The sequence below is a fragment of the Sapajus apella genome, unplaced genomic scaffold (assembly GCF_009761245.1).
Source record: "Sapajus apella isolate SASKATOON/1434 unplaced genomic scaffold, GSC_monkey_1.0 scaffold2, whole genome shotgun sequence".
Classification (NCBI taxonomy): Eukaryota; Metazoa; Chordata; class Mammalia; order Primates; family Cebidae; genus Sapajus; species Sapajus apella.
Window position 1 is genome coordinate 46,078,991 of NW_022436942.1, and position 72,089 is coordinate 46,151,079.

At 34.5% G+C, this 72,089-nt stretch overlaps 1 long non-coding RNA gene across 1 annotated transcript; it reads right to left on the reverse strand.

Annotated features, from left to right (window-relative positions):
* Positions 1–16,194: 16,194 nt before the first annotated feature.
* On the reverse strand, positions 16,195–29,726 carry LOC116557048. The gene is made up of 2 exons (XR_004271331.1): positions 29,689–29,726; positions 16,195–16,268 (listed from the first exon to the last, which is right to left on the reverse strand). It is a non-coding gene; the product is annotated as an uncharacterized LOC116557048 (long non-coding RNA).
* Between the last annotated feature and the right edge of the window lie 42,363 nt (positions 29,727–72,089).

Sequence of the window (72,089 nt, forward strand, 5' to 3'; positions counted from 1 at the left end):
AATTGCCATGTAGATGATGTCTGTGTGTATGTGTATTTCTGTTTGAAACACTTTTATTTATCCAAGTATACAAACAATCCATTTATGTTTACTTTCAATATTTATGGCTTTATGATTTTTTGGGGCATTTGAGTAATTAATCCACTTAAAATTTACACTAGTATATGATGTGTATTATGGGCCAATTTTATCATTTCCAGATGAACCCCCAGTTTGAACATCACTAATTTAAGTAAAGCTCTATGAAAACAAGGAATACACTGCTGGTGAGAGTACAAAATGATACAGCTCCTAAAGAGGAGTAATTTGGTAATGTTTATCAAAAATTACAAAGACATTTTTGCTTTCACCCAGCAATGTTATTTCTGAAATTTATGGTGAAGTTATTCATGCATAGGTGCAGAGTGACATGTATACAATAAATCTTTGCATTATTATAGTAGCAAGAGATTGGAAACCAGTAATTTATTCAATGAAAAAGACTTTTGTAACTGAAACTACAGTATGTTAATGATACCATGCAGATAAAAAAAGATGAAGTTCTCTATAGACATGAAATAAATGATTTAATATGTAAAAAGTTAGACTATAAGGAGAATTGTGAAATAGAATATTACCTGTTGTTTAAGAAACTGGTAAAATAAGAATTTACTCACATTTGTTTATATCTAGATAAAGAAAACTGAAAGGTTAAATAAGAAACTGAAAATATGGTTAACATTAGAGAGCAGTGAATGGAAGGGAAAGGAACAGAGGTGGGTGGAGAGGTGACTTTATAATTGCGGTAATATTTGAATAGTTTATTACCTATTCCAGAGGTTACAATGCTTTTTTTTTTTTTTTTAATATATATAGTCTTGCTGTACTGCCCAGGCTGGAGTGCAGTAGTGTGATCATGGGTCACTGTAGCTTTGACCTCCCAAAGTCAGGTAATCTTCCCACCTAAGTCTCCCAAATAGCTGGGACTACACACATAGGCCACCATGTCTGGCTAATTTTTGTAGAGACAGGGTTTTGCTATGTTGCCCAGGCTGGTCTTGAATTCCAGAGCTGAAGCAATTCACCGGCCTTGGCCTCCCAAAGTGCTCCGATTTCAGGCATGAGCCACTGCTCCTAGACTCTATAATGCATTTTTAAAGGAAAAACTACCTTTTAACTCCCTATGGAAAGATTAAACAGGAATGATATAAGACATTTTCACATGTAATGGTTATAAAAGAGTATGTCAAAGAGGGAAGTTACAATATTCTTTATTGACTTACATGTTTGTTTTGGAAAACATTAGTACTATGCTGAACAATGCAGCCATATAAAACTAGATTGTCCAGACCTAAATTATCTAGCTGAGATTGTTGTCCAGATTAATGATCTGTTCGTCATTAAGCTACCTTGTTAGCTGACACTTTTCTGGGGGTATCCAAAATTCCTGCATACCTTGAAAGCAGCAACACTGACAGTCCTCTGTTCTAGATTAATTTTTTGAAGATGTTTGTATAACAAACAGACTTAGAAGACAGAAATAACACCTCACTCTGGAGCAAAGAGCAGGTTTGCTTACTCTCCAATAGTGTCTCCTTCCAAGGCAACAGAGAGGTTTGCTTGCAGACCATGAAAAGGGATGGGAGAGTTCTGAGTTTGTGGTTCCTTCGCTGTTATGCAACCTGCTGCAGGTGCAGGCATCACCTTGCCTTTGTTTCATCATCCTGTGGGAATTTGGGCTATGGGACCATCACAGGAAAATGATCATACATCAGGTACTACTATTGCAGTGAGTAATAAACTATTCTTTGTCGCTGCATCTGGAGTCTCATGTTTGCAGCAAAACTCCAGAAAACTTCATCTGACTTTGTTTTTTGGCTTGCAAAAAGGATAAAGTGTCAGACTCATCATGGTTTCTGACAACATTTAGACTTATATATCCAAATTTGTGATAGATTCCTTAAGGTCATGTAAAGTAAGTTTCTTTGCATTCAGAATCATTTAGAATTATTAATTTATCAATATATCAATAGATATATTTATATACATATGTTCATGTGAGTGTTTCATTGAAAACAATGTAGAAAACCTGAGAATGGACTAGCCAAAATATTTTTTATCACTTAGAAAATGTACTTATGAAGGATACTGGATTCTAGACTACACTTGAAGTATTTTAGAGAGGCTTTTTTTAGATGCCTTTCTTGTGAATAGAAAATGATTCTTATGAAAATTAAAACAGAAAGACTAAATTAAAAAACAGAATTAACCTAACTTGGGTATCACATGGCTAATTATACTTAAATCCGTTGTAAGAAGCATCAATTAGCCTTTTGACCAAACTTGGTATTAAATGATGGTATTTAACCAATCAATTATTTTCAAAATAACAGAATAAAGATATTACATAAAATGGTAAACTGAATAGTTTCATTGACATATGAGTATATGCATAAACCTGGAAGAATAAAATTTTAATAATGTCCTCTGCCTGTTAATATATTATGTAATCTCAATTTGCTTCCTTATGACTTTTTAAATTTTCTGATTTTTTAAAAGAGGTCATTTTATTTTAAAAGATTTTAAAGTATTAAAAAAGTAACTTGTTTATTTAATTCAAATATTTTTCTTTCTAAATTGATTTGTGAATATATGCAAAATGCTTATAAAGCAATAATGTCTTATGTCTACATTGTTTTATAATGGATTCTCTATAAATGTAAACTAAAATATAGCACAAAAGTAATTTGTATTCTCTCTGTAACTTCCATAGCTGAAATATCAAAAATACAATTCATAAGCATTTTGATAAAAATAAGCTACTATAATGACCTAATGATTAAGGCATGCCTCCCTTCTTAAAACACATGTTCTGACAATTATTTTGTATTTGCTTCAAATGAACTCCATTTATTAATTTAAGATAGAGCATGCAATTTCTAAACGTTATGATATTCAACACTTTTTAGTAATTTCTTTTTTAGGTATAGTTGAGTTTGCCTAAGTAGACTATCTTTTCTCTTTCTTTTTAACGCTGATCTTTCAGAATTATATAGCTGTTTTTGTAATTAATAATAATGTTAACTTTTTGAAAAGGAAGATGGCTTAATATATTTTTTTTCTGACATAGAAGGTCAAGGAGCCAATACATGTTTTTTAAGCTTGTTGAAGATACACTTGTGAGATTCTTAATGAAGAATCAGTCTGGATTAGGAGAATTTAACAGAGGGATTCTTTCATTCTATATTAAAATTGATCCACTAACCTACAGTCCTAATGATCATCATCACCATTCACATAGATTTATTTTATTGAAGTGTATAAGTAAGTAGTCAGTTCTTTCACAGTTCTTTTCAAAGAGAAAAGAGAAATCATGGAACCAAGAACTCTTCATTTCTAAAAAAAAATATGAAGTGAGGTTTCTCAGCCTTGGCACTATCAGCAATTTGGTCCACACAATTTTTTCTGTTGGAACGGAGGGAGAGGGGCTCTAGCACATTACAGGATGTCTAGCAGCATTCCTGGCCTCTATACACAAGACACCAATAGCTCTCCTTATTGTAACAACCAAAAATATTTCCAGACATCCCAAATATTCCCCAGAAAGCAATGTCATCCCCTTTTGAATACCATCAATTTAAAGAAATATAACCACAATGTGTCTGATATAGTAGCTATGCAAATTGGCAGAACTAGGAATAGGGTGTAGTAGTTAACCAAGTAATATGTTTTATTGAAGGATTCTCCTTGCCAACGCTGCTTTATATTGATAATTTCATCTTAGTAACATTCGTTCCTCAGTTGCTTTTATTCTTGTAAGGAAATTGAAACTTTTGGTAGATGTGTGAGATGAGATTGTTATTCAATAAAAGTGTGCTGAAATGATATTTCGCCAATAAATACATGTTCACATTCACAGAGATAAGAAGTTGTCAGTTATCTCGTTTCTGAAAACTGCCTTAAAAAGACTTCTCAACAAGCCAATCCTGGACATTCCAAAAAATAAAGTAACCAAATGTCTCACTTTGCATTTGATAGTGGCTTATTTATATCTATTACTCCTGTGTAAGTATTAATAGCAATTCTTTTTACTCTCAAAAGGATCTGAGTTTGGATATCGTCACTAAAAAAAAAACAGTCCTTCATCAGTCTTTAGTCTACGACTTCTGACCTATCAATAGGTCCTGGCCTTCCATTTCTAGTTATCCCAGAGGGACATCCTGAAACACCATTGCGAAATTGGGAAAGCAATTTCGCCTAGTATTTAAAAACATGGATTCTGAGGTCAGAAAACATAAGTTCAAATTATAATTCCATAAATTATTAGCTATGATATTTTGGGTCACAGTTTTCCCATCTTTAAAATGGTATTTTCAATAGAAATTGCTTACGCATAAGATAGCAAACATAAAATACTTATAATGTTCCTTGGTACAATATTAATACTATTTCATTTCTGGTTCATTATCTTGGTCTTTCTCTTTCCATATTTTGCATATTGAAAAGGGTAAGGGAAACTATACAGGTTTTCCTTTATAATCTGAAGTTATGGTACCAACGTATGTATTACACAGTTCTAATGTTTTCTATCTACTATTTCTATAAAATCTGAATCATATTGTATGTGGTGACTCATAAACTGTTTTTATGCATTTTGTTTATTCATGTTTATATACCTTCAATACTACATTTTGATGATAACTGTGATAATTATATGTATTTTTTCTGGGTAATTATGTTTGACATTTACATAGTCAGTACATGGGAAACTGAGTGCAGATAGATGTCTAAGATAGCCCCAATGATCCCACCTTCTAATAGCCATGTCTAGTTGTAATCCTTTCCTTCCCCTTGAATATGGGAAGTAACTTGCTTCTAATATGGCAAAGGTGATGGACTATTACTTCTGTCATTAGGTTACTAAAAATTGTGACCTTCATGTTGTTAATAGACTCTGTGCATTGCTTTTTTCAGGTTACACACTTTGATGGAGCTAACTGCATGTCAGAGAGAATTGTGTTGTGAAGAACTGAAGGCATCAGTCCAAAAGCCCAAAGAACTAAATACGGCCGACAACCACATGAACTTGAAAGTGGGTCCTGTCCCAGTGAGCTCTGGAGATGACAAAAGACAGAGCATACCTTTACTGTAGTCTGTGAGAAAACCTGAGGCAGAGGACCCAGCTAACTTGTGCTTAGATTCCTGACCGATACAAATTGTGAGATAAATGTGTAATTTTTTAAGCCAAGTTTTTTGATAATGTAATATGAAGCAATAGATAACGAATACAAAATAGAGAACTGAATACATATGTTCATGAGCTATTCTGGCATAAAAGCACATTCATTAAAAAACTTGTTGCCTCTCTATTTCCTTCATCTCATTGACATCATCCTATCCTTCATCTTTCATTTAAATACCTGTGTAAAACTTGTCAACAAATGTTGGTGTGAAAAGGAAGAGAAAGCAAGGTAGTAGAAATCAGAGAGGACTTTTTTTAGGTTTTTGCTTTGTTTTTGAAATAGAAGATTGCTATGGTCTGAATATTTGTGTTCATCCAAAATTTATATGTAGAAATCCTAATCCTTAAGGTGATGGCATTAAGAAGAGGGGATTTGTGGAAGTGACTAGTTAATAAGGGTAGGATATTAATGGGATTAGTGCAGTTATGAAAGATACCCTAGAGAGATGCCATGTCCCTTCCACCATGCGAAGATGAAGCAATAAGCTACTGTCTATGAGCCAGAAAGCAGGCCCTCACCAGACTGAGTCTGCCTAGATCTTGAACTTCTCATCCTCCAGAACTGTAAAAAATAATTATTTGTAAGCTACATACATTTTGCTATTTTGTTGAGCAGCCCAAATGGACTAAGACAGAGTTTCTATAAAACAGTATTAAGCTTAAGTGAAAATTCCAGGGAGAGGAAGAGATAGATAACAATAAAGGTGGAAGGGATTACATGCAGAGAAGTTCTTGAGAAAGTCAGCTGGGGTGGCATCCAAAGGATCTCAGAGAAGGGGTTCATCTTTGTCAGGAAAAGGATTTTATATTCCGCCCTTCTCAGAAGGCAGGAAACGGGGTGGGGGTAATTCAAGTATGCTAATAGAATTGCTGGGGAATCAGAAAAGTGAATTCATGCATCAGAGTAGGTTATCTCTGTGTTAGCAATATGAAATGATTTAAGTGTTATAAAATGTAACTGACGAGCTGTATAGAACATAATTATACCCATTTCTAAGGAAATAGGAAATAGTCTCACTTCCTTTGTTTGCTTTGAGAGAACCCAAATATACTACTCATGAGTGCTATCTTCCATGCTCCACTTTGTAAACGTCTTAACATTTAAGGCAATATGAGAAAATTTTGCTTTTATCTGCTATCAGAAATAATTAAGTACTGAAACTGATTCAATGCTGAATCTGCAGGCAAAGAAAAAGATAAAATTGAATGTGTACCTTTGAAGAAATACTCATGTCTTAAGATAGCCTCAAACATAGCTATTTATTCATGCTACTATAAATTTGTGTCACCCAGTTATAAAGAATCAGCTTTAACCTCGCCTTTGATCCCTGAGGGCACTGAAAAATACCTTCTTGCATATGAACTCAAGAGGATTCTATCCTAGTCTAATTTTCTAACACTGCTGGCTTCCTGCCCAGATACCCTGAAATGCCGGTCATCTGGGGAAATGATCATGCTCTCATCTCCACAAGGGGCAAATGATGCCCTTTTGCAATGTATAGACTCCCAGGGCACATTAAAATCTGTTCTAGGTATAAGAAGACAAATGGAAACAGAAAGGCTCACGGCAAAAGTGCATAATATATGTACAGAGAAGCTTCCCCAATGCCAGTGTATTTGCCATTGACAACTATGAAGGCATGATTATCAGGGAGCAGTGAAATAAAATGAGAACGGTATACTGATTAGTTCATATTTTTGTCAATCTAGATAATTGTCTTTCATTGTAATTTCTATTTTTGTCCTAAGATGTATTTTATTGTACACAGTTCGGGTAATAGCAACTTTGTTCATGTCATTTTTGACAAAATTAGAGTTGTCTACCCTATCATTAAATCCAAATATCTAGGTAATACTAAACATGGCTAAACTGGATGGTCTCAGTTCTTATTTTATAACAGAGTTGTTAAAGTATGCTCTGAAATTAGATTTTTGGATTGATATTTTAGCCCTATGAATGGCTTTGTGATCTTGGGTAAGTCACTACACTAGTCTATTCCTTTATTTCTTCAACTGTAGATAAATTAAATAAATTTCTTATGGGTGTTCAATTACCCCATTCATACATGCATAGTACCTGGCAAACAGTAATCAGGCTCAGTTAGGAGTTGTTTGTAATCATCTACAAGAATTGAAAAATTCCTAGTATAATGGAATGTTTAATTATAATATTCAATATTTAATATTTATATACTAACAGTAATGAAGATCTGAAAAATCTAATTGTTTATTAAACCAATATTTACTGTGCAACTATTATATTCAGATACTATGCTACAATTTTGAAGTACAAAAGTAAACAAGATCATTAAAGAGTTGTCAAACTGAGATTATTTTAAATTTTCATCAAAGAGGTTCACTTCCGTTTAAGCAGGCATCATGTTAAACTGTAACTTGTGTTTGGAAGTAAGTAATGCTGTAAGATAGAAATTGAAGAAAGTGAAAAGACACCTAGAGGATTGGTAATGACAAAGGGGACTGGAAAGAATTAATCACAGCAAAGCAGAAACAGAGACATAATTTAAAAGTAACTGATAAATGAAGAGTTTAATAAGTTCCCTGTTTGCAACTCATTCTCATGGAAGTGTATTACAGAAAAAAGCAGTCTTTCTGCAATTGTTCTTCTAACAGAGTAAATGGTGTCATTTTCCATAGTATTCACATGATGCCTTGACTTAAAAAAAATGGACAACTGGTAGGGTTCGTACATACTTTGGTTAAGACTTGGTGCAAATCTGACCATGCGTTATGAACTTGATCTGCATAGCAGCAATCACCAAAAATGTTAGCCAGTTAGTGCAAGTATTTTCTATTTATGAAAAGTGAAGTAAGTACTATAGCACGGTTCAATCATTACCTGAGATGTCTCCATCATCCACTGCTCCACCCCAAATGATCCATCTTCAGTCTCATTTCATACTAAAGTTGCTATACAAAGGCACCCATCCACTTTACAAAGTACATAGCTCTTTCTATTGTGTCCAGTCATTTTCTTGGGCTCAATTTGGTAAATTGGCACACTGATAAATTTAAAATAAATATAATACAATTCTAAAAATTCAGGAAAAATGGAAGATTTCCTGTTTCTCTTGTTACAATTCCTATAAAAACCACAGTGCTTAGTTCCCTCAGTATGCATGAAATAATTCTGGAAGTACAAATAAACCATGCTTTCTATGGCAAGGAAATTGCCTGTGTCTACTTGTGCTAAAGATGGAGGACCTTATGACGCTTTTGCCCTACCGTGAACATCTTGACACTAAATGAGAGCTGATCATATTCAATTGATACTGCACTTATTGATTTATGAGTAAGTTTGATCACATAATTGAAGGATGAATTTAGTTAATGCCTAATGAATGAAGGTAGAGCCTAAGACCTAATTAACCATTTAAAGATATATCTGCAAAATCACATTAGGTAGACAAATAGGTACACATCTTAGGGACTCATGAGCATGCTGAGAGAGGAATGGAATTAGTTGTAAAAAGTCAAACCTGAAGTTTAGATTGGATTTTCAACAGTAAAAATGAAAACAAATGTCTCAAACTAATTTACTAGAATATGCTATTCCTGCAATGTGGGACGAAGACACAATTGAGGTTGGCACTATGCCAAAAGTCTTTATCAGGGAAGGATCTAATAAGAAAACAAAAGAAAGGACACACTCCCAAAAAGTCCTAGTCTATGATTGAAGTGATGCAGTTATTGAAACCTGCTTAAATATGTTTTTTTCATATTAGTTATTTGTTTGCATGTAATTGTTGCTAGGGTTTGCTTTAACTCCATTATAATGTTAAGCAAAATGTAAGCTCGGGGGATTTGCTTTTCTGCTTTGTGTTATGCAGTATCTATCTAAAATCATACAATTTAAAAACAAATTAGTTTGTCCAGGGTGTTAAAAGTCGGCAGACAATGAGGAAAACTCTAAACAATGACCATTCTGAAGTAACCCCACCCATTCTGAAAGAGGATTAAAGCAAATTGGTCATCAATCTGTTTTTACATTCAATAAGAATGGGTGTCAATAAATACAACTTCAAATTCTTTAACCTTGGGATCAATTTATGCAAAAAGGATAAAAAGTTTTCAGAGACACAGTGGGATACTCCAGCCTGTAAGAAAGTATTACCTTTGGATACAAACCAATTATTCATCAGCAGAAAACAGAATGCAATCCCAAAGCTAGAATATTATTTCAGATCCAATTTCTAGTTATCTGCTGAATATCTTTGCTGTCACTGAAAAATATGTTGGCAAATTCACAACATTGATCCAATGTTTGAAAACATTTTTCAGAATCTCTCTTAAGAAAAAAGAATATAAAAAACTCGATGAAATGGCATAATACTATTCCCCACCTGATACAGTTTTAGATGTTTGTAAACATTATTGCTCACAGGCAGGTTTCAATGTGATTCAATGCTACAATGCACAACTGCTTCTTTTTTATAAAAATATCTTTGAACTTTTCATACCAATATAAAATCTATCTTTTAAAACGATTATGGTCAGAAAAAAAATGTTCTTAAATCCAATCTCTTCTCCTCTAAACTCCTATTTAGTCTCTCTGCCACCCATTTCTCACCATCACCCTACAAATTCACGCTCTATTACAACCAAAGAGCTATTTTGTTTGGAAATGGAGCAGTTTTTCATACATCACACAGGATGTGTTCAATCATCAAAGATATTTATTGAATGCCATCTATATACCATGTACTGTGTAGGCCTGGGGACACTGGGGATAGATAAATATCAGTAAGGTTTAAAAGCCTAAGTAGGCTTGACAGTTTTCTACTGACTACTCACTTTTTAGTTTGAAACACGTGAATCCAATTTCTAACCCAAGATTTCTCTCTTGATTCTACTTCATGCATTAAATCCTCCTTTTACGCTCAACTTTTACCATTCACTTGAATATTCCAAGCCCTTTTATTCCTCTGGGCTTTTGTCCATGATATATCCTTCTCCCCCAAAATAAACTACTTCCTTAACCTGTCAGATACTCAAGTACTGCAAGATCAAGTCAAAGTTATATCCTAGTCAATAAAATATCCTATATCTCCTAGTAAGAGCCATTCACTTCCTTCTCTGAACTCTTTAAGTGCTTCATTCTTTTCTCATTCAGATTATTATTAAAATTATACTGCAGAGTTATATATTTACAGAAAATTAGGAATGCAAATTTAAAATAATATTTAAAATCTTTTCTTTTTTAAATTGTACTTTAGGTTCTGGGGTACATGTGCAGATCATACAGGATTGTTGCATAGGTACACACATGGCAATGTGGTTTGCTGCCTCTAAAAATCTACTGCTGTTCATTCAACAAATATGTTAATAGAAAGAAATGTGCTTGTTTTGTCTTTTCACGACAAAGTAGACTAGTGGGGTAGGGAAAAAAGAATGGTTTACCTTGTGATAATACTGAAAACTCATGCACCAAATGTAAAAGTGAGAAATAAAATTGCCTTGTACATTCAAAGTATATAAATATGCATTCTTTCAAACAGTTATTTTTATAGAACATTGAAATTCCTGATACTCAGAGAAGCTAATATTAGCATATCAAAGAGGTAAAGACTTGTTTTTTCAAATTATACTAGAGCATTCAGAAAATGCTGTCACTGTTGTGGGCAAAAGTACTGGGGGAAAAAGTCCATTAAAATAAGTAAAGAGAAAGTCTAAAAGCAGGTATTTTTAAGTATATACATGTTAAAATAAATATATAGAAAGAATTAATGCCAATGGACCACTAATGTATTTGATTATATTAAAATCTCTGCCTGATGTGAGCAAAGAAAAATTAAAACTGAATAAAATTAAATAATCCACATGTTGCAGCATGTTGCAGAGTGTGATGTTTAATGTATCAACTTGGCTATGCTGTGGCCCCAGTTATTCAATCAAATACTAGTCTAGGTGTTAGTGTGAAGACATTTTGTATATGAGATTCAAGGCTACAAACAATTGACCTTCAGTGGATTATTTTAGTTAATCTGTGTGGACCTTATTCAATCAGTTAAAAGACCTTAAGAACAAAGCTGAGGCTTTCCTGAGGAGGAAGAAACTGCCTGCGAATCGCAGCTTCTGCTCATGCCCCAGCATTCCAATCTGCCCTTCCTAAAAGCCAGCCTCAGAGATTTTAAACTTTCATTGTTACTTCCCAAAATCATGTTAGTCAATTCCTTACTGTATGTATCTCCTGCTGGTTCTGTTTCTCTGGCTGATCCCTGACTGATATATAGAGCATAACATCTAGATATGTCATATTTATAATCTCTTTCAGTCAGTACACAGTTATCAAGCAATTATTTCAGTATTATGGGCAAGTAATTGAATTCAGCTAATCTCTTGTCAGTATTTAAGAAATCAGTCTGTTCAATCAAAATAAAGTACTCCTGGATGAGTACTTTACCAAAACCAGATTTCAACTCTCCATCTGGCCTCCTAAAACTTCCTCTTCTAGTATTTCTACTTGGAGCTGGCACACCTAGGTTCATCCCAGAGCCTGTGATCTCCAGTATATCCCTCCTTCTCATCTTCCATGTTAAATCCATCACTGCTTATCAGTTCCAGAAGACTATTTACCAAGGACTTAAGACGCCCATGTGCAAAGGACTTAGAGAAGATTGTGGGCATAATTGTTGGGAGGTGAGAAACTTGGTAGATAGCATGTAACATAGAAGTGAGAAAATACCAGTGATTTAATTCCAAATGCAGCGCACTAGTTCACTTTTTCCTCTTTGCACTGCCATTTCCTTAGTCTGTGGGCTCACGATTTACGTGGTGTCTTTGGTCTTACTTCCTCAGAGGAATCTTCAGGCTCCCCAAGCCTCAGATTCATTATAGTGTCTTTCTAATTCATTACAGTGGCTGGCTTAACTTTCTTTGAAGGACCTGCAATTATCCTTTAACCTGCTTGGCAAAACTTCTACTAGCACAGTTATGCTTGTGATTACTGCTTAATATCTCTCCTGTTAGTCAACCTTGATGAGTTCCGTGTCAGAACTGTTTGATTTTTCTTTTCTTTCTTTTATATTTAAACTTTTAAAAATTGAAGGATAATGTTCAGAAATAAAAGTAAATATACTATAAATGCAGGCATGATGCATTCATTTATATAGAACAGCTGTGTAAACATCACCAATATTTTTTATTTTAGTTTATTACTAGCACTCTGCCTTTATGCTCCATTCCTGTTTTTTTCTCCTCTTCCAAGGTCTAACTACCATTCTGAATTTAACTGCATAGATTACTTTTGCCTCTTTTTGTGCTTTATATAAAGGAAATTCTCTGTATTAATTAATTCATTTTCATGCTGCTGATAAAGACCTACCAAGACTGGGTAATTTATGAAGAAAAAGAGGTTTAATGAACTCCCAGTTCCAGATGGCTGGGAAGGCCTCATGATCATGATGGAAGCCAAAAGGCATATCTTACATGGCGGCAGGCAAGACAGAATGAGAACCCAGAAAAATGGGAAACCTCTTATGAAAACATCAGATCTCGTGAGATTGATTCACTAACACTAGAACAATGTGTGGGAAACCAGCCCCATGATTCAGTTATCTCCCACCAGCACCCTCCCACAATACGTGGGAATCATAGTAGCTACAATTCAAGATGAGATTTGGGTGGGGCTACAGCCAAACCACCTCATGCTCTAAAGCTGTTCACTTTTCAACATGTATTTATAAGATTTCACCCACACTACTGAATCAATTGTTAACTTGTTTGTTTTCAGTACAGAATAATATCCAACTGTATAAATATAACATAATTTATGCATCCATTATACCAATGATAGATCTTTAGGTTATTTGCAGGGATGGTTGTTATCAATAATATTTCTATAAACTCTCTTACATGTCAAATCATGGGCATATGTCTGGATTTATTTTGGGAAATGCACCTAGGATGGGAAATGCTAGTCCACAAAGTACATATATTCGGTCATAGTCAATACTGTCCCAAACAAGTTTTAAAAGTGGTTATACGAATCTGAACTCTCATTAAGAGTTTTAGTTTCTCCAACTGAGGTTTCTTTACAAACACTTGAGATTTTCAGTCTTTTCACTGTGCTCATTCTGATGGATATGTAGTCGAATCTGATTATTGCTTTAATTTGAATTTGCTAATGATTAACATAGTTAAACACCTTTTCATATGTTTATAGACATTTATATATTCTTTTTACCAAATATTTATTCACATTTTGCCAGTTTTCAATTGACTTGTATGTCCTTTTAAGTGATTGTATAAGATTTTTTAAAATATATATATTGAAATATGTATTGACTATTTTTGAAAGCTGTAGAATCTCCTTACACTCTACGAATTGTGTTTTTGATGACCAGAAAATTTCTCTTAGTATAGTTAAATACACTAATTTCTTCTTATATAGCTAGTATTTTTGTGACCCCTTTAAGAAATCTTTGCCTACTCCAAAATTACAAGATTATTCTATATTTACTTCAAAAAGATTTTTCTATTTGGTTTTACAATTAAGACTTGAAATTAATCTGTAATATATTTTGCTTATTTGAGATAGACACTGTCTTTTCAAACACAGATATATTCAAAGCACTCAGCAATAGATATTGAATTAATAACTGAATAAACGGATAAATGAAAACATAAGTTTGAGTTAGTTCTGAGAAAAAAATATGTAGGATAATGTGTATATAGTATACATTATAGATGGAATGTTCAAAATTCTCTTTCCAATCACATTATCCCTTCTTTAATATAAATATTAAATGTTTATATCCTAGCTTCCATTGCATACAGAGACAGATGTGAAACTTTTTAATCCAGTGAAATATAAGAAGTCCACTTCCACAGTCCTGTAGCAGGCATATGGATATAATGCCTGAGGATATAGCAGCCATATTATTACCATAAGGTTACAAGAATTAGGACAAAAAGCATAAGAACAATATCTAAGAAAAAAATCTAAGCAAAAATATAACAAGAATCCTGGTCTCAATGATAACTGAACATCTATGCTAATCACATCCCTAAACTTTTCTTATATATTAAAAATAAATCCCATTTGTGTCATTTGGTGATGTATGTGTAGGATTAATTTTCTCATTTGCTACCAAAGGCATATCTAAATGGAGCAGTCTGAGGAACTCATAAATATTTCTGATTTGACAATGCCATCATGTCTTAAAGGTTCATTTCCTCATCCACCACAAATGAAGGATAGCAGAAGAAATGTCCTTTCTTTCAGCTTATGTTGTGCTCCTGTGAGTCAGAAAGCCCTGGTCTGAACTGTGAATCCTGGCTCTGCAGTATACAAGCTGCTTCTCTTTTGAGAAATTTACTTAACATCCACTGGTTATTAATTTGCTTTCTGTCAAAGAATAAAATGATATAGGAAAAAAATATCTTCTTTGAGAATTCTTTTAGAAAAAGGCTTATGATAATTTATGAAAGATACCTGATATAAGGTAAGTATTTAATATGTATTAGGTATATCCCTTCATTTTTAATTATAAGTACATTTACAGTATATGCTTGAGAAAAGCATCAAGTAAACAACAGACAAAAACCAGGATGATTTTTTTTGTCTTAGATAAGTTGTCATATCAATAAAGATATGCACTAGTGAAACACACTTTATCTTGTAGAAAAAATGGGCAGGAATGTTTTCCGTTGTTTATGATGTTAAATGTTGTTCCTGGTAGCCAGAAACTTGAGTTATTATTTCGTGGCAATAATTTTATACATTATCATGGCCTAAGAAAGTTTATGATGCTTTCGAATATTACAAGTGATTTTCAGACAGTTGCATGTTTGATATTACCAAGAAATGTTTTCCCTATTAACAGGAAAGCAATTCTAATTGTTTGATAGGAAGATGAATTATTTGCCCAAATATGTATAATCTTATGGGAAATGATTTTTTAAGCATGCTTTAATATTGTTTCTGAAGAAGGTAACAAGCATAACTTTGAGATTTATAATCTCATATCTGTAATTTGTGTATGTGCCAATGCATTAATAAAAGAAAATTTATCTTTTTCAGGAAAAAAATTGAGTCATAACTTAAATAGGTTTCTACTAATAGGATACTCTATTGATTCAAATATTTGATTTGTTTTTCAGGCAAGACAGACAAGTTAAGCAACAAAGAAAAATAGGGGTGATTTTCTAAAAAGACAAAAATGCACTTGAAATTGATAAAGCACCAATTTTAGATGGCATACAAAGCATTAAGAAGATTAAGGGAAAAGAGCAAAGAAATCAGTAAACCTTTACTCGACCTTTTAAAAATTTCATTAGGCTTAGAAATGTTCCCAAGAAAAATAACAAATCTGTCTGCCTTTTGTTGTGGTTGTTGTTGTTTGAGAATAAATCAAGAAATTATTTATAATCAGTTGAAGGTGTGCATTTCAGAAAATCAGTGGGCTGTACAAGAGAAAATCCTGGCAAAGCTTATTACTACACAGTCCAGTTATTTCAATATTGAAACAAGAAAGTCATACCAAACTTTAGTAGTTTTTAGAGAACATTACAGCAATCACACACAAAGGACTTTAGAAGTTGTTTAAAAGTATTATTAGTTTCCTACAGAAGATTCTGTCAGAAACTTTGAAAACTGAAAATAAAGCCAAAACTTCATACCAGCCTATCAAGTAATACAATAGCTATACATAATTCCTTAAAGCAAGCTGAAGTACATGTAGAAATAATAGGGAATAAAAATAATACCTCATATTTGTACTTGCTCCTGTTAAGGCACAGCTCGGTAATTACCTGGGTAAAACATGGACTAAAAGGCGATTTTTTTTTTTTTTTTTGAGACAGAGTCTCGCTCTGCCACCCATGCTGGAGCGCAATAGCGCAATCTCAGCTCACTGCAACCTCCACTTCCCAGGTTCAAGCGATTCTCCTGCCTCAGCCTCCTGAGTAACTGGGACTACCGGCGTGCGCCACCACCTCCATCTAATTTTTTGTATTTTTACTAGAGACAGGGTTTCACCATATTGGCCAGGATGGTCTCAATCTCTTGATTTCATGATCCGCCCAGCTCAGTAAAACGCAATTTCTATAAAAATCCTAACATGAGGTCAGCATATAGACACACAGACACACATCACACAAATTAGCTGTATAATGTCTTGGGACATGTAAAAACTTCCTGAAAATGTAAAAAAATGAGATCAAGCAATAAGTAGTTATCTTCAAGGAGCATCACAAATACTAGGAGATGCTCATGTAAAATCAATTGCAGGTATGAATAAGAAGTACAAATAAGGTATGTAAAAAATAAGTATACTTTATTTGGTTATATAAATAATTTAAAATCCAAATTCTTCTATGTTTTCCATTATCCCAGTGCTCTTTCCCAGCCTCTGTGGCTGATAATAAAAGAACATCAGTTACTATAAGGCTTCTCTTTTCCTAGCATTTCATGAATACCAATCCAAGGGGCATCTGTGTGCCACTGCATCACATTTCTATATCAACATGCTCAGCCAGTATATAAACCTTATTACTTAGGAACCAGGACCATTAGTTTTACCCTTAGACTTCATGAGATGCTACCAGGGGTAGAAGCAAAATCTCTATGGTAAGCTGACTGCATTCATTCTGGGTTCAGCCTGAGCACACACAACTCCAGCTGCCTGCAGGAGCACTGGCTCCTTTACCTTTTCCTTCAAAAACAGTGAGCGTTTAGATTGACTTGGATGATGAAATAACCTGGGCTACAAACCCCCATGAGACAAGTTTACTTACATAACAAATCCTGCACTTGTACCCCTGAACTTAAAATACCATAATAATAATAATAATAATAGTAATATTTTTTAAATTCAGAAAAACCCACAACAACAGTAGCAGAGCTTCTAGGATGGTATACCTTTTAAAAAACTTCAGAGGAGGAAAAAGGGCTGCTTTCATTCTCTTTCTGATTTTGACTGAAAACTCTTTGAGACATAAAAACACAAACTCCCCATTTTTACCTTTGGATTGGCAGAGGAAAAAGAAAGAGAAAAATAAAAGTCCAAGATTTAAGCTTCTAGTGTTTCCCTGGTAGCTTCTGACTAGTCCAGCTGACCTAAAGTTTATAGGTTAATTGGTTGTATGCAAGATATAAAAGACACCATCAAATAATAAATTAACTGAAAGAACATTGGAGACCTCCGTATAAATCAGGAGATCTGGAAGCAATTCTCATCAGTGGGTAAATTAGAAAAATATAACCTCACCCATAGAGGGAGATGTTGGCGATGTCTTAGCTATTTCATTTTAGCTATGCATTGAAAGAAAAGAAATAAATAAAGAAAGAGAGATTAAAAAACTAGGAAACAAGGAAGGAAGAAAGTCTCTTCTAAGAATACCTAACCACAAGCTATAGCTGCAGCATGTGACCATAATTACACCAATCCAAGCGTGTAATTTACTTTTAAAAAGCTCCAGTGAGGTAGTGCATCATGGAGATTTAACAGAAACAGAAATATTTTCTTTGAAAAAAGCATGTTAAACCCACCATTCAAATTATTCTTACATATAAAGTTCCAAGAAATACTAGCTTGTGATGACAAATTTTCAAAAATAAATTAAGATGACTAATGATCCAGAATGACATAAATTAGAAAACAGGTATGGAATCAAACCCAAGGACACTAGAGATAGCAAAGCTATCAAATAAATAATGTATAGGTAAGTATGCTAAAAATGTTTAAATTATAAAAAGAGAATCGAATATATGATTAATATATTACAGATATTGTAATTATTGCAACATAATTGTCATAGTTGACAAGAAAGACAAAAAAATAACAATTCTCATATCATTAAAAAAATGCATAGTAATTTTAATTAGAAACTCAATAGATGACTTAAATAGACAGAGATGAAGAAAGAACATTAGAAAATGGACATAGATCTGTCTGAAGAAATTACCCATAATAAAATACAGATAAAGATATGGAAAAGTAAGAAAATTAAGACACATCAAGTTTAATATGAGATAATAGGAGAATCTGGGGGGAAGGATTATAAAGAAGATAATGTTTGAGTGAGTATGCTCCAAAATTCTTGAAAAATAGCAATATTTAAATAGAGAAGCTCAGGAGTTCTCAAGAAGGATAAGTTAAAAGAAGCTGAGATAAATGAATTGTAATGAATATACCTCATTCTAAAACCAAGAGAAGATGGTTAAAGTAGTTAGAAATAAATGACAGCTTTTTCTAAAGGAAAAACTATAAAACTGTGACTTCCCAATAGAACAACAGAAGCTGGAAGAAAATAGAATTCTTTGTTTTCAAGGTGCCAGGAGGAAAATAATGTCATATTTGTATATACTCAATGTAAGTATCTCAAGAATGAAGACACAATAAAGCTATTAACTGACTTGCATTAGAGAAATTTCTTAAGAACATAATTCAGGAGAAAAAAATATGCCAGATAATTGCCTAAAAGGTAAGAAAAATGTTAAGAAAATATTTAGGCAAATTACAGCAAACGCTAAGTTAATAAAACATAAACAATATTATGAGGCTAAAGAAAAATAACAAATAAGAATACTATATAACAATTAAGCCACTGAAATTAAAAGCTTCTAAGGTTCTTGCATTTTTCATGAGGTAGATAAGGATATATGATTAACTTTAGTCTTTTGAAAGTTAGATAAGCATATAACCACAAAATGAATATAAACAGTTCCTATAACTTTCAGTCTGCTTGGAGACAAAATAGAATGAGGTAATAAAACAAACACGACAAAACTCTATCAATCCAAATAAAGCCAGAAAATAAGAAAACGAAAGCATGGAAAAAGCTTAATAAGTGGAGTCATTGAAAAAAAGGTGGCAGAAATAAAACCAAATATACCAACATAACTATATCAATACATTTATATACAATAAATATAAAAACATTATTTAGTTAAAAAACCAAAATAATCCGGACTTGTTTAAACAAGACACATATAAAGTATAAGATAAAATGGTTGTAAGCAGAAGGATTGAAAAGATGTAGCAGGAAAATACTAACCCAAAAATTCATGTAACTATGCTATAAGACAGAATATAAATTAAGATAAAAATCATTACCAGACACAAACATACAACCATATACACACTGTTTCTATATGATGTCTAGAAGCTAAATTCAACTGGATAATATAATAATTCTAAACATTTTTATCTAGCTTAAAGCTATGCAAAGCAAAATGTATGAGAAGACTCAAATAGACACATCTACTATCCTAGTAGGTAATTTGAACACACTTTTTAAATTAATAAATGAATTAAACAGAAACATCAGGAACTGTAATGAAGATCTGAATAAAATAATTACATCCAATAAGATAACAGGCCTCAAAATCTCATTGATTTCTACTTTTCTCCAAGCAGTGATTCATGGATACAGCTCTCCTTCTTGTGGCTTCACCACTCTGTTGGTCAGTGCTGCTCATCTGGGGGCAATTTTGACCCCAATGGGAAATTTGACATTATCTGGAGAAAGTTCAGGTTGTCACAGCTGGTCGCTATTGACATCTAATATATTGAGAACAGAAATCCTACAAAACCTCCACAGAACACTGTTTCCTGTTGAGGTATAGGGCAGCTCCCACAAAAAGAATGAACAGGCATCAAATGTCAGTGCTGAGGTTGAGAAATCCTGGTCTATAACCTTGAAGTCCTCTATGGGATTTTCTGCATCTGGCCAGCAAATGGGGAAGACTAAGCCACTTTCACTGGGGAAGTTTTTGTGAATCATATCTAATGTCCAGAATTCCTTACAATAAATAAAAAAGGACACACGAAAAATCAAAAGAGAAAAAGGCATAAGGAATTAAAGTGTATCACTAAAAGTAAAAAATAAATAGGCGACCTCCACTGGGGCAGGTTTTTGTGAATCAGATCTAATGTCCAGAATTCCTTACAATAAATAAAAAAGGACACAAAATTTTTTAAAAAAGCCATAAGTAATTAAAGTGTATCACTAAAAGTGGCCAATATATATGAGTATGTACCCAAACTCATCAGTAAACAGGAAACTGAAAATTAAAACTACAGTGGGTTTCCACTTGACATCCACCAGGCTGATACTGATGACTAAGTACAGTATGCCATTTACGGCATGGAGAAACAGGAATTTTATATATTTTAGTCCAATTGTAAATGTCTGCATCTGACATAGATATCAATTTAATATGAGATAATAGGAGAATCTGGGGGAAAGATTATAAGGAAGATAATGTTTGAATAAGCATGCTCCAAAATTCATGAAAGATAGCAATATTTAAACAGAAGCTAAAGAGTTCTCAAGAAGGATAAAAGAAGCTGAGATAAATGTATTGTAATGAATATACCTCATTCTAAAACCCAGAGAAGATGGTTAAAATAGTTAGAAATAAATGACAGCTTTTTCTAAAGGAAAAACTATAAAACTGTGACCTATTCATGTAAAAATACACATAATTATTACCAAGATTCTCTATTCCTAGATATTGATTGGTTTGGGTAGTGCTTTTCAACATTGCTTGCAGATTAAAATTGTCTAAGGAATGTTTACATGTCAGTGCCTGAGTCCCACTACCAAAGTTGCTAATTCAACTGAGCCCAGAACAGGTCCTGAAGCAACAGATATTTGAGTGTGCAGTCGAAGTTAAAATATGCTGCCTCCTCTCCATGTACACAACAGCATCAGCATCATTTATAATAGGAAATAAACAAACAAAAACTTATATATACATAAACTAGTAAACTAGTAACTGCTGTCATTATAGACTGAAACAGGCAAATCTTGTGGTTTAATAATATAATAAAATGTTATACGACAACAAAAATGAATCTACAGTTAAATCTGTCTTGAACTGAATTTTAAACCATTATTAAATTTTAAGACACAAATGTCAACCAAAAATTTTAAAACACACTGTAAATTCATACCATATAATTCTCTTTTCTCTATATATAAATGTGTGTGTTTGTTTACATATATATCATTACACACACACACATACAAACACATACACATAACATAACCTGTAGTAAAAATTGTAATAGAAAGTAAAGAAATAACATCAAAATTCAGGATATGGGGATCTTTGGAGGTAAAGAGTTTACGGATAGACACACTGGGAGCTACAATAGTTCATTTTATGTATTTTATGTTCTCTTTTTAAGCTGTACTTTGGGCATACAGTGTGCTTTTTAGTATGGTCCTTTAAATCAAACATGTAATTTATATAAACCCTTATTTTTTATATATGTTGAAATAATTTTAAATAACAAAAAACAAACATAATACCTCAAGAGTGCATTCCACCACATCATTTTTCAAGTGCATTTTTTGAGTCAATCCTTTCAAAGTTTTCAATCCTTTATTGCACTTACCTCTGCCAAGAAGTGGAAAGCAGATTAACTTTTTGTTCAGTGGTGAGTTTCTCCAACATAAATTATTTCTCCCCTCAACATGCAAAGGAGAATCTTTCTGGCTGTGAGGATTGTATTTACTTCTAATCTTGAAGAGCTGAGTATTTCACTCTGATTTAAGGCAGCTTTCACCATTTAAAATAGCACCATCCAATCTAGAAGTCAGAATGGGAGGTTAACAATTAGCTATATTTGCAAGGAGGTACCTACATGATGATTGCATTTTAACAGGAAGTGAGCGCTGATTGTCAACCTCAATCTTTCTCATTCACAAAATCACTAAGGTCTTCCAAATTTCTAGTCTGTGTAAATGGAACTGTAGCCCCTCTACTCAGCACTCACCAGTTGACAGGGAAATATTGTACTATAAGCCACCCTCCTCACTGAGGCCTGGGATGTATCATGGTTTTCAAGTTGCTTCATTTGTCCCTTTCTGACCCTGGCTGCCTGAGTAGAGAAAGCGTTGGCTACAGACTCATGGAGGACAAGGGAAGCTTGTCTTTCTGATCTCTTTTTGTCTTCCTGAGTGCAAGCAGGTACACTTCACATTGCTAATTTTATGTTCTCCTCATGAGTACAATATACAGTGATAGGTCCATCTTTCCCAAGAGAACAAATAAAAAACAAGGGCTTAAGGGCTGCCTTAAAGTATTTGCAGCTATTTTGGGTATGTTCCTTCTCTGAGGCTGAGAAGAGTTCTTTTCAACCTTCAGTATGATGCTTAGATTCTGCATCAAGTCAGCAGTCCGTTACAAGTTTAGTGGGTGTGTGCACTTGGCAGTATATCTGCATCCCCGCACCTTTTTAGCCCACTCTCAGGAAAGGCTGCTCAAACCTGACTTCCAAAAAGCCTCCAAAGTGGCAATTGCTATAAAAAGTTTCAAAATCCCCAAATTGGCAGGGTCTAGTCTGGTGACACAGAAATCACCATCTGTGCCTGGCTGTCCTCCTGCATGGAGAAAGGAATATTCTTTCTCCTCCTCCTTTTCCTTTACCCCATCTTCTGAGGGATGTTAAGGTCTGTCAGGGTGGGTTTGGTGACTAGCATGCTACTCACTTTTGTTCCTGCTCTCACATGTAGAAAATGAACCTGAACCAGGCCTCCTGAATCTAAAACCCCTGAGATGACGGTTCTCTGGGCTTTGGGATCTAATTTAATTTTAAATTAAGACCTTTTCCACCAGCCTTCTGGCAGTGTTCTCTGGTTTTTATTACCCCTCAAACCATAGACTCAGATAGCCCACCACAATTCCTGAAGTTGTTTGCTTAATAAACAATGTATCAGTCTGTTCCAGCTGGTATAACAAACTACCATAAACTAAGTGGCTATAAACAAGGATATTTATTTCTCATAGTTCTGGAGGCTGGGAAGTCCAAGATCAAGGTTCTAAGAGGTTCAGTGTATGGATAAAGGCAAGTCCTAGATGGACTGGTTCCTAGATGGCATCTTCTCATTACATTCTCACATGGTAAAAATACAAAGGAGCTTTCTGGGCATCTTTTATTAGGGCACTAACCCCGTTCATAAGGGCTTTTCCTCATACCTCCTAATATCATCGTATTGAGGGTCAGGATGTCAACATAAGAATTTGGCAAGAAAAAAAAAACATTCAGTCCATTGCACAAAGATTATCTTTTGTATTTTTGTTTGTTTTGTTTTTTGAGATGGAGTCTCACTCTGTCACCCACGCTGGAGTGCAGTGGTGCAATCACAGTTCATACAACCTCTGTCTCCCAGATTCAAGGGATTCCCCAGCCTCAGCCTCCAGGGTAGCTGGGATGACAGGCATGTGCCAACACACCTGGCTAATTTTTGTATTTTTAGTAAAGATGCGTTTCGCCATATTAGCCACACTGATCTCAAACTCCTGACCTCAATTGACCTTCCAGTCTGGGCCTACCAAAGTGCTGGGATTACAAGCGTGAGCCACCATGCCTGGACAAGAGTATATTAAAGACTGCCTCTTTAGCACTCATTTCCTAAGTGTTTGTCAAGTTTTGGCTTTGAGTGTATGTTATTGCTGTACCATATTAGTAGTGAATCCTAGCTAAGACTCCAATGCTTTTCTCCTGCTGTGGCATTTTCTTCTGACTTGAAACCATTCATTTCTAGTGGGACATGGCTTATGCAGAGGTGAAACAGCCTGTAGAACTGCTTGACAGTACATCCAGGCTTGGGGCATGAGCATGATTATACGCCCAGAATTCCGGCAATATTGTTCATTACATGTTTGTTCCTCTCCAGGGGCAGAGATTATTTTTTGAACATTTGAGGTGTCTGTCTTCTTCTTTGGTTTTCCTCTCTGTTATGTTTGAGTCTCACAGAGAAATTAATCTTACCAGAAGCCTTTCTAAGTCTATATTATTTAGTTGTTTAATTTCCCTGAATCTTCTGTTGCCTATGCTTTACCTGCTCAGGTTTTTTTTTAACTATCTAAAATATACCTTCAAAGTTATTCTCATCATAGTTCATTTTTATTCGCCAAATCAGTAGTAACTTTGGAAATTTCACATATAACCTGCATACTAATTTTCCAAAAGGTTCACAGATGGCCTAAAACTGAGGTTAGCTTCAAATTCAAGGATTGCATTCAGCACATAGTGCATGTATGTATGCTACACAAGCGTTCTTAGCAATTCTAGAAATGATACCACATTTAGCAAGTCTAAATCTTACCTCTTAGAAATCTCATATAAAATAAATGTCATGTTTATTTTACACAGAACACAAAATTACCAGCATGTTCTGATCATTAGTCTATAGGTAAAATCTTTACTCCTGTAATATTGTAGAAAACTGTTAACTATATTAAGCGTGAAATCTGTCTCTGACTTTAGTAAATTTAAGACACAGTTATACTTAAAAACAAATAATTTCAAATTTCAAACTATTACCTATTACATGAATTTGTGGAAGACTATAGACATTCTGCAACATAAACTGTTTTCTCTGGCTATATAAAGAAAACTTGTATGACCTTATATACTTGCTTGACTTTTTTGTGTTCAGTTACATATCTTTATCAATCCATTTATTTATACATTTGAAGGCTGTGTATGTGCATATGTGTGTGTATTCCAGAGAGAAATATACAGAGATAAACTGTCTGAATGTGTATAGTTGCTTTATAGCAATAGCAGAGGCATATAATACTTAAACGTTTGCAAAACTAATGACCACTAGCTAAAATCACATTTCAAAATATATTTAAGTTAACACACTTAAATTGGTTTCCATGAAACTTTATCCACAGGGTTGGTAAAAATTTAATTTCAAATAATAGGGAGGTCCCCTCTTTTTCTTTGGGTAAGCCAGTTGGAGCAGTTTACGTGAAGCTCAGAGAAAAGGTGGAAGGGCTTTTTATCTTTAACCCATCATGGTTGCATGTTGTCCACATATTAAAACCCATATCCATCTTTCAGTAGTCAGTGGCCTTGTCTCTTCTGTGTAAGCCTGGTGCAGAAGAATCTTTTCAAAGCCTAAAACTTCATTTTCTCATGTGCATTCTCATTCGACAAACTGTGTCATGGAGCCCTTGACTGCTCCTCCAAGTGCTGTGGGGGATAAGGGTGGTAGGTGTTGCCACAGCTTCCCAATATCCAAGGTAACTTACAACTTCCATCCCTTTCTATTATAAGGCAATTTCTCTTCATTGCCCCAAAACAAAAACAAAAACAAAACAAAACTCTTACACTTTCTCTCCTTTGTAGACACTGAATAATAACAGAGTTGTCTCCTTTCATGAGGTTAGTCTTTTTAAGAAACCACTTTTTAAAAATCTAGCACTTTCTTTTGTGTCTCCATAAATGCATTAATTTATTCAAAAAGTACTTATTCCACAATAGTAATCAGATACTGTTCTAGGAACTAAAAATACCATAGTAATCAAAACAAAGTCTCTCATGGAATGCACATTTTATCAGAAAGAACTTAGGCATTAAGTAAATGAATATATAAACACATAGTATGTCAGGTAAGATACGTGCTATGAAAATGAGTAAAGTGAGTTAGGGTGTTGTGTTGTTTGAGTGAGTAGTGGAAGCTGTTTCTTTTATGTCAAGAGACTAGGGAAACTGCTTGTTATAAGGTATTAACATTTGGGCAGAGATCTGATGATGGGAAGAGTCAAGCCATGTGACTATTTCTGGAAGGTTATTTCTAGCAAAGAGAAGAATATTTGTAAAGACCCTGAAATAAGTGTGTGACTTGATTCAAGAAAGAACCAGGGCCAATTTGGCTGGGATTTAGTTGTAAATGCAGGGTGGGAAAAGCACAAAAGCAGGACAGAGTGATAAACGTGTGTATGCATTGGATTCCTTCCATAAAAGTGAGATTTAAGCTGGCTATAGGTGCTCATTGTCAGGTCTTGCTTCCAGAGTTAGCTGGCCATCTCTTCAAGGGAAAGAAGAAGTGTAGTTGACAGTCTTCTCTCCACATCTTATAAGTCAATTGCCAATGATTATGGGTTGTTAATATGAATTTTTTTATATGAACAGTACAATGAAACACAAGATCTTCCATTTAATCAAATTCCTTTTGTAATGCAACTTACTTTCTAGTTCTTGTTCAACTGTTCATTAGAATTTAATATAACTTTCACCTAATATTATACAATATTTATTTTTTTCTTTCTCTTATTTCTCCATATGTTTCTCAGCTCCTCTCCAATCTGAATCCCAACCTCAGGTAACCTATAGCTTAGTCTAAATCTTTATACATGTTTCTCCATGATACACAAATACACACATACATATAAAAATGTATTTATTTTCTGTTTATGTCATATATTTCTAGAAACATAGCATTAGAGACCACCTAATTTTTGGGTAATAACTTTTCTTTATTGCCATTGCACCATGGAAATCCATCCAGGTCTTTATAATAGCTTCATTATAGTTATGTCAGTTTCCATATTTGCGGTACTTTGAATGAAGAAAAAAATAAGACACATATTCTTTTGTATTAGCACCTTTCTTTCTTTCATATATATATTGCAATAATATAAAGGATATGTTTATTTTTTGTCTTGGAAGATATTGTCAGGTTATCTTTCAAGTGGACCATAGCAATTGATGTCCTTGCCAGCACTGGATTTTAACATGTGCTTGTTTTTTTGTGCCAAAAGACGGGTACAAATTGATATGTCATTGTTGCATTATATTTATGTTTCTGTATTATTATTTGAATTTTTCTCCTTTATATATTTCCTCTTTATCTCTTTTGAGCGTTTTTGTGTTTGGGGTGTTATTCTTTCTTATCAATTTGAGATAGCTTTTTGTAATTTTGGCCAATTAATTCTTAGATGATGACATTATATTGCAAACATTTCTCCATTTACCACTTGCTAACGGTATCTTTTGCTATGAAAATATGCATATTTTTATTCAATTTTATTTATATCTTTTGTTTTATAGATTCTGATTTAAATTTTTTTCAATGTTATTGTGTTTGTTGTTACAAGAATAAGTATCATTGCAAAATACATGAAAGTACAGAAAACTATTATGAAGGAAATAATAATTACAAATATTACCAGTCCCCTAGAAAGTCAACAGATTAATGCATAATGTCCCATATAAATATGTAAAGATAAATGTATGCATATAAGTATAAGCATTTTACATGTATATCTGTTTTTGAACAAAAATAAAATTAGCATGCTTTGTAAGTGTGTGTTTTATTCTTTTAATGTATTATAACCACAATTCCTTATCCATGCCATTACATATTTATCAATGCAATAAGTCAGCATGTTATTTAACCTTAGGAATAGTACATCATCCATTAAAAAAAATTCATGTGCATGAAGAAGGCTTCTAATATTGTGGTAATTTTAAGAAGTGCAACTACTATTTCTTTAGCAAAAAATGTTGCACTTATTCATATTTACCTTCTTAGGATGACACCCTAAAAGGATAATGATTATATTAAAAGTCAAGAGCAGTTTTAATGATTTTGAAATATTTCACTACCTAATGAAAAACTGACCTTCAGAAAAGCTTTAGTGGTATATACCAAAGTAGCAATAAATGACATACCCTTAGATCCACACACTCATTAATACTGACCTAAAACGGTGTTATTCTATTAATCTAGTGTGAACAAAAAGGTGAAACTTGCAGTTAAGCATATAGAATTGTTCTTACTTTATTAAAAAGATTAAGCTAACAAAAAAAGAGCACAAATAATATGCGAATGATGTCATTGCTGCTGCTGTGGTTGATGTTGTTGATATGGAGGCTGAGAAAGGCCCAAGAAAAACATGAAACCTGTTAAGTATCTCATTATGATACATTTTACTGTTGTTTCCCTTATCTGAATGATGAAAGAGAATTCAAATACATTTCAATTATTTAAAGAAAAATACATGGAGATTTAAAAAATACACAAATTCCAAGTCACTTGGGTAGAATATAATTTTTTTTATGATAGTAACTCCAGCAAAAGTAATAAGAAAATAAAACAGGATTATGACTAGAAAGCAAATACAAAATGTAAATAAGAAAATAAGGGCAAACTGACTTCAATAAATATCAACGTGAAGATGTCTTCCTTTAAAAAATTCTCATTATGTGTAAAAAGTATCCAGCTATATTTCTTTTTCCTGTTGCCTCCTTCTCAATTTTCACAAGAAATGTTTTTGAAAAGATACATTTTTAAATTGATTCAATTGTTGTTAATTGATAAAGATGAAGGAAATAGAAAAGGGAGGAAAAGCAAAGCTGGAAAGGTAAGAACATTCTATCTATGAGAGAAAAAAAAAAGGAAAGGAATCGGGCAGTAGATTTCTAGCTGCACATAAAGTGGAGAGGGGGTGAAGCAAAAACGCTCTTTAATTTATTTTATGATCTAAGTAAGGATTGCTCCATTTTCTTTCTGAAAAGTGTTCTGAGGCAATGTATTTCTTAGAGTCTCTTGCTCTTCCTCTCTTTGATTAGTAGAACTTCCCTCAATGCCTGCATTTCAACAGACCTTGGTAAATTATGTTCCATAGACCTGTAACTCTTTAACACTCACTCTCATTTGTTTATCTTTCCGAGGTGGGAAATTATGAATACAACAAAGTGTAACTGTTAGCTATGTTTCCCAAGAAAGCTTTGCCAAAATATGTATATACTTTTCTCAGAAAAATAAATTTTATATAATTACAGTAAATGGGGCATGCAGTGCTTACAAAGTTCCAGTGAGAAACCTTGGTTCGAAAATTCAATCGGCTTGCTGTTACTGCTCTCACTGAAGGACATAGAAATACCTACTATAAAACCTGTTATAATTAGGTAATAGAATTATAGTGAAAAGCTTTTCAGGGCAGGTTTTAAAATATTTTGAACATTACTTCTCTTTGAGGAGGTAGTAATTCATTTGGCAGTAAAACCCTCTCTCTACTGCTCCATAAAATGTGGAGGAACCAACTAGCAAAGTTTTGGAAGAGTCCCTTTCATAAGAAGATAGCAGAAACCCAAATGATAATATATGAAAATTATGAAATAGTGTTTTAAGAAGAAAATAGTAAGAGAAAAATATTTTATCTCTTGGTATATTTTATCCTTAAATTTCTGCCGCGGAAATTAGGCCTAACCTAAAGAAGAAATCTACTATTGACTTTGGCATACACCTAAACTACTTGCTGAAAAGGATATGGCAAAAGAAATTCACACATTCAGGACCTCATCAGATTTTATGAAACTGAGTTGCTCAGCCCATATTCCTAAGATTTGTTGGATATATAGAGAAGTCCAAAGTAAAGAGAGAAAAAAAATTTGGAGTGAACAAAATCTAAGAATTTATCATTTCTTTTCTTTTCTTTTCTTTTTTTTTTTTTTTGAGATATGAATCTCCGTCTGTCACACAGGCTGGAGTGCAATGGCGTGATCTCAGCTCACTGCAACCTCTGCCTCCTGGGTTCAAGCAATTCTCCTGTCTCAGCCTCCTGAGTAGCTGGTATTCCAGGTCTACTAGGCCACCATGCCTAGCTAATTTTTGTATTTTTATTAGAGACGGGATTTCACCTTCTTGGCCAGGCTGGTCTTGAACTCCTGACCTCATGATCCACCCACCTCAGCCTCCCAAAGTGCTGGGATTACTGGTGTGAGCCACTGTGCCCAGTTAATTTATCATTTCTTTTACCTGTCCATTCTCTGCTTGTGCTAGAAAACAAAGGGGTTGTCCCTCCTGAGGGACAGTGGGAGATATAGAGAGGTTGTCATGAATGTCTAAGCAATAAAAGATCCTTGGCATTGTCTAAGCAATAAAAGATCCTTGGCATTTTGGCATTCCCAATTCTTTTGGTCTCACATTTTGTGGGATGCGAGAGATACTGCAGGTGGGTTAGGGGTACAGATAACAGCTTGAAATTTGTTCCTTTTACCCCTGGTTCTTTCATAGAAAATTCTTGAAGTTATTCAGCATTCAGGGATCTAGGCAGCATACAGAAGCAAATCAAATAGACTGAGAGTAAGAGACAAAAGTTTCCTCATTTGTGATAGAAAACAAAACATGGCATGGAGAAGGTTATGGGCCATCTACAATGGAAGATTCTCAGTTGACTTGGTCATCAAAGAGGTAACTACTTAAAGCATCGGTTAATAGAGAAACTCCTCTACATTTCAAATTGGAAATGATAAAGAATTCTAATCCAGAAAGAGGATAACATTCAATATTTTAGATATGGGTTAGATATGTGGGAGAGTGAGAGAATAGAACTAAGACAAACAAACAAAAAAATGCCCCAATTCCCCAAAATCTTCCTCTCTCTGTAGGAATAGCTAATAAAAAGAAACCTAAAGACAATAAAATTTAAAATTCTATGCTTACACACATCTTATGTTATCGCTTTCAACCTTGAGTAACTGTTTAATATGTGTGACTTAATCTTTCTGTTTTTACAGATAAGGATGTGTAATTTCTGAAATAGGGCAGGGACCTTGAAACTGTGAGTTGAACAATGTATAACCTAATTAAGCTAAAATTAGTGCTGTGGGGCTCAGTCTAAAAAATTATTGTCTATGTGCTAAAGTCACCTTCTAAACATACAATTAAAAATAATTAATTCCAACATGAAACTCTCATTGATAAAAGAGTAGGAAAGCTCTTTGTGAAACTTTCCTTTGAAGGCTGAATATATGATTTTCTAGGAATAGTTATGTGTCTGTATAAAAGTGTTTTAATATTTGTTTATTCCAAGATGAATTCCAACCTAACAAAACTAAAATACAGTTAAACATTCAACTGGATATTAAAGCATGATTTGTTTTTCAAAAGAAACATGTATATTTTGAGTTCCTAACTGGAAACTGGTAGCATGCCAACAAATAGAAAAACTGTATTTTTTTTTCTTTATTTCTCCTAAAAAAAACCCCAAAAAACAAAAATAAGGATACATGTGCAAAATGTGCAGGTTTGTTACATCGGTGTATGTGTGCCATGGTGGTTTGCTGCACATATTGACACATCCTCTAAATTCCCTCCCCTCACCCCCCATGCCCCAACAAGCCCTGGTGTGTGTTGTTCTCCACTGTATGTTCATGTGTTCTCAATGTTCAACAACCACTCATGAGTGAGAACATGTGGTGTTTAGTTTTCTGTGCCTGTGTTAAGTTTGCTGAGGATGATGGCTTCAAGCTTCATCCATGTCCCTGCAAAGGACATGATCTCATTTTTTATGGCTGTATAAAAAATGGTGTATATGGACAACATTTATTTTTATTTTTATTTTTATTTAAGTTCTGGGGTACATGTGCAGATCTCGCAGGATTGTTACATAGGTATACACATGCCATGGTGGTTTGCTGCCTCCATCTCCCCATCACCTACATTAGGTATTTCTCCTAATGTTATCCCTCCCCAATGTCCCCAACCCCTACTATCCCTCGCCTACCCCCCCACCCTGCAACAGATCCCAGTGTGTGATGTTCCCCTCCCTGGACAATATTTTTTTTATCCAGTCTATCATCGATGGGCATTTGGGTTGGATCCATGTCTTTGCTATTGTACATCATGCTGCAATAAACATACATGTGCATGTGTCTTTATAGTAGAATGATTTATACTCCTTTGGGGATATACCCAATAATGGGATTGCCGGGTCAAATGGTATTGTTGTTTCTAGATCCTTGAGGAATCACCATACTGTCTTTGACGATGGTTGAATTAATTTACATTTCCACCAACAGTTTAAAAGCATTTATATTTCTCCACAGCCTCATCAATATCTCTTGTTTCCTGACCTTTTAAATTATACTTTAAATTCTGGGGTGCATGTGCAGAAAGTGCAAGTTTGTTACATAGTTATACACATGCCATGGTGGTTTTCTGCATCCATCACCCCAACATCTATGTATGATCGCCATTCTGAATGGCATGAGGTGGTATCTCATTACAGTTTTGAATTGCAGTTCACTGATGATCAGTGATGTTGAGCTTTTTTACATGTTTGTTGGTCACATAAATGTCTTCTTTTGAGAAGTGTCTGTTCATATACTTTGCCCACTTTTTGATGGGGTTGTCTTTTTTTTAATAAATATATTTAAGTTCCTTTCAAATTCTGGATATTAGACCTTTGTCAGATGGGTAGATTGCAAAATTTTTTCGCAATCTGTAGGTTGTCTGTTTACTCTGACAATAGTTTCTTTTGCTATGCAGAAGCTCTATAGTTTAAATAGATCCCATTTGTAATGGGATGTTTTTGTCTATGCCTACGTCCTGAATGGTATTGCCTAGGTTTTCTTCTAGGGTTTTTATGGTTTGGGGTTTTACATTTAAATCTTTAATCTATCTTGAGTTTATTTTTGTATAAGATGTAAAGAAGGGGTCCAGTTTCAGGTTTCTCCATATGGTTAGCCAGTTTTCCAAGCACCACTTACTGAATAGGAGATCTTTTCCCAATTGCCTTTTTTTGGTCAGGTTTTTCAAAGATCAGATGGTTGTAGACGCGTTGTGTTATTTCTGAGGTCTCTGTTCTCCATTGGTCTATATGTCTATTTTTCATACCAGTCCATGCTGTTTTGGTTACTGTAGCCTTGTAGTATACTTTGAAGTCAGGTAGCATGATGCCTCCAGCATCATTGTTCTTTTGCTTAGGATTATCTTGCCTATACAGGGTCTTCTTTGATTCCATATGAAATTTAAAATAGCTTTTTATAATTCTGTGAAGAATTTCAATGATATTTTGATGGGAATAGCATTGAATCTATAAATTACTTTGGGTACTATGGCCATTTTCATGATATTGATTCTTTCTATCCATGAACATGTAATATTTTTCCATTTGTTTGTGTCATCATTTATTTCTTTGAGCCATGGTTTTCAGTTCTCCAAAGAGATCCTACACATCCCTTGTTAGATGTATTCCTATGTATTTTATTCTGTTTGTAGCAATTGTGATTGGGAGTTCATTTATAATTTGGCTATCTACTTGCCTATTGCTGGTGTAAAGGAATACTTGTGATTTTTGCACATTGATTTTATATCTTGAAACTTAGCTAAAGTTGCTTATCAGTTCAAGTAATTTTTGGACTGAGATGATAGGATTTTCTAAATATAAAATTATGTCATCTGCGCACAGAGACAATTTGACTTCCTCTCTTCCTATTCAAATACACTTTATTACCTTCTCTTGCCTGATTGTCCTGGCCAGAATTTCAATACTATGTTGAATAGGAGTGGTGATAGAGAGTATCCTTGTCTTATATAAGTTTTCAAAGGGAAAGCTTCCAGCTTTTGTCCATTCAATATAATATTGACTGTGGGTTTGTCATAAATAGCTCTTATTCTTTTGAGATATTTTCCATCAATACTTAGTTTATTTAGAGTTTTTAACATGAAGGGATGTTAAATTGTATCAAAGGCTTTTCTGAATCTATTGAGATAATCACATGGTTTTTGTCTTTGGTTATGTTTATGTGATTGATTACAATTATTGATTTGTGTATGTTGAACCAGCCTTGCATCCCAGGGATGAAGCTTGATGGTAGTGGATAAGCTTTTTGATGTGCTGCTGGATTCAGTTTGCCAGTATTTTATTGAGGATTTTCACATTGATGTTCATTCATGGATATTGGTCTGCAGTTTTCTTTTTATGTTTCATCTCTTCCTGCTTTTGGTATCAGGATGATGCCAGCGTCATAAAATGAGTCAGGGAGGACTCCCTTCATTTCAATTGTTTGGAATAGATTCAAAAGGAATGGTTCCAGCTCGTCTTTGTATTTCAGTAAAATTCAACTGTGAATCTGTCTGGTCCTGGGCTCTTTTTGGTTGGTAGGCTATTAATTACTGTCTCAATTTCAGAGCTTGTTATTGGTCTACCAGGGTTTCAAACTATTCCTGGTTTAGTCTTGGTAGAGTGTATGTATCCAGAAATGTATTCATTTTTTCTAGGTTTTCTAGTTTATTTGCATAGAGGTATTTATAGCTTCCTCTGATAGTAGTTTGTATTCCTGTAGGGGCACTGGTGATATCCCCTTAATCATTTTTTATTGCATCTATATTCATTTTTCTCTTTCTTCTTATTAGTCTAGTTAACAATCTATCTATTTTGTTAATCTTTTCAACCCAGCTCCTGGATTCATTGATTTTTAGAAAGGTTTTTCATGTCTATCTCTCCTTCAGTTCTTCTCTGATTTTAGCTATTTCTGGTTTTCTGCTAGCTTTTGGATTAGTTTGCTCTTGCCTCTCTAGCTCTTTTACTTGTTATGTTGTTAGTGTGTTGATTTTGATCTTTCCAGCTTTCTGATGTGAGCATTTAGTGCTACAAATTTCCCTCTTAACACTGCTTTAGCACTGGCCACGGACTGCCACAGCTGATGTGTTGAGCTCTGGGGACAAGTCTCGCGACCAAGCTGTGCAGTTTTCCTGGCTCCAGCAGAGGAAAAGCACAGCCTGGAGCTATAGAAATGGGTGCAGCCCTTCTGTGCCAGAAGCTTAGCATGTGAGGCAGTTGACAGTCCCAGTGCCGGATGCTGCCCATCACCCAAGAAGTTCAAATGGCTTAGACAGCAGGCAGTGGTAGTTGGTGCTAGTTGCCCTTCCCCACAGGAGTTTGGTAGGCTTAAGCAGATTCCAGCTGAGAGCATATAAGAATCTGCATGTTCCAGTTTGGGATGCTAGGCCCGGGTGGCATGGGTTCATGAGTGGGATCTTCTGATCTGTGGGTTGCACAGTTCCATGGAAAAAGCACAGTTTCCCTGGCTACATAGTCGCTCACTCAACACCTCTCTTAGATGGGGGAAGGGAATCCTCCTTCCCCATTTGGTTCTCAGGTGAGCTGCGTACCACACTGCTCTTCATTCTCTCCGTGGATCACACCAACCCTCTAGTCAATTTCAATAACAGAACCTGGTTCCCTTGATTGCTGGTAAAGGATTCATATGCTTAATTTGTTTTTATTTGATAGGAGCCTCCGAAAGGCTTCTAGTCAGCCATCTTGTGTCCCACCTCCCAAAAATTTGTAATTTTTATCCCAAGCCTTCATTCAACAAATTGAAACAATATAACATTACCAATTAAGAATAAACTTAGTAAATTCAATTTTTTTCCTCAGGCTTTCCTTTCATTCACCAATTCCCAGATCCCAATTTTTAGAAGTCTTAAAGTAAAATGAGGGTGGGAAACAAGATAAGATTGATCTGGTCCTCTGTCTACACTAGTTATTTTCTCATCCTGCCATATGCTATGGAACTCTCTGTATCCCTCCTCTCTAGTCTTAGGTCCAAGACTCCTCATCTTATCAGCTCAGCCTCTTCAATCCCATTAGGCCCAAGCACTGTATCTGTAGCACCTCAGATTCTAACAATCCTTATATCTTCATTTACACACAAAAGATGTGCTAGCAGATTGAATTTGCAGAAATTCAAAGGTTATGTATTTGAACCAAGGAAAGACTAAGATAAAATAACTTGTAAATAATAACTTGTAAATTCTCAGTAAAATAATTTCTCAACTTAAATTAATTGCAACAGTTTCTCCAGATAATTGTTCAGAATTTGTAAAAATTATTCTGAAATGTATTCGGATAACTAACAGGCTGCAACAAATATATGAATTGTAAATTTGGAGCTGTGAGGGGCTTAATGAATCCTTCAGATAATAATATTAATGAATTAGCCATGGCATAATCACCGAAGTTATTGATGAAAAAAACTGAGGTCAATGAGGAAATTGGCAATCAAGAATAAAAACATGGGTATATTTAATAATCTAAGCTGTGATAAAGTATCAAAGTTAGTGAGGAAAGATGAAATGGTTTAATAATATGTGAGGATAGTTGATTGATTATATGGAAAAAAAATCTTAAACCACATATCAGGCATCAGATGAATTAATTATTCAAACATAAAATGTCAAATAAAATATGAATTTAGTATTAAATGAGGATATTCCAATCCGAAAATACAACAAAATTTCCCAAAAAAAACTAATGGACTTAATACATACGAGGTTAAGGAGATTACTGAATATCTTGGGGAGAGCTGAATGTGAGTATGAGGCTGCTGATGTGGGAGTGCAATGCCTTCCAAGTTAGTGGCAGATATTAATGCAAGATATGCACCAATTTGGCTCAAAAAGACAAAGATTACAAAAGAGTGATAATTTAGTGAGCTAACTTGTATCCCTAATGAGCTTCCAAAAAGTTCTGTTAGTTGGTAATTAATAAGGCCTAAGTCATATTAGTCAGAGATCTATAGGCTTAACATGTATACAATTGCATGCCTCTTTCAAGGATAGACAGGTGAAGGGTTAGATAGCTTAAACCACTACCTCTTCATATAACTAGTCAAGAAGAACCATTACAGTTTTGAAATTAGGTGGCTTTTAACTGACAGCATATATTTTTATTCTATGAGATGTCAAAAATTGTAAAACAATGATGAAGACATTTTAGTACACCTAAAGATCTGGGAATAAATTAAAATATTTTTCTCTAAGCGACTTCATACAACATTTATGTATTACCACTTTTTTTTCGCTTTTGTTTTTTAAACAACATTGCTTTTAATTTTTTCTTGTGTGAGCTATCTCTCTGAATTTGGAGAGAACCTTATGAAAAGTTTGATCTGCTAAATACCACCATAGTTTCATAAATAAATACAAATAAAATATTTTGTCACATTTAGCCAGTGTTCTTGATGTTATGCTAACATCTTCAATGCTTTAAAGAGTGTGTTTGGTAAATATGTTCCAACAAGACTTCAGATATAGATTTTTAGGTCTATTGCATATTTAAGCTAGAGAAGATAACATCACTAAAGTAAAGGGCAAGAGATGAGCCTTAAAGAAAAAGATTTACCAACTGTTTATCAAAATCTCGCCCATGAATCATCTATCCACATGAAAATCACCTTCGTGCTTAGAAAAATGCTACACCTAAAGTGGGAGGCAAACCTACTAAATCAGAATTTGTTAGTCAAGTCCAGGAGACTACATTTATAAAAAACACTCTCTTATTATTTTATATATTGAAATGTAGGAAACATTCAGTTATAGAATTGCTACAGGAAGAGGAGCCTATGATGAGGGACTTAAGAAAAGTGGTCAGAGGAGTGGAAGAAGTAATTCAGAAGATAATTTATTTCATTTGTTGAATCAAGAAATGTATGTTTATTTCAGCACTGTTCACAATAGCAAAGACTTGGAACCAACCCAAATGCACATCAGTGACAGACTGGATAATGAAAATGTGGCACATATACGCCATGGAATACTATGCAGCCATAAAAAGGATGAGTTCATGTCCTTTGCAGGGACATGGATGAAGCTGGAAACCATCATTCTCAGCAAACTAACACAAGAACAGAAAACCAAACACCACATGTTCTCACTCATAAGTGGGGGTTGAACAATGAGAACACATGGACACAGGGAGAGGAACATCACTCACAGGGGCCTATTGGGGGGTAGGGAGCCAGAGGAAGGATAGCATTAGGAGAAATATATAATGTAGATGACGGGCTGATGGGTACAGCAAACCACAATGGCATGTGTATACCTATGTAACTAACCTGCACATTCTGCACATGTACCCCGGAACTTAAGTATAATGAAAAAAAAAAAAAAAGAAGAAGTGAAAGAGGAAATGGAATAACGAAATCATGCTGACATACAAACACTTATAAAAAAGTAAAGGACTGTTGGAATAAGAAATTGTGTTGAGAAAGTCAATATCAATTCAAAGATAGAACAGTTGCTAACTTTCACTGAAATCATGTTCTAATGTAGAAAATCATGCATACATATAGTGATAATGAAAGGAAATAACCATTAAGAGCAATTCAGGGGTTACTTAATAACATGGCAATAATTTCTTTAATCATAGCATAATCTAATAGGTTACAAAGCAATTGATCAGAAACAAAAGGAATAAATAGATTCGATGATAAACTGAATCCTTCTATAAGCTCTCAAAAGCCAAATGTGTATCTCTTAGAATGAAATAATGCTGGGAAATATATATACACCACAGAATCAGAAAATGCTATAAATCAAGCTCTAACACCACTATCCCTGAAATGGCAAAAATCTCTCACAAAAGATGAACTCTTAAGATGTCTGGACAACCCAGAGTTATTCCTAGGAAAGAAAATAAAGTTTAAGGGATTGAGTATGTAAAGTTTAGCCAAGAAAAATTTAAGGGGGAAAGTAATAATTATCTGGAATATAATAATTATGCAGATAGGTTAAACATCATTGAGAGAATTATAGCATACTTTCATGAATACAACAATGACCAAAGTAATTAGTTGTATTATAATTCAGCAAAATGTACTATGAAATATTTTTAAATGTAAATATATTATTAAAAGCTTATTGTAATAATATCTGAAAGTTATTAAAATACTTTTTCTACACCACAGAAATTAGAAGAACTAACAAAATGCATAGAAAAACTTTATTCTATTAGTATTCTGATTATCATTATTGTTACTAATTGACAACTAGGTATTTTTCTATAAGGAGAAAGATTTTGTTATTAGTACACATTTGATATGATAATAAATACGAACCTGAAGGATATAGACATTCCGTATTCTGCTTAAGTGAAATTTTCAATTATTTCTAATTTACAAGGCTTTTCTTTTGAATAGTAAAATATTCAGAAATCACCAAGAAAAAAAAGAAAGCACATATCCACAACTATAATTAGGAAAGAAAAACTAATTACTGAATGCCTTCACCCTTAACGTTCATGTTTCTAGTAAGCTTAAATTGAATTATCTCCAAATCTTCTCACTTCTGAAAGGGACACACGATTTTAAAATACAGGAAAATCCTATTTCAGGTTTCATAAGGCCTATTTTGTATTCATTCTCATGCTTGAATTGCTATGACTATGTCAAAGGAATAGATATATTTAGGCCTGAATGAAATTTCTTTATAATGTTTTCCATGGACTGAGCTATTTTCAGAACAATTGGGAACCATTATGCAGCTATATACAGAGGTTTTATAGGCCTTTTGTTGGAACTTTAAAAATGTAATGTTACATAGGGGGGTATAATATGCCATTTTTTGATATAAATTCTTTGCATTTTAATGTTGAGTAAGTATGATGCATAACTTGGCTACTTCATGCTCAAGGCCATCACGTCTAAACAAAACTCAGATTTAAAAAAAAAAAAAACATAGTACCATCTATTTAGGAAATTATAATTGGTTCAGTCTGAGGAGTACATCTATTGTAGCACAAGTTCTAGTGTTATTACATTTCATAAGATAGCCTTTATTTAAGAATTTGTTGTTCCTCCATTCTTTTCTGTAATAACTGGTTTCAACGAAGAGCGTATTATAGTATATTATTAACCCATTTACTCTTGGACTTTCCTCCCACCTATCTTTCTTTCTGCCTCTTTAAGCTGTCAGTCCATTGTATTCAATGGAGCATCAGAAAATACCAGGTTCTTTCAGCAGCACAGCAGGTGCATATTTATGAAGCATATCTGATATTCAGCAACAGTCAACAGATTAATGTCACTGCTCACAATCCTTGTTAAGAGAAAAAGAGGAAACAGTGATATAAAAATAAAAGTGCTATTTTTTTATACATTTAAAGACAATTTTAGAAAATGTGGTGAAATAGTCTCTCCAGATTCCTGAATGACTGCAGGTATCACTTTTTTCCAACCTAGTTCCTAAACCCATTTTGACTTTAAATATATTAATCACTTGTTTATTTTTTTTAAAGTAACCTGGACTATATATAAGGCTAATGATAAAGAGCTATAAAATATGAAGTTAAAAGATAACAATCATTGTCTCAGTCTATCTAAATGGGATTCTATAATCCCCAAATTAATTATAAAATTGAATACTTCTTTCCTTATTTCATTTATTAAAATAATAATATATAATATTTAGAATATGTACAGGAAATGTATACAAGATACTCTTAGTTATATGCTAATTTCTCTTCCTTTTTATTTCCTAAAATAATAATGTGTGTGTATGTGGAGGGCAGGGGGTGTTAAGCTTGCCATTTGGCTTCCCAAGGCAGCTTATATTGCCCAAATTTTCTTTCAGCTTGATGTCACCTTGTGACTAATTTTTGACTTCTGAGGCAGCTTCTGGACTTTTCTTAAAGAAAATTTCATGTGTTCTTTGACTATAATTCTCCATTCCTCTAAGGTTGTTAACTTATATCATGAAGTCAAGAAGGCATGATATGTACACTAAGATAAAACAAGTAAATGGATACATGATGCTGACAGCCATTTATTTTTTACTGTCAGAGAGTTAAATTACACATAAGCAAGAATGGAATGTTATACAAAATCATGTGGTACTCAATTAATGGCAGTGACAAGAATGAATTTAATTTTAGTTTATGAATGTGTGTGTTTATATATACGCACATATATGTATGCATATATGTGTGTTAGGTCAACACACAGAAGATAAAGAAATAATTATAAATATTTGTTGTTAATATATTACTTAGTTCTACTTGCTAAAATAGTCTAGCATCAGTGACACCCCACAAGCAACAAGCACACTTAATGTGCGAATCTTGGTTTCTAAGTATCATGTTCATAAAAGAAAGTAAAGGTTATTGGAGAAATGATTCATTCTAATTGGGACAGGAACAATGTAATGTAATTCTGGAGCATCTTTCAGTAACAGAATATTAGGGCTTTCTAAAAAATACAAAAGGATGGTAACATGTTAAGAGAAATTGAAGGCAATCTGAAATAGCACAATTCTCGAAACTGGAAACTTTGAGCAACAAAATGACTAATGTGATAATGAATTATAACTAAAAGTGTAAAATAAATACTAAAGAGCCATAATAATAAAATTAAGTAATTAAATGACTAATAAAATGAGATAGAAGAGATAAATATCCCTTACTTCCTTATAGGCTTCCTCTTAACATGTAATGTCTCCCCACTCCAAAATGTGGAGCTTAATCTCTTCCCCCTTAAGGATATGCTAAACCTAGTGAGATGCTTCCAAAAAATAGAATACAATATACAAAAAAGAAACAAAGTAGCCTGTAGGAAGATGAAAGAATATATGGAGGATAGCTAAATATCAAGCATTCAAACCGCAGTCAAGATTAGCAGAGCCTGTCTACATTTTTTAAAACTGCCTAGTCAACCAACAGGCTGGTGAGAAACAATAAATTGTTTTATTTCTAGACTGGTTTGTTAATCAATGACAACTTAAAGTTTTATTCTCATACATTGACTGCACATAAATCTCTCATTCAAATGGTCCACTCTCAGAGCAGTGTATAGGTCAAAAGATCATACATAAAAATAAAAATGCCAAAATAGCTATACTATGTGAATGTATCTATAAAGCAGTATGTTTTTAATCTACATTTTTCACCTAGTCATCAAACTTAAATACCATGAGGCACTACTCACTCCAAGCTCCAATCCAATGCCAATCTACATATTTTCCTCAACTTTTACTCCTATCAATTCGGCATTATACATTCTAAAACAAGTCTACAAAAAATACAAAAATTAACAGGGTATGGTGACACATGCCTGTAGTCCCTGCTACTGGGGAGAGTAAGGTTGAAGATTCACTTGAGGGTGAGGTTGTGGTGAGCTGAGATCACACCACTGCACTCCTACCTTGCACTCTAGCCTGGGTGACAGGGAAAGACCCTGTCTCAAAAAATAAATAGCATAAAGTAAACTTATGATAACTAATAAGTTCAGCAGGGTTGACAGATACAAAATCAATATACAAATACCAATTTTATTACTATACACACACTGAACAATGTGAAAATGAAATTTAAAAAGTAATTCAATTTACAATAGTATCAAAAAATAAAATAGGAATAAATATGAAAAGGAAGTGCAAAACTTATACTCCAAAATCCACAAAACATTTTTAAAATAAACTTCTAAATAATTGAAGAAACATTCTGTATTTATGCAATCAGAACACTTAACATTGTTAAGATAGCAACACTGGCAAACTGTTTACATCTCTACAGATTCAATGCAATCCCTATCAGTACCCCATAAAACTTCTTTGTAGAAATGGACATGCTGCTTTCAAAATTCTTATAAAATTGCAAGGTACTCAAAATAATTTTGAAAATAAAAAACACAGTAGTAAGCCTCACACTTTCTGATTTCAAAATCTAAGACAAAGCAACAATAATCACCACAGTGTGGAACTGGCAGAAGGATGTAAGTCAATGGAATACAATTGTGAGTCCATAAGTAAAGCCACACATCTATGGTCAACTGATTTTTAACAAGGGTGTCAAGATCATGCAATGAGAAAAAGAATTGTATTTTCAACAAATGATACTGTATCAACTGTGAAGCTACCTGCAAAGGAATGAAGTCAGACCCTTAACTCAAACACACACAAAAATTTTCTTAAAATAGTCAAAGACCAAAATATAACAGCTAAAGCTATAAAATTACAAGAAGTCATAGGGGTAAACCTATATGATGTTGGGTTCAGCAATGGATTATTAGATATGACACCAAAGGTAGAATAAAAGAGATAAATTAGACTTAAAGTGAAAAAAAACTTTTTTGCTTCACAGGACACCATTAAGACAGTAAAAAATACAACCCATAGACTAGGAGAAATATTGTAATTCATATAAATGATAAGGGATTTGTATCCAGAATATATAAAGAACTCTGATAACTCAATAACAAAAAGAAAATCCAAATAAGAATGGGAAAAATATTCAGACATTTTTCTAAGTAAGATATACAAATAACCAGCAAGCATGTGAAAAAAAATGTTCAACATAACTAGGCATCAGGGAAATGCAAATCAAAACCACAATGGCATACCACTTCCAATCAACTAGAATGGCTAGTATAAAAAAGCCATACAATAACAAGCATCAGTAGTGGGAATGTAAAAAATGTTGCAGTCACCTTGGAAAACAGCCGGTACTTACTCAAATTATTAAACAGAGAATTACTATATGATCTATCTATTCTAAGTTATATGATACTTAAAAATCATACAACTAGTTATATACCTATAACTAAGAGTTATATAGCTCTATAACTCTTATGGAACTAAGAGTTATATACCTAAAAGTAATGAAAACATATATCCACATACAAATATGAACACAAATGTATACAGCAGTATTATTTATAATAGCCAAATTGTGGAAACAGCCCAAATGTCTATCAGTTGATGAATGAATAAACAAAAAGTGGTATATTCATACAATGAAGTATAATTTGGACATCAAACAGGAATAAAGTAATATTGGGTATCAGGGCAGAATGCTATGGTCTGAATGTTTGAAATCAAAATTCATGTGTGAAAACCTAATTCCTAAGCTGATGGTATTAGAAGATAGGGCCTTTCAGAGGTGACTAAATCATGTGGCATCAATCCTCATGAATGGGGTCAGTGCCCTTATAAAAGAGACCTCAGAGAGCTAGCTAAACCTCATTCTGTTAAAACACAGCAATAAGACACCCTCTATAAGCCAGAAAGAAAACCATCACCAGACACCAAATCTGCTGCTGCCTTGACCTTGGACTTCCTAACTTTCAGAACCGTGAGAAATAAATGTTTGTTGTTTAGACATCACCCAATTTACAGTAGTTTGCTGTAAAAGCCTGTATTGACCAAGAATATTGCCTGTTACACAATTTTATTCAGATGAAATGCCCAGAATAGGTAAATCTGTAGAAACAAACTCAGATTACAGGTTTCCTGAGACTGGGTAGAGGTTGATAGCTAAAGGGTACAGATTTTCTTCTCAAAGTGACAAAAATGTTACACTGTTGACAATGGTGATGGTTCCACACATCTGTGATTATGCTAAAATTCACTGTGCAACTTCAATGGTCAAATAGTATAGCATGTGAACTACATTTCAAAAAAAATTGTCAAAAAAATAAATGATGAGTTTGGGTTTTTTTAAAATCACACAATTTATTCTTGTGTAATTTTTTTGTAACTCCTAAGGGCAGAGTTTGAGAGTTTCTATTGATTCCAGTTGGTATTTTGTGCTTTTCTTTTCAAATATGCCTAATGATTGTGCATTATTATTATGTTGTGATTTTAATTTCCATTTATCTGATGGCAAATAAACATTTCTTATATGTTTATTTTGTAATTTTGATAGTCTCCTTTTGTGAAGTGTCTGTTTAAAGACCTAATCCATTTTTCTGTTGTGATTTTGTCTTTCTCTTAAAGATTCATAGAAGTTCTTTATAAATTCTGGAGGCAAGACCTTTGTTTGCAAAAGATACTGCAAATAACTGCTTCCATTTTTTTTGCTTGCTTTTACACCCTTTAATAATGTTTCTTACTAAAAAGAAATTATTATTCTAATATAGTCCACATCACAACTTTTTTTATGGTTAATGCTGTTGATAGCCTAAGAAAATTTTGCCTATGCCAAGGTCATGAAGATATTCTCCTGTGTTTTCTCTTTGAAATATTAATCATTTTTTCACATATTCATGCAAGTAAATATGTAGCTTGAAATAGACGACAATATTTACTTTCCTTTTTCTATATGGATATCCAATTAGTCCAGAATCAATTATGGGAAAGTATGTATTTTCCTTATTACATTGCTGTGATACCTTAATCATAAATTAAATAACACTATATCTTCAGGTCTATTTCCTTGCTTCTGTTATTTTTTACTTGTAAGAATTGTATATTTAGCAGTTACAGGAAGCAGTAATATCCTACAAATATTGTTTTGGGCAAAGGTTGACAGTATTGATTAGGTTATCTATGTCTTCATAGAGTTTTAAAAATATGTGTTTTATTAATTGCTGAGAAAACAATGTTAAATTATCTGTGCAGATTAGAATTATTCTATTTTTCCATTTAATTTTGGAAATTTTTGCTTTGTGTATTTTGATGTTATTTATTTTTCAAGTATAAAAAATAACAAGTAAATTATCTGGGATTTTATCCACAGGCAAGTATTTAATTTTAGGTTTCATTTTTAAAAACAAATTCGGGACTATTATTTTTTTCAATTTATTCTTGTGTCATTTTTTATAACTTGTATACATTCAGATGACTGTCCATTTTATCTAAGTTGTCAAATTAATTAAAATTAGTTCTTTTTAATATTGTATTATGATTTTATCATCTTTAAGATGATAATTGTTTATAAATGTATAATTTCACAAACTTGGGGATTTTCTAGGTTATTTCAATGTAGTCAGATACTAAAATTTAAATTCTTTCAATTCATTGCAATTGTTAAGTTTTATTTTATAAACCAGCATATTGTCAGTCTTGATGACTTTCTTATGTGCATTTGAATAAAATGTATTTTCTGTCATTGTTGGATGCAATGTCCCATACATTCCAATTAGAACATATTCATTGAAGTCAGTGCCCTCTTTTTGCTTTTCTAATCTGACAGATGTTTGTTTCTGTGGTTCACTTTCGTCTACCAGCTACTGAAGAAGATATCTTAAAGTGTCAAACTATCAATGTGGCTATCTACCCCATTTGCTTTTAAAAATTTTTGCTTTATATATTTTGAAGTTTTGAAGCTCCTTTATGGGGTACAGAGGGTTTTGAATCAAAACATGTTTCTCATGGATTGATATCTTCATCTTACTGAAATGTCCCTTTTTAGGTCTAGTGACACTTTTTGCATGAAAGTTTGAGGTAATCAATAGCACTCATAAGTGTATCCAATCATTGAGAGAATTAATGTATTGGAAATTAATATTGAGATATCACACAGAGATATATACAGAAGCACCAAAACTAAATATAAAAGCCAATTAAGGAATGTGAAAATTGACAGAATATTTTCTAACATAATTACCTTTTATATGTTTTCCCCAACTCTCCACTTTTTTTTTTTTTTTTTTTTGAGACAGAGATTCGCTCTTGTTGCCCAAGGTGGAGTGCAATGGCACCATTTTGGCTCACTGCAACCTCCGCCTCCAGGGTTCAAGCGTTTTTCCTGCCTCAGCCTCCCAAGTAGCTGGGATTACAGGCACGCACCACCACATCCAGCTAATTTTGTATTTTTAGTACAGATGGTTTCTCCATGTTGGTCAGGCTGGTCTTGAATTCCTGACCTCAACTGATCCACCTACCTTGTCCTCCTAAAGTGCTGGGATTATAGGTATGAGCCACCATGCCCAGTCTCTCTACTTTTATTTGGATATTTCTTTTTACTCATGGATTTACCAGCTACTATATTTTCTAGGAATGTATTACCCATGCATTAAAAGTCATGTTTTTGTTTTTCTGTAAGAGTCATATGTCACCCAAATTTACACTATTTATGCAACACAAATATCTCTGAAATAACTACAAATGTGGCCAAAATTGTTAAAACCTGGGTAAAACCTACCTCATGCCTTTGAGCTCATCATTTCAGACTTCCTCTTTTTACATGGCCAACCTCTCTTGATTCTTATGGGTTTTAGCATGCTTTCTGAGTTCCTAGATTCCATCAACATGAAACCACAGTAAAACCATTATTTTCTTGGCAAAACTGTGGACACTTCCAAGTATATAAACTGTACCCCCAGACAATCTACTCTATAACCTCAGAAGTCTGATTTGTGTTAGATCACTGTCGGGTCAGACCCACAGACCCTGACCCAGCCACGGATGAACAAATGCACTCAGACACAGATATACAGTGAAAGAGCAGGCTAGGGGTTTCAGCCTGTCACAGACATCAAGGAGGGTGCTATAAAGTGTTAGCAGCTGCAGCCTTCAGAAGCTGGCACTGTGGGCATTTATTCAGTATAGATTTAATGACAAGAGCTTTGAGTTAACATACTTGTGGATAATTAATATTGTTGCCCTCCCCAGAGAGAGCAGCCTTACAGAAGACTAAAAGCCAAGTTTTGAGGCCTAAGTAAACTAACGTATTTAGATTAGCTCCTTTATATTCCCTAGTTATGTAACTTAAGCTTTTAGGTACCCAATAACAGAATTTGCCTGCCTTCAGCCACATCCTATTCCAAGGCTTTTGCAAAACCCTCTGGCTTTCCAATAAGGTTTGTGTTCATTTTACAATTTTTCCCACCACCCTGACTTAGCTCCTAGAGATGATGACTAGTTTGGCGGCAAAAGCTATTTTAAGGAGTTAGTGAAGAACAGTTGGTTGAAGTTTTACCTTTACCTGATTATTAGAAATCATCGTTTGATTAGCTCATATGTAGTTACATTTTACATGCAAGACGAACAACCCTTGTATATATGTTATATAAACAATGGGTTTTTTTCCTTATACATCATAGTTTTTGAAACTATGTTTTTTTTCTTATCTGTTATACTGCTTTCTTTTAGTTTCACCTTCTACTCACACACACAAATAAAATCTAGTACAATAGTCGTCCTTTATCTGTAGTTTCGCTTTCTACAGTTTCAGTTACCCACAGTTAAGTGCAATTTAAAAATACCAAGTGGAAAATTCCAGAAATAAACAATGTATAAATTTGAATGGAAAGACTTCTGAGAAGCGTAAGGAATTTTCACATCAGGCCACTCCACTTTGTCCCACCTGGAATGTAAGTCATCCTTTTGTTCAGCATATCCAGTTGTCACTTAGTAGTCTCAGTTACCAGATCACTTGTGATGGTGTCACAGTCCTTGTCTTCAAGTAACCCTTATTTTGCTTAATAATGGTCCCAAAGCACAAAATAAGTGATGCTGGCATATTATAATTTTCCTATTTTATTACTGTTGTTCCTAGTTTGGTACTATGCCTAATTTATTAATTAAACTTTATCAAAGGTATATAAGCATAAGAAAAAGTACAGTATACGTAAGATTCAGTACTTTCCACAGTTTTAAGCCTCTAGGGGGGTTCTTGGAATGTATTCTACCATGGATAAAGGGGACTACTGTGTTTATCTAACTCTGCTTATTTCAAGGTTTTAACAAGTACAGAATCATGTTATACATTTCAAACTTAGTTTTCAAATCACCTAGTAGCATTAAAGGTTTCAGTTTAAAGGAATATCATCAAGATAAGGGACTTACTGAAATTTTGCTACTTATTGAAAGAGTGAAGAAGGCAATTTCGGGCAAAGCCGTATCGTATATCTGATAGTAAATCTCATTAGTCCCATATCAGCTCTTCTTTGAAAAATCCAAGCACCATGCTGTTAGTAATATACTGAGATTCTAATGCCTTTCCAGAACTCCCAATTACAATGTTAAATCCAAGTGTAAATAAATAAATGTACATATATTTAACCTGAATTGCCCTGTGGATATGCTGTTATCACTTTCTGCCTCCCACCAAAGTTTGTCAGTTGTTGGTAAAATACTAACATGGTAATAAAGAAAAAGGGGAAACAAAGGTAGTTAGAATATGATAGCCCCCACAGTGCTTAATCCATAAAGCAGGAAACACAAATTGGTAAATTGGAGTGATGACATGGTTACACTGAACTACAGAAAAAGGCCCCGTAGGGGACTAGCAGGAAGTAAATTGGGTTCTATTTTGAGATGATGGTTCATTTACATTGTTTTAATTATTTAAATAATTAATTTCATAATGAGAGAAGCTTATAAAAGCCAAAGCCCTGCTGAGCTGCAAATCTAAAATTCTCCGATGCTAAATCAGAGGCATTTGTCTTCCATAATACATACTTCATTATTTTTAAAATGGCAGTCTTTTAATATTGCAGAGACTGCCTTTGTAGGGATTTCTTTTAACCCAGAGCAAGCAGAAAGAAGTTTTTTTTTTCCTTGCCAAGAAAACATGAAATGTTCATTCACATCCAGCTTAGGCAGCCAAGAGCCCTATTAAAAAAATAAGGAGGATATGCAAGGTCAGGACCAAGGAGTCTGAAGGGGCAGAAAGTTGCCAGAATGCAGTGAATCTGGTCTGTAGGGCAACTGTCAGTCTATAATAAACAGGTCAAGACGAGGTGTGAGTCAGAGCATATTAAATAAAGGCAGTGGGTTAAATACTGCAAGGTCAGGTTAGATGGATAACTCTAGAGACTTAGGAGGTTTTGAAAAACAGAAGGTCAGCAAAGACTGAGAATGTGGAAGAGGAAGATTATGAAATCAAACACATAGAAGGAAAATCAACTTGACTTTCTGGCAGATTTGTTTTTTCTTGCCCTGTCAGAAGAAAAAAGAAAATGAGTGTAATTCTAGTCATGAGCACTTAAGTGAGACACATAGGGGAAAGTTTGAAAATTCAATAAATAAATAATTATTTTTCTAATCTCTTTTATAGTATCTCCACATAGGGATATCCTTCCCTCCAATTCTTCAGTGATGTTAACACTGATATTATACTCTCTCTCCAAGAAACTCAGCATTTGCCCTGCTCTCAATTCTGTGCATGTAAAATTTGGCAACATAGCTTTATTTTTCTAGTTTTATCTCTATGCTATTGATCTTCACTTTTATTCAACTTTAGCCATTTGCTTCCAATACTGCACCCTCAACTTTCTCATTTCCTGAACTGCTCTATCCCTGAAGTCTTAAATACATGCTATTCCACTTTCAAGCTACCTTGCTTGAAATGTCAAACCTCACCACTGTTCCTCAACCTCACCAAGATTTACAGATACTTTATTCCTGCTTTCTCTAAATCTTGGCAGTTTCTGTTCTTCCTTGCTTCCTTCTTTGGTTATTTTTGAGAAGCAGGATAACATAGTGGTAAGCAGGATAACATAGTGGTAAGCAGGATAACATAGTGGTAAAGAATGCCTGGGTTTGAACTCCAGCTTCTTGCCTCTTTAGAGTCAATCTAAGTAACAAACAGATGGAGGTTTTCTAAAATAAAAGAGTATCTTTCTGAAAATAAGACATTGCAATGAAAGCATGCATGCCATAGTAAGTGATGTGCATATTCATGGAAGTAAAGAAGGACAAATGTTTTTAAAGGAAAAACATGAGGATTATATAACTATTTTGGGATTATTATCCTTGGCTATAAGGATCAATACAAAGGTGGCACCCTTCTGGGGCTGAACAGGCAGTTGCTGGGAAAATTTCTTCCCAGAAGTGTGTTTTCGTGTGAATTTGTAATGACCTTTGTGAGAAGTTGTGGTTTTTGCAAAGTATTTTCTGGTAGTTTTTGTTATCAAGCATTCATGCTTGAGAATCCTCTCTTCATGGCCTTTCCTGGCTCTATTTGTCAGGGTTTGTTTTTTGTTTTTGTTTAATGTAAATGACTCCATTTTTATTCTCACAGCATTCACATTTCCCCCTTTTGATGAAGACATTTCTCTAAAAGCCTTAATGATTAAGCATCCTGTAGGTAGGTTTTGATTGTTCATCAGCATCAGGATGGACCTGTCCCAGGTTTCTGGTCTGGTCCCATATTGGAAGAAGTAATTGGTAACTAAGGGTCAGTGTCAAAACCCTTTTAGCAACTAGGGAGGTCGAAGGGAGTGACTTTCAGGTTAAGTCCACCTGGAGGTCATTATGAAGTTCAATTTTGTCTATTCTATACTCTTTTGCTAACATCTCCAAGTGCGAGGCTAGCACTATTGTGTTAGGAGTTGCACTTCTGCAAAAATTTAATAAGTAACAGATATAAAGCTTTAAAAGGAAAAATGCAAAGTAAAACTAATAGTTATATGACAATCCCAGTTTGCATAATGATTCTGAGCTGTGAATTTAGGCTTAAAGGCTAACAAATGAATAAATCAAATGACCATTACCTTGTCAAATGAAAAGATAGGCATTAAGATAGTTGAATCTCATGACATGGATACTTACTATGATGTTTTGGTGAAAGCTGTCTACAATGTGGAATTATCAGCTTCTCATTCTGTTTTGCAGTTTGAATGTTTCTGGTTAGGACATAGGGCAATTTGGTGAACTTTTGTGTGGCCATACATTAAGCGTAAGACTTGTGTTTTAAAATTATAAAATGATTCTCATCTACAAAGTACTGATATATGAGAGTTTAAAATTCCTTGCTTCCTAGGTTTTCATGAGAAAATGTTACTAAAAGTTAAAATTCTAATTACAATGTATGTAATTCTGTATATAAATTGTACCTGAAAAATTAGATGTGTTTTAATGAGAAAAATCTTATGAAAGTCATAAATATGTGTTATTTATTGAGGAAAAAAATCATACTTTTGTCTAATTTAGATATTCTTTAAAGGTTATTACAAAAAATAAATTTAGGAAGGAAATAGAAACAAGATAGAAAGGACCCAGTAAGTAGGAAAGAGCAATGTGAAGAAAGTTGTAAATATGAAACAGCATTTTTGGTAAGAAAAGTCAAAAATAGCCGGGCGCGGTGGCTCACGCCTGTAATCCCAGCACTTTGGGAGGCCGAGGTGGGTGGATCACGAGGTCAAGAGATCGAGACCATCCTGGTCAACATGGTGAAACCCCGTCTCTACTAAAACTACAAAAAATTAGCTGGGCATGGTGGTACCTGCCTGTAATCCCAGCTACTCAGGAGGCTGAGGCAGGAGAATTGCCTGAACCCAGGAGGCGGAGGTTGCGGTGAGCCGAGATCGCGCCATTGCACTCCAGCCTGGGTAACAAGAGCGAAAATCCGTCTCAAAAAAAAAAATAAATAAATAAAAAATAAACAATAATAATAATTTGTATAAGAAATAAAATTGTGTGGCAATTTTTTGTCCTAAATTAAAATGACTGTTTATTTAAGAAAGAATAATTACAGGACAAAGCAAAAGTCCATGTATGTCCAAGTTTCACGCAAGTTGCCAAAGGTTTGTGAAGGATGAATTTATGAAAGAAATTTTGTATGTGAACAAGTTGGCTATAATATAAAGGGACTTATTTATAAGTCTTTGTAAACACTTATCTTTGATATTAAAAATACACTGATATAAAACTAAATAGTGTTTGTTTAGCTTTTAAGTTCAGGGGTACATGTACAGTACGTATAGGTGTGTTACATAGGTAAACATGTGTTATGAGGGTTAATTGTACAGATTATTTCATCACCTATAGTTATTTATTTACAAACAATTAGACATTGCTGAAATATTGATCTGCTCTCAGAAAATCAGCAGAAGGTTTTGATCTTGAATTTCTGTAGTCTTTTTCTGTTTTATGGGCTTCATTTAATTTCCCTAGTTTTAGGTTTGAAATGCTTCTTTTTTATGTAGAATCATAATTTTATATCTCAAGATAGAATTTTCCTCTTGAAGCTTCTCACATTCATACCTCAGAAGTTCATGTGATTTGCAGTTCACACATCATTGCCTTCCACTCTTCCTCTTTCTCCCCTTGAGACAGTTGAGACAGTAACTTTCTCCTTCAACTTTTTATTCGCTCTTGTAACATTTTCCCCCAATTCTAACTCTGTTCTTATGGCTTGATGCTAAAATATTAATCTTAATACCTAAACACAATCTTTTCCTCTAGTAAAATTTGATTCTGTACTCTTAGCTCTTCTTGACATGTCTAGATTTTTTTATCTAATCAGAAAATTTTACAGGTTTTTATTTTTTCCAAGATCTATGTATTCCCCTGCTCAAGGTACTAATTTTGTGATTTACATTCCTCAATAATGTGGTATACAATCATAACCTTGAACATACATTTTCCTTTGTCTGGTTAAATTCAAGTATCTTTTCATCAGGTTCAACTTCCGCGAGTCACATGTGGAAGAAAAAAATGCACACAAACAACAAAAAGTAACAACGACAACAAAAACCTTGACAAATAGAGCTAGAAAAGGTAATAAAGAGAAAATTCTCATGCATAAATGCCTGATAAATAAAAAAGTATCACAAAAGACTACAATCTTGCACAAATGCCATCACAACCTAACACAAAAAATAAATATTTCTGCATTGACATCTGCCTAGCAACTGCCTGTCCAACCCCAGAATAGAACCACCACCTTGTGATTGGTTATTGTATCCAAGGTAATAATTATCTCAAGATAATTATGTAATCATCCTCACGTTTTTCTTAAATCTTTGTTTTCCTTTACCTCTCTGAATATGTACACATTTACTATGGCGTGCATATTCCCATTTCCAGATAAATATCCTTTTATTTCAGGGAGCAACTCTCCCTTTGTTATTTAAGCTGACATAAATACTGTCCAGAAGCAGAACTTCAAGATCACTTCTGCTGGAAATCAGCCATTTCTAAAATTAGTGTGTGGTACCCATTTGACCCCTTAGAGCTTTCCACTTCCACAGCTCACCATTTCTTCCCTGGTGAGTCTTCTTTCAGGCTGAGCCTTCTTTTTGCTTGAAAACTGACTTTATTCAGGACCTGATTTGGATAAGGGAGTCTTACTATATGACTTTACATCCTGCCTGGGATGATGAAAGACTGCCTTTCCCAGAAAATTTGTATCTGTCATAAAGACAAATGTCTTTCTGGTTTGAGTGCTCTTATTTTTCTGGAATTTCTGTATGTAAAGCATGTATTCTCTAATATATTTACTTTGGGATTTTTTCTGAGACCAAAAATAAACATTTTAAATAGTCAGTATAGAATGGCTAGTTAAAAGCCACCAGGGCAGCAGCTGTCACTATCTGAAACACTGGTCCAAACTCCTAACATTCCCTGACAGAACTTACAGAATTTCCTTTGCTCTCAAGCGATTAATATAAAATGGAATGGGATTCATTAAGATTAACACAAGCCAGGTTTTCTGGGGCTCCCGCTGGCTACATATTATGAGTCAATCTTGTGTACATTTTTATATTGATGGGCAAATTAAATAAAAGAAAATTCACAGCTCAAATGATTATCATGGAAACATTCTACAAAAACCTCCAACTCCAGAATTAATATGTAGAGACTTTTAAGTTCTCTTTCTACATTTTTTTTTTTTTGCCTACTTTGAATCTGATGACTCTTCTGCAGGTGTTGTGAGAAAACTCATTTTTATGCCATTTTAGCCAAGACAAAAAAGATTTTTTAAAGTCTTATAAGGCATTCAAGTTAACAGTTTTTAAAAATTGCAACAGTTCAATGGAAATCAACAACCTAGACACTTTTTAGAAATGTAAATTTAAGTTGCTTAATAATTGCTTATAGTGACAAAACAGTTAATTGACAAATTGATGGTCTAAAAGGAAAGAAGTAGATAAATGTTTATAAAAGGATCTCACATCATACAGGTTAAAATCTTGAGCTCAGAGCAATAATATAAAGTATCCCTGTTGAGTATAAAAATTTCTTTGTCTACCAACTTTTGGCTAATAAATTTGACAATCTAATTGTCATTTGAATGAAACCAGAAATAGTTCTAGAAAAATATGACTTATCAATACTGAACAGAAATAAAATAAATTTTGTTTGCCATATTTCTGAGGAAAGCATTGCTTTTTCTGCCACTCAGGGACCAGAAAAAGTGCGAAATGAAATAAAATAAAAGTGCTAAAATGTTTTCTCTCTTGCATTTACTAATCAAGCAATCCAGGCTGGCAAACAAAAGATAGATTTGTTACTAAAAATTTCCTATCACTCAAAGATTTTACTTTTCTTGTACAATTCAACTCATCATTGCTGAAATGTAAACACTGAAAATTTAACCCTAAATTCAATTGAAACTAAAAATAGGGGAGAATAAGGGTAAAAGATATTTTTTGAAACCAAACTGCTTTACTCAAAATTTTGGTACTCAGTTTTCATTAGATTATCAATCCTATTAGTCCTCAAATTGCCTCATCTTTTTACCTCTACTTTGCTGCTTTTGGAGCACCTCTCCCTATTTTTCATTTAGTTAACATAACTGTGTCATCTGCTTTTTCTCTAATAGAAAGAAAATGAAGTTTAGCCATGTGAACAGGTCTTATTTTGTCACAAATATAACTTGAATTCAACAGTCTTTTATAAGTTGTTCAGTTTGTATTACTATCTCATGTTTAAAATTCTAAAATAAAAGCCATGAGATTTTTATCTGTGTGTGTGTATGTGTTTAGGTGTGTTTATGCATATGTACATGTACTATGTTATATGTTGTGCCTACATGGTAAAAATTTTGCATAGTTAACCAGAAATTCCCTAAGGGATTCTACTCAGATTAAATTAGATAAATGAATGTTCCTGTAAATATATTATCACCCAAATTCCTTTTAGTTCAGGTGACTTATGTTAAATATATTTTTTTAAATAAGCTGTTTTTTTAAATTATTGGTAAAATAAAAATAGAAGTATCTTCAGAATTGGCAGCATACACTTGTGCCTGGGTTTACTGTTTGGAAAGTTTTACATTTGTCCCTAATAGATGTTTTAAGGTGCTGGGGTTTGAGAAATGTTTTTAAAGAAAAAATAATGAGAAGCATTACTTAATTTTTTGAGATAATTATCCTTGGCCAGAAGAATGTATAACAAGGATGGCACCAATTCGAGGTTGGACAGCAGTTATCAGGCTGGTATCTTTGCAGAAGTATTGTTTGTGTAAGGTTGCAATGGCCTTTGTGAAAGTTGTGTTTCACAAGCATCTTGTGTGATAGTTTTTGTTATCAGGTATTTATTCATGAAAATCCTCTCTTCAGAGTCTTCCTGACCCCTTTTTGTCGTGGTTTTTGTTTTGTTTGTTTTACGTAAGTGATCCCACTTTGATCCTAACAATTTTCACATTAGATATTTGACATTTAGGAAGTTTCTAAATATTATTAAAACTGAACTCCTGAAGCAAGGGAAGGAAACAAGATGGCCAAATAGACACAACTCCAGTACACAACAACCAGCAAGAGAGACACAGAAACTAAGAGATCTTCTAACTCCAACCAACGTTTCAACGGGTCTGGTTGGACAGTGAGTAAAGCCCAGACAGGGCAGACTGAGGCAGGGAGGGGTGCTGATTCACCCAGAAAGTGCATCTGACTGGTGAGTTGGAGGCTCCCCTTCTGGCACCCGGTTCAGATACAGTGCTTCTCCTAAAGCTTCAGCAATTCACAACAGGGGATCTTTGTCAGTCAAGTGCCGGGAATTGCAAGCACAGAGTTGACTAATAACCCAGGACAGTGTCCCAGAGTGTCACACAGATCTAAGCAAATGTATAATCCCATAAGCCAACCAGGAGAGCCTGCAGACCAAGCTGTCACCCCCTCCCGCTGCCCAGAGAGAGAGGGAGCTGAAAGTGGGAAGAGAGAGAGAGCAGCTGGGCTGGCCCCTCCCCCATGACTGGAGAGAGAGAGAGCTCAAAGCAGGGAGACAGACGGTGTGGCAGGGCAGGTCCCTACCCGCCCCCACAAACCCCAGAGGGCTGAATCACTAACTCTAGTGGTTACGCAGACAGTGCCTCAGTCTGAGCTGAACCCTGAATGATCTAGTTCTTCAAAGGAAGGGGGCAACCCACCATTAACAAGGTGGGACTAGTCTTCATGTTTTAACAAAAAACACAGGAAGCCTACATTACAACAGGATGGTGTTCTGGACCACCCAGCAGTGCCTCCAGGTCAGCGGTAGAGGCAGGCTTAACCTCCCAGTGTAAACAAAAAGGACACAGGAAGCCTACCTAGCAACCTGAAGGAGTCCCTGGAAACCCAGTAGCACCTCCACCGGCAGACAATTCACCTCATCAAGCAGGTCCCTGAGATCAGAGCTAGATGAATCCATGAAGATGGGAAAAAAACAGCATAAAAAAAAGATGAAACCAACAAAGACCAGAACATGTCTTCACCTGCAAGGGATCACAACTCCTCATCAACATGGGAACACAACATAATCGAGAAAGAGTGTGATGAATTGACAGAAACAGGCCTAAGAAGGTGAGTAATAACAAACTTTTCTGAGCTAAAGGAACACATCCTAACCCAATGCAAAGAAACAAAAAACCTTGAAAACAGGTTAGACGACATGCTAACTAGAATAACCAGCTTAGGGAAGAACATAAATGACTTGATGGAGTTGAAAAACACAGCACGAGAACTATGTGAAGCAAACACAAGTTTTAATAGCCGAATTGATCAAGCAGAAGAAAGGATATCAGAGATTGAAAATCAACTCAATGAAATAAAAAAGAAGATAAGAGAAAAAAGAGTGAAAAGAAATAAACAAAGCCTCCAATAAATATGGGATTATGTGAAAAAACCTAATCTACGCTTGATTGGTATACCTGAATATGGTGGGAAGAATGAATCCAAGCTGGAAAACATGATCCAGGATATTATCCAGGAGAACTTCCCCAGCCTAGCAAGGCAGTCCAAAATTCAAATCCAAGAAATACAGAGAAATCCACAAAGATATTCCTCAAGAAGAGCAACCCCAAGGCACATAATTTTCAGATTCACCAGGGTTTAAATGAAGGAAAAAATGCTAAGGGCAGCCAGAGAGAAAGGTCAGGTCACCCACAGAGGGAAACCAATCAGACTCACAGTGGATCTTTCAGCAGACACCCTACAAGCCAGAAGAGATTGAGGGCCAATATTTAACATCCTTAAAGAAAATAACTTTCAACCCAGAATCTCATATCCAGCCAAACTAAGCTTCTTAAGTGAAGGAGAAATAAAATCTTTATGGACAAGCAATTACTGAGAGATTTCATCACCACCAGACCAGCCTTACAAGAGCTCCTGAAAGAAACACTAAACATGGAAAGGAACAAGTACCAGCCACTGCAAAAGCACACCAAAAGGCAAAGACCAAAAATGCAATGAAGAAACTGAGTCAACTAACAGGCAAGAAAACCAGCCAGTAACAAAATGGCAGGATCAAATTCACACATAACAATACTAACATTGAATGTAAATGGCCTAAACACACAATCAAAAGACACAGACTGGCAAACTGGATAAAAAGTCAAGACCCATCGGCATGCTGTATTCAGGAAATCCATCTCACATACAAAGACAAATATAGACTCCAAATAAAGGGATGGAAGAAGATTTACCAAGAAAATGGAAAACAAAAAAAAGTAGGGGTTGCAATCCTAGTCTCTGATAAAATGGACTTCAAAACAACAAAGATCAAAAGAGACAAAGAAAGGCATTGCATAATGGTAAACAGATCAATCCAACAAGAAGAGCTAACTATCCTAAATATATACAAACTCAACACAGAAGCACCAAGATACATAAAGCAAGCTCTTAGTGACCTAAAAGGAGATTCAGACTCCCACACAATAATAGTGGGAGACTTAAACATTCCACTGTCAATATTAGACAAATCAAAGGGACACAAAATTAACAAAGACATCCAGAACTTGAATGCAGAACTGGACCAAGTGGACCTAATAGACACATACAGAACGCTCCACCCCAAACCCACAGAATATACATTCTTCTCAGCACCACATCACATTTACTCTAAAATTGACCACCTAATTGGAAGCAAATCACTCTTCAGGAAATGCAAAAGAACAGAAATCATAACAAACAGTCTCTCAGACCACAGCGAATCAGATTAGAACTCAGGATTAAGAAACTCACTCAGAATCACACGACTTCATGGAAACTGAACAACTGGCTCTTGAATGTTGACTGGATAAACAATTAAATGAAGGCAGAAATGAAGATCTACTTCAAAACCAACCAGAATGAAGACACAACTTACCAGAATCTCTGGGACACCTTTAAAGCAGTGTCGAGAGGAAATTTATAGCAATAAATGCCCACATGAGATACAAGTAAAGAGCTAAAATTCATACCCTATCATCAAAATTGAAAGAGCTAGAGGAGCAAGATCAAAAAAACTCAAAAGCTAGCAGAAGACGAGAAATAACTAAGATCAGAGCCAAACTGAAGGAGATAGAGACAGAAAAAACCCTTCAAAACACCAATAAATCCAGGAGCTGGTTTTTTGAAAAGATCAACAAAATAGACAGACTGCTAGCCAGATTAATAAAAAAGAAAAAGAGAAAAATCAAATAGATGCAATAAAAAATGATAAAGGGGATATCACCACTGATTCCACGGAAATACAAACCACCATAAGAAATTACTACAAATGACTCTATGCACACAAACTAGTAAATCTGGAAGAAATGGATAAACTCTGGACACTTGCACTCTACCAAGACTAAACCAGGAAGAAGTTGAAACCCTGAGTAGACCAATAACAAGGGCTGAAGTTGAGGCAGCAATAAATAGCCCACCAACCAAAAAAAGTCCAGGTCAAGACAGGTTCACAGCCGAATTCTACCAGACATACAAAGAGGAGCTGGTTCCATTCCTTCTGAAACTATACCAAACAATACAAAAAGAGGGAATCCTCCCTAAGTATTTTATGAGACCAACATCATCCTGATAACAAAACAAGGCAGAGACTCAACTAAAAAAGAAAACTTCAGGCCAATATCCATGATGAACATAGACGCAAAAATCTTCAATAAAATACTGGCAAACAGAATGCAACAGCACATCAAAAAGATTACTCATCATGATCAAGTAGGCTTCATCCCAGGGATGCAAGGCTGGTTCAATATACACAAGTCCATAAATGTAATCCATCACGTAAACAGAACCAAAGACAAAAAACACATGATTATCTCAATAGATGCAGAGAAGGCCTTTGACAAAATTCAACAGCCCTTTATGCTAAAAACCCTCAATATACTAGGTATTGACGGAACGTATCTCAAAATAATAAAAGCTATTTATGACAAACCCACAGCCAATATCATACTGAATGGGCAAAAACTGGAAGCGTTCCCCTTGAAATGTGGCACTAGACAAGGATGCCCTCTCTCACCACTCCTATTCAATATAGTATTGGAAGTTCTAGCCAGAGCAATCAGGCAAGAAAAAGAACTAAAGGGTATTCAATTAGGAAAGGAGGAAGTCAAACTGTCTTTATTTGAAGACGACATGATTGTATATTTAGAAGACCCCATTGTTCCAGCCCAAAATCTCCTGAAACTGATAAGCACCTTCAGCAAAGTCTCAGCATACAAAATCAATGTGCAAAAATCACAAGCATTCCTATATACCACTAGCAGTCAAACAGAGAGCCAAATCAAGAGTGAACTCCCATTCACAATTGCTACAAGGAGAATAAAATGCCTAGAAACACAACTAACAAAGGATGTAAAGGACCTCTTCAAGGAGAACTATAAACCACTGCTCAACAAAGTAAAAGGGGACACAAACAGATGGAGAAACATTCCATGCTCTTGGTTAGGAAGAATCAATATCGTGAAAATGACCATACTGGCGAAAGAAATTTATAGATGCAATGCTATCCCTATCAAGCTACCAATGACCTCTTCACAGAACTGGAAAAAACATTTTAAAATTCATATGAAACCACAAGAGAGCCCACATAGCCAGGACAATCCTAAGCAAAACAACAAAGCCAGAGGCATCACACTGCCAGACTTCAAACTACATTACAAGGCTACAGTTATCAAAACAGCATGGTACTGGTACCAAAACAGTGACATAGACCAGTGGAACAGAACAGAAGCCTCAGAAGCAACACCACACATCTACAATCATCTGATCTTTGACAAACCTGACAAAAACAAGCAATGGGGAAAGGACTCCTTGTATAATAAGGGTGTTGGGAAAACTGGCTAGCCATGTGCAGAAAGCAGAAACTGGGCCCCTTTCTGACACCTTACACTAAAATAACTCCAGATGGATTAAAGATTTAAATATAAAACCTAACACCATAAAAAATCTAGAAGAAAATGTAGGTAAAATCATCCAGGACACAGTCATAGGCAAGGACTTCATGACCAAAACACCAAAAAGCAGTGACAACAAAAGCCAAGATAGATGAATGTGATCTAAGTAAGCTTCAGAGCTTCTGTACAGCAAAAGAAACAATCATTAGAGCAAACCAGCAACCAACAGAATGGGAAAAAAATTTTGCAATCTACCCATCTGACAAATGGCTATATTCAGAATCTACAAAGAACTAAAAGAGATATACAAGAAAAAAACAAACAAACCCATTCAAAAGTGGGTGAAGGATATGAACAGACGCTTCTAAAAAGAAGAAAAATATATGAAAAAATGCTCCTCATCACTGGTCATTAGAGAAATGCAAATCAAAACCACATAGAGGTATCATCTCATGCCAGTTAGAATGTCGATCATTAAAAAATCTGGAGACAACAGATGCTGGAGAGGATGTGGAGAGATGGTAACACTCTTACACAGTTGGTGGGAGTGTAAATTAGTTCAACCATTGTGGAAGACACTGTGGTGATTCCTCAAGGATCTAGAAATAGAAATTCCATTTGAATCAGCAATCTCATTACTGGGTATATACTCAAAGGACTATAAATCATTCTATTATAAAGACATATGCACAAGTATGTTCGTCACGGCCATATGTACAATAGCAAAGACCTGGAACCAACTCAAATGCCCATCAATGATAGACTGGACAAAGAAAATGTGGTACATATATACCATGGAATACTATGCAGCCATAAAAAATGATGAGTTTGCATCCTTTGTAGGGACTTGGATGAATCTGGAAACCATCATTCTTAGCAAACTGACACAAGAACAGAAAACCAAACACCACATGTTCTCACTCATAGGTGGGTGTTGAACATGAAAACATTCGGACTCAGGACTCAGGAAGAGGAGCATCACATACTGGGGGCAGTTGGGAAGGGGCCAAGGGAGGGCCAGCGGGGGATGGGGAGGGTAGGGAGGGATAACATGGGGAGAAATGCCAGATATAGATGAAGGTAGAACAGAGGCAGCAAACCACCTGGTTATGTATGCACCTATGCAACAACCCTGCATGACCTGCACATGTAAAATTAAAAAAAAAAAAAAAAACTGAATTCCTTTCTAATAAGTTATTATAAAATGGTACTAACTCATATGTCTGTAATAAATATTAGAGAGGTATTTACTACAGTGAGGTTAACACTGTGCCTGAAACACGTTAAACACACAGTATGTTTTACATGGTATTAGTTTTAGCCTTTACCATGTTTTATCATGTCTACTATTTTGATATAAAACTTATATGTTAAATCACTATTAACTCTTTGCCTTTCTATCTTAACTCACTATCCATGGCCATGCTCATACAAGTATATAACTTAATGCCTATATGCCTAACAATTGCTTAGAGTGATAGAACAGTTAATTGACTAATTGATGGTCTAAAAGAAAAGAAGTAGATAAATGTTTATGAAAGGATCTCAGATCGTACAGGTTAAAATCTTGAGTTCAGGGCAATAATGTAAAGTATTCCTGTTAAGTACAAAAACTGCTTTGTCTACCAACTTTTGGCTAATAAATTTGATAATCTAATTGTCATTTGGATGAAACCAGAAACAGTTCTAGAAAAATATGACTTATCAATATGAACAGAAGTAAATAAAATCAAATTTATTATCATTTGATGGTGAAGTTACACACTTGCATGAGCCTGGCCATGGATAGTGAGTTAAGATAGAAAGACAAAGAGTTAATAGTAATTTAACATATAAAGTCCCTCTCCATCTTCAGTCTAAATTGCCCTCTTTGAGCTCCAGCACATGTATCAAACATTCTTTAGGACTAGTATGGTATGGATATCATACCAAATTTCAGCCTTAACATACTCAAATATTAATGTATTGCCATATTCCCTTTATATTATCATGCTCTCCATGATTTTTCCAAACTTGGTGATTGTGAAAATCAATGATTCACCTGCCAAGGAAAAGCATTAAGGAGTCAAGTTTGAATATTTATTCTCCCTATATACCTATATCTAATTATTTAATTCTGTACATCAATGTTTCACATAACTTTTAAAATATTTTTTCTCTCAATTATCCCAACCTTAGTATAATCCTTCTTTCTTCTTCCTTGGATTACTGCAGTAGCCTTTCAACAGTTGACTCCAGAATTTCTTCTCTCAAAACAAAGCAAAATTCATCTTTACTGCTTTCAGAATTTTTTAAATATAGTTTAAATTTAATAATAATATGTCCCTGCTTACGTTCTTTCAGGGGTTTGGCCATACGCAGTGGCTCACACCTGTAGTCCTAGCACTTTGGGAGGCTGAGGTGGGTGGATCATGAGTTCAGGAGTTCGAGACCAGCCTAGCCAGAATGGTGAAGCTCCGTCTCTACTAAAAATTAAAAAATTAGCCAGGCATGGTGCACACATCTGTAATCCCACCTACTCAGGAAGCTGAGGCAGGAAAATCATTGGAACCTGGGAGGCTGAGGTTATAGTGAGCTGAGATTGTGCCACTGCACTCCAGCCTGAGCGACAGAGCAAGACTCCATCATAAAAAATAAAAATAAAAATAAAAATAAAAAATTCAGGGATTCACTATGGTTTTCATAGATTAAAAAGTCCTTAGCATATATATGCACCCTTTTTCTCTGGTTAGCAGTGTGGACTTACATTGCTAGAGCTCAAATCCAGGCTCAAATACACTTCTTAGCTCTGTGGCCTCCTATAAATTACTTTACCTACATAATACATAATAATCTAATCCCAACTACTTTTCTATGTACCTTTATTTATCTTTCCTTGGGTTTAAAGTTCTGCAATTCTATTTCTCATCTATTTACTTTGGTAGCACATGATAAATGTGGAATGGGATGACTAATAAATTGTGTTAATTGCTTTATAATCATTATTCATTAGATTCCCTCCATAAGTCTTTGTGGTAGGTCTTGTAATCTCCACTTAAACATGAGAGATACTATAAGTTACAGAGGTTAATGTATTTATCAAAGTCAAATGTCTAATTAGTAAGATAATTATGATCCAAGTATAGATCTTACATTCTCCAAATTCTCTGCCCTTTTTACTTCTGTTTTGCAGTCTTAGAGGAAAAACAGCTGACACATTTATGGGTGCCTCCATTCCTATTTCTAATTAAAACACTAAACTGTAATGTGGGATTAAAAATAGTATAGCTGAATTTAGTTTTCAACTGGGTAAGCACATGAGAACTTCGTGCCACTTGAACAGTATTCCTCAAAAGTTTCACTTATGGACAATTTTTATTAGACCCTGTAAGGGTGATTTAAAATACAAATCTTTAAGCCACAACCCAGATCTCCAAATTAAGAATTACCTGGGTTATTGTCTAAGAGGATTCTAATGGACATGAAGAGAATCACTGTCCAAAAATGAGAAATTAATATGTAACATGTAATCACAAATTGCCCAGTCCCTAAATGTGAAACTCATAGAAAATATGTTTATTTTCAGGTGATTTTATCAAGGTTATAACTGGAAGAAATACCAAGTAGTAACATCAAGAAAATGACCACAACAGTCATTGCATGGAGTCTGCCTAAACTGGCAAAAAAGGAAGAAGAAGGAATCAAATTTCATTTTTTTTTATTGCTAAGCCTATGTGGTATATATGGCCAAAAATCACTGATATCTCATTTCTTTCTATGTTCAAATAGGAGAATAGTGCCTACCCACCTATGTTGTAAGGTATCAGGTCTGTCCCACAGACCCTGGCCAAACAACAGATGCAAGGAGAACTCAGACACAGGTAAGCAGTGAAAGAGCCCTAGAGGACTACCTGCAGAGTGAACAGTCTCCATAAGCCGACACCGCTTGCATTTATTCAGTACAGCCGTAATGCAAAAAGCCTGGAGCCAACTCAATCTGTGGGTAATTAACATTGTTGTCCCCCCGGAAAACACAGATAAACAAACTTATCTAGATAAAATCCTTTACACTCCCTTGTTACCTACTCCTCGCTCTCTGCCCTAGGTTAAGAGAACAGCTGCCTTCAGCTTCTTCTCCCCCTAAGCTTAGCAAAATCTTCCAACCTTTCATGAAGGTTTGCATCCTTCCCTATAGCTTCTTCCACCAGCCTGACTGATCTCCTACAGTAAGGCATGGATATATGACTTGCTCTGAGCAGTTAAATATGAGCAGAATTGATGTTTGGCAATTGTGTGTGGAGGCATTTAATTGATTTTGCTCACCTTTCTAAGTATATCTTCCCTGACTCCATGTTCACAAGACCATACCTACAGGTGGATGTATACAATAAGCCATCATATGGATAGCCACTCTTCTCGAGAGATGCTGAGGCTCACACTGAGCATCAAAGAAGAACTAACCCTGTAAGATTTATCTTATATTTTTGTCTCATTTTTTGTCACCATAACAAACTATCAGTATCCTGACTGATACAGGATGTGTTTGTATTATGTTTAGGAAAGGAATTTTCTAAAAACAAAACACACACCCCACCTCAATTATTTAACTGCAAATATTCTTCCCATTAATTATTTAACTAAAGCAGACACAATTGTTCAGCTAATTCACTTTGAAGAATAGATCCAGTTACACCTAGGAAATTTTAAAATCCTAGCTTTATTTCAACGAGTACAGTCTCCAAAGAAGTAAAAACAATTAAGTGAAATAATCTTCAGTGCTGGAATTATCATCAAGTAATTAGATTAGCTTTAGGATGCATGCCACTACACTAGATGTCATGGGGTTTTCAAAGCTTAAAATTAATCTCCTCTGAACGCTTTGACTCAACACAACCTTAATTACAATAGTATTTCCCAAGACTAAATCTCATAATGCTCTTCAGGACAGAGTTGGTTATTAAAAGATTTCAAAGATGTTTATGGATATGCATATGGTGCTATCTTTTTTTGTTTTGTTTTTTTTTGAGACAGAGTCTTGCTACGTCACACAGGCTGCAGTATAGTAGTATAATCTTGGCTCACTGCAACCTCCGCCTCCCAGGTTCAAGAGATTTTCCTGCCTCAACCTCCCAAGTAGCTGGGAGAACAGGCATCTGCCACCACATCCAGCTAATTTTTTTTTTTTTTTTGTATTTTTAGTAAACAGGGGGTTTCACTATGCTGGCCAGGTTGGTCTTGAACTCCTGACCTCATGATCCACCCACCTTGGCCTCCCAAAATGCTGGGATTACAAGCATGAGCCACTGAACCCTGATGGTATTATCGATTAAAAAGCTATTACATTAAAGAGCAAATGCAGGAAATGTAACATAATGCAAATTGTTAGAAGGCATTCAATTTATTCCTACCTTTTATGTGCTAAAGTGTGGGGGTTCAATCAGGATGGTGGAAGAAATTGTAAAATTATAGGCAATAGTCACAAAACTTCTTGGAAGGCTAGAGGCGGTGGGGGATGTTGCATAACTTCAGTAAAAGGTTATGGCTGAAGGCAGCCTAATCCTCTTTACCTTGAGTTAATAGCAGAAAAGCAAATATAAAGGGAATGTGGGAGAGTTTATCTAAATACCCATGTGGTCCTAAAACTAACCTTTGATTATTCCCTGAACGATGGCTCTCTTGGAAGAAGGCTGACCAGGTTAATTATCCTCTAGTGATGCTGATTCAAAGCCTTTGTCATTAAATGTGTGCTGAATTGGTCAGTGGCCTGGGTCCCTGGTCTGCTCTTTCAGTGAATTTTTTTGTATGAGTATGTTATTCATTCACTGTGCAGCTGGGGTCTGTGGGAGGAACCCCGGCACTAAAGTTCTTATTTTATGTTTGGAATATCTTTCATATGCAATCTATGAATAATGGGTTTAAATGGGTTCTCTTTAAAATTTGAAGGATCCAGAAATATGTAGTTGAGCATCTGCCTTGAAATAACTTCCTGCATCATTTTACTCTTGAAATAAATCATCTGGATTAATCTAAATATTGATTATAAAAGTCAATGGAAAAGTTGTTCCTTCAATACTTGCTCTGGGACTTGAGAATATTACGTCTCTGTGTATTTGGTGGGGAGTGACATCTTATTTTTCTTCCTCAGGAAGCATTAATGTCAGTCTATTCTGGAAGAATATGAATAACAAAGACCAAACAACAAAGACTACCTTTCTCCCACCTTGCTTCATGGTTGTATTAGCTTAATGAGGAAAGTTTTCTTGTTATTTCTTCCGCAGTTATTTATGTTGCATTTTTTAAAAATGTGTCAGAAAGTGCTGAGACACTAGGGACTATGTAGTACATCAAACAAGACAGAGTGCCTGACTCTGAAGATGTCTTCATAGCAGTGTCACAGACAAACATTAATCAATCACACGAAGTAATTTAAATGTAAAATTGTTAAATGATTCACAAAGGCAAGATATAGAATATAATTAAAGCATATAGTAGAAAATTGACTTAATCATAGATATCAGAAAAATCATTTTTAAGTACGTTACACACAAACTAATTAGGAATTAATTTAGCAAAAGTTCACACACACACATGTGTACACTTAGCATTCCAGAAAGAAGAGATTGTACGTATAAAAGCCTTGTTTTGAGAGGGAGTTTGACAATTATGAGCCATTGAAGTAAAACAGGTATGACTGGCTGAAGTAGAGTAGTGTAGAGAAATGTAGCTTGCAAAGAGACCAGAGGAGTAAGTTGAGGCTGGATACTACAGCATTTATTAAGATGCATAGATATTTTGTTCCTTAATTTTTTTCCAACCCAAATCTCCATGTTCTCAGTTTTTCAAATAAAAATGTCCATATAGCACTACATGGTTCAGATATTAATCTAATTTTTATTATCTGTAATATTTTACATAAGCCTTAAGAATAGCAAAAAACTGTGAGGAGGGGAGAAAGAAGGAAAGAAAAAACTACGAGAACTTATGAGAATTGACTTTAAATATTCTAAGACTATATGGTCACTAATTATTCATTAGTAATGGATAATTAAAATGCATTGGACACTTATTCTGTGACTCAGTTTTACATGCCCTATCATCTGGCCAGGTAAATAATTCTATCAGTAACAATCTATTGGTGGGCAACTGAGGCACAGTTTACCTTAGGTTGTTTACCTAAGGTCACAGAGTTAATTAGTATAAGAGCCAAGATTTCAACTCTGCTCTCTTAGAATTCAAAGTCCATGCAGTCTCCCAATGTACATATTTAGCCTGTTTGATGAAGTCATTACTGGGAGAAAGAGAACAGAACAAGCTGCCTATGAAGAAAAATCAAACATTTTCAAAATGTCTTCCCAATCTCTAAAGTTATAATATATTCACATGTGTTTACCAGAAGCTTCAGGGGTAAATACACACCAGTTTACAAATAACCTTCTATCTCATTGAATTCTTCCAAATTAGAATGGCAAGCTGCTTTTCTATTTCCAGAAGTGCTTATTAAACATCTTAATAAATAAATGAACTAATAACAGCGTAAATACAATGTGGTTTCCTAAAACTTAGTCTGATCCCACAGAAGTATTTATAATGAAATCTGTGTTACTTTGTAATTATTTCATTTTGATCTACTTATAATATTACTGGTGTTTAGAATGATGTCAATAATATTACTGTGCAAAGTTTATCATTTGATATAACAGTAAAAGTATTATTGTATACCACATGCAATTCATATTTGTGATAGAAATTTTTAAATTATTTCTTTACAAATTTTTCAGAATTTATTCTTTTATAAAATAACTTCAATTAAAGTATTTCAGTAACAATAAAAATATTATATGTATTCTCATTGTCATCTCCAATAACAAAGTTTCCAAATTTGTATAGCTGTGCCTGCTTAGGTATTAAATATAGTAATATTGTTTATATCTTTTATAAATATGAAGCTAGATATTATCTACTGTGGGAAAACTCTCAAAAGTAAGTTATAAACTTTAAGAACCTGTGTAAACTCTCTCAGAACAAAGAAAAAGGAATTATAAATATTAAAATGGATGTTATAAATACTATTCAACCTATTTTTTATTCAAAGACTTTATCGTTTAGAGTAATTTAAGAGTTGCAGAAAAACTGAACAGACAATACAAAATCCCCAAGTTATTCCCATATCTGCACACAGTTTTTCCTATTAGCATCTTATCCTACTATAATACATTTGTTACAAGTAAGAACCAATAATTGTACCATGTTTTTTACTGAAATACATAGTTAATTCAGATTTTCTTTTTATTTTTTTTTTCTGTTTCAGCATCCAACACAAACTACTATGATGCATTTGGCCATATGTCTCCTTAGTCTAATACTGGCTGTTGCATTTTTTCAACCTTTCCTTGTTTTTGATGATGGTTATGATTTTAAGAGTTCTGGTTACATGTATTGTATATCTCTTTAATAGAATTTTTATGTGCTTTTATGATTAGAGTGGGATTATAGATTTGGGGGTAGAAGATCACTGAGACAAAAAGCAACTTTTATCACATCCTATCAAGGGTGCATTTATCAACATGATTTGTGACTTTTGATGTTGACCTTGATCAGTTGGCTAATTAGAGCTTGTAATGTTTCTCTACTGTAAAGTTATTCTTCCCTCCAATCCCTTTCCACAGTCAACTTATTGGAAGAAATTTACTATGCAAAGTTCACACTTAGGACTGGGGAGTTAAGTTCCCTCTCTTTCAGAGTGAGGAAACTACAAAATTTATTTGGAATTATTCTGCAAAAGAGAGTTGTCTCTTTACGTTTATTTAGTTATTTTTTAATTTTTCAATATGGGCTCATGAGTATTTATAGAAACATGCTATATTTCCATACATGGGCTATATAAATATAGAAATATTTATACTTTGGGCTATAATCCAATATTTTATTATGTTGCTCAAATTGGTCTATGTTTGGTTTGGGGGAGCTCTTTCGGTTAGTTCCAGAGCTCTTTTAACATATGTCTATAAATTGATATTTTGTTTGTTTTTAGCACTTTCCCACTTTCTGGCATTATAAGCAAGAGTGTTTGTGTTCATATGGTATATTTCCTGCCAGTCCCAGACTTGGACATTTTTTCAGTGAATCCTGATTTCTTTTAGTGGAGAATGGTATTAGAAACCAAGAGAAGGTTCCTAGGCATGCTCAGGGATATTGCCGGGTCATTTTTATTAGGTCATCTCAGTTGAAAGAAAATGTGCATGTGTCAATAGCTGGTATACATACAAATATTTGTAGACATTTCTATATGTAACTATTTATATCCACATTAAGTAAGATATGTTTGTATTGTTGTCTCCAATTCTAATACAAATCCACATTGATCACTCTAGCCTTCTCCCCTTTATTATCTGTAAATTTTCACTCTAACAATAAAAAACCCGGTTCCCTGTATCCATTTACATATTTTTTCAGTTTAAGTACACATGAATAGCAGCATCAGCATTTTTAACCCATACACTCATCAAAAACAACCTTATCAACTAGAATACAGTGCTTAATCACAGTTTATTTTGTCTTTAGTCATTTCCAAAATTAGTTAGTTCAACACATTTTCATCCTCCCACTTTGGTAAGATTGGTTCCTACATCTGTAATACAGTTAGATTACATCATCAAAGTCTGCATTCTGTCCTGGGATTCCCCAGCCTCCTAAGGACTATTTAACTTTGTATACGTTAAGGCTCACTCATTGTGAAGTTCTACCAGTTGGAACAAATCCATAATGTCATCTATCCACCATTACAGAATACATTTATTACCATGTTATTTTTAATCAGTGGTAGTAGTCATATTAGAAAAAAAGGTTCTTAATATTTACCAGGATGCTTGAAAAATATAATCATCAAAATAAAATTTTTATTATTTATTAATATGATCAGAAACAATGCTACACATTATTATTGATATTATTATCAAAATTATTAAGCCAAATTCTACATAGTGGCTAATTAAAACTTGCAGTGAACTTTTAGTCAATGATATCAGAAAATGTACTAATTTTGAGTGATCCAATGAATGTTGCACTACAAGTCAAATATATTACAACTTGAAGGAACAGTTTGTATAAATCTTGTTGTCCTGGAAACATATTGTTTTAAATTACTGTGCAATCAGTTTATAGCTTGAAGATATTTGAATACAATTGTTGTTTAAACAATATATTTATTACATTCGAGTAAGTCTTTCTTTTGACCATGACTTCTTGAGAACTGTGAACAGCAATATGCTTTGCAAGCAACTGAAGAAGCAAAGAACACTTATTTTATTGGATCTATGTAATAAGTAATAAAATAATGGAATTGTAAATAGTTTGGAGAGAAAGAAATTAAAATAATATCTCTAAATTTTATCATACATTAAATAAAACTGATTAGTTCTATAACCCAGGATTCAAGGCTTCATAACTCTTAGAAAGTCAAGTCTGAAATACAAACAAAAAAACTATCTCCTTTGAAAACTGTTATCACTTACAGAAAGTCTTTTCCACAATACAAATATGGTAAAAAGGCCCAGGAGGCACTTCAGAGACCTTTGGGGCAGACACTCACATCACAGGCCCAGAAGCATAGGAGGACAGAATGGTTTCATGGGCCAGGCCTAGGGCCCTGCTGCCCTGTGCAGTCTTGGGAGAATGCTCCTTGCATTCCAGCTGCTCTAGCTCCAGTATAGGGGCCTGGAGAATCAGTCTGCTGCTTCAAAGGGTATGAGCCATAAGCCTTGGTGGCTTTACTGTGGTGTTAAGCCTGCATGTACAGAGAATGCAAAAGTTTAAGCTTGGGAGCCTCCACTAGATTTCAGAAGATATATGGAAAAATTTGGCTGTACAGGCAAAAATCTGCTGCAGGGGCAAAGCCCTCATGGAGAACCTCTACTAGGGTAGTGTGGAGGGAAAACGTGGGGTTGGAGGCCCACATAGAGTCCCTACTGGGGCACTACCTAGTGGAGCTGTGGGAAGACAGTCACTGTCCTCCAGACCCCAGAATGGGGGATTCACTGACAGCCTGCACTGTGCACCCGGAACAGTGGCTGGCAATCAATGTCAGCCCTGGAGAGCAACCATAGAAACTGATCCCTGCAGAGGCTCAGGGGTGAACCTTCCTAAGGCCTTGAGAGACCACCCCTTGTGTCAGTGTGACCTGGATGTGAGACATGAAGTCAAAGTAGATAATTTTGTAGCTTTAGGATTTAATGACTGCTCTGCATTAAATCCTGGGTTTTGGATTTGCATGGATCCTATAGCCCCTTTCTTTTGGTCAATTTCTCCCTTTTGGAATGAAAGTATTTACCTAATGTCTAAATGTCTAAAGCCCCTTTGTATTTTGGAAGTAACTGTTTTTTTTTTTTTTTTTTTTTTTTTTTTTTTTGCTTTGTTTTAATTTTGTAGGCTTATAGGCAGAAAGGACTAGATTTTTCTCAGGTGAGACTTTGGACTTTTGAGTTAATGTTGCAATGAGTTAACACTTTGGGGGACCATTGGGAAAGCATGATTGTATTTTGAAATGTGAGAAGGACATAAGATTTGGAAGGGGCCGTGGGC